The sequence below is a fragment of the Marmota flaviventris genome, chromosome 3 (genome assembly GCF_047511675.1).
Source record: "Marmota flaviventris isolate mMarFla1 chromosome 3, mMarFla1.hap1, whole genome shotgun sequence".
Taxonomy (NCBI): Eukaryota; Metazoa; Chordata; class Mammalia; order Rodentia; family Sciuridae; genus Marmota; species Marmota flaviventris.
The window spans coordinates 156,129,921-156,201,294 of NC_092500.1; the positions used below are offsets into that span (position 1 = coordinate 156,129,921).

At 39.1% G+C, this 71,374-nt stretch overlaps 1 protein-coding gene across 2 annotated transcripts; it reads left to right on the forward strand.

Annotated features, from left to right (window-relative positions):
• The first annotated feature begins 32,709 nt into the window (after positions 1 to 32,709).
• On the forward strand, positions 32,710 to 59,566 carry Aadat (aminoadipate aminotransferase). 2 transcript variants are annotated; one of them, XM_027927224.2, is made up of 14 exons: positions 32,710 to 32,859; positions 33,247 to 33,362; positions 34,300 to 34,468; positions 35,444 to 35,576; positions 39,276 to 39,350; positions 41,065 to 41,274; positions 43,151 to 43,216; positions 44,517 to 44,599; positions 45,045 to 45,141; positions 46,463 to 46,524; positions 47,219 to 47,283; positions 48,798 to 48,904; positions 52,939 to 53,040; positions 53,994 to 59,566. In XM_027927224.2, exons 2-14 carry the CDS (start codon positions 33,296 to 33,298, stop codon positions 54,033 to 54,035), a joined length of 1,278 nt encoding a protein of 425 aa, XP_027783025.2. In that variant the 5' UTR covers positions 32,710 to 32,859; positions 33,247 to 33,295; the 3' UTR covers positions 54,036 to 59,566. The 2 variants fall into 2 exon arrangements, with proteins under 2 accessions (XP_027783025.2, XP_071466626.1); XM_071610525.1 differs by lacking the exon at positions 32,710 to 32,859 and adding an exon at positions 32,872 to 32,969.
• Positions 59,567 to 71,374: the final 11,808 nt, after the last annotated feature.

Below are 71,374 nucleotides of genomic sequence, written 5' to 3' on the forward strand. Positions count from 1 at the left end.
ATCTACCCAGCTAGTAAGTACCATGACTCTTGTAAGACTTTTCTGTCTAACCTCTTCTTTTCTCTGTGATGTGGTTCTATCCACCTATGTAACCCAATTGCCAAATGCAGTATAAAATACTTAAAGTATTCATGTATTCAAGAAATGATTATGAAATACTTCAGACATTCCAGGAACTAAGGCAAACAGATAGCTCTGAAAATGACTGGCTAGGCATTAAAAAAAAGAGGGCTGTCATGAAGTAGTTTACCAGCTATTATGGCTTGGCTCTGAAGTGTCCCCCAAAGCTCCGGTGTAAATGCAGGAGAGGAAATAACTAGAGTACAAGAGCTGTAACCTAATCAGTGGATTGATAGTTTGAGTGGACCAACTGGGTGGTAACCCTAGTTACATGAGCTGTGTCTGGAGGTGGGTCTTTAGGGGAATGCCTGGGAAGTATGCTTTTTTGCTGCAGCTGCTTCCTGCCCTCACCCAACCCCCTCTCTCTCTCCTTCCTGACTTCCCTATAGTGACCAGTGCTCCTCCCTCTCCAACTCCGCACCCTTCAGCCATGATGTTCTGCTTCATTTGGGCACAGAGCAATAAAGCAGGCTGACCATGGACTGAACCTCTGAAACCATGAGTCAAAATAAACTTTAGCACCTCTAAGTTGTTCTTGTCAGGTATTTTGGTCACAATGATGAAAAGCTGACTAACACCAACACTTGGGAACATGGCAACCCCATAGCAAAGTTGACCAAAAAAGACATTCATGATCAGTCTCAGTGAGTTAGACAAACTTCAAGGTCAGTTACTATGCATGTGTCCTTTGCTACCAGGAATTCATTTTTCTGGGTCACTTACCCACACATATTTCTTTTCTACCTCCTCATTCAATCCTTGTCCCCTTCCTCCTATTCTATTTATGTGCAGCAAACAGCTTCCACTAAGCTCCACAGTTGTTCAAGATATTCCCTACCAGCTCTCATCTCAATTTTCCATCCCACACTACTCCACATGGACAGCTGTGAGTTACTGCTGTAACGCCCCATAGGTTTCCAAACAACCAGAGCAGAGAATCCAACAAAGTCGAAACTGAAAGTCTCGTCCATCTCAAGACAAGTCCCAAAGAGAACCACCCGGCAAGGTGGACATTACTGACCATATCATTGTCACATGCTTCTGGTTCATCACAGGTCAGATCCAGCCTCCCTTGGGAAGGCTTCATATCCTTTTCTGAAAAAAAAACATGGACACGAGGCACTCTTTCTCACAGGACCACAGCATGAAGCGGTTGGAAAAGAAAAGAGCACCCAAATGCCAGGCCAGCAGGGTCCATCAAGTCAAGCCCAGAAATCAATGTAGTAATTGAAATTCCTGCCAGCACCCACACATCCAACAAGAGCCACAATAAAAACCCTAAAGCCTGTCAAGTAAGAAGATTTTCTTGTTCTTCAACAGATCCCATTGTCATTTGGTTGCAAGCCACTCAGATAGCTTAATGCCATGTTCCCACTGGCAGTTATCATTTATTTCCACACAAACTCACTGAGGAGACCTGAACAAAATACAAATAAATCAACATTTTTTTTATTTTACAATAATAAAATTCATAATATGTGCTTCTGTCCTGCTTCTCCAAGATGTTGTTAAAACATCCCTTTTTCAATATTTTATTCCAGGGTGTAGCTTTCCCCCCACCCCCATGTTAACTAAGCAAGCTGTTTTTCAGAGCCAAAATCAAGTTCACTTGAGGGGCTGGGGTTGTGACTCGGTGGTAGAGCACTCGCCTAGCACAGGCAAGGCCCTGGGCTCAATCCTCAGCACCACATAAAAATAAATCAATAAAATAGGAGTATTGTGTTCAACTACAACTAAAAAATAAATATTAAAATTAAAAAAACTTCACTTCAACATTGTGAACCAACATGACTAGGTCTGATATTTTTGTAAAACACCAGACTTTAAACTATTCATTTAGCCAAAATTTTCCTATGCAAACTATAAGGCTGTCTTCTGTTAAAAAACTAAATTGCATACCTTCTAAATATTTTTGCATTGATAATTTTAATTTTATCATGTGAATACAAGCTACCTTTTGGATTGTTTATGTTGTCTATATTCATTGGGTTTTATAATTTCCCTGTCACTTCTTGGCCACACCTACAAAGGAAGCCCACTTCTAAACTGAAAGACTTGCTATTCCAACATTACCCCAGATTTCTTTAAAGCAATCTTTGCTTCTCTGCACCATCCTTCAGCAAGGCCTCCCTGTGGGGTAAGCCCCCATTCTTTTGGTAAAAATAAATAGTGCCAAAGGCTCATTGTCTTGCTTGAGGCTTCACAGACCTAACTATTAGTTGGAAGAAATTGACCTCAAAGAGTCTGCTTGGGAAATTTCAAAAACACAGGCTTTCAAAACCATGATTTCAATCTTAATCCTTGCTTTAGGACTTTAAATGATTTCAATCAAATTTTTTTCTCTGCTCCAACAGAAAAAAAAAGCGGGAGGGGGGTGCCTACAGAATAGGAAAAAAATCTTTGCCAACTACTTTTCTGACAAAGGATAAATATCTAGACTATATAAATAATTCCAAAAACTTACCACCAAAACCAACAAGTAACTCAGTCAATAAATGAGCAAATGAATTAAACAGACAGTTCTCAAAAGAGGAATACAAATGATCAACAAGCATATTTTTAAAAAAAATGTCAGCATCTTTAGCAATTAGGGAAATGCAAGTTAAAACTACACTGAAATTTCATCTCGCACCACTTAGAATGGCAGCCCTCAAGAATATAAATAAATGCTGGCAAGGATGTGAATGGAAAGGAACACTTACACACTACTGGTGTGACCTTACATTAGTACAACCACTGTCGAAATCAGGATGGGGTTTCCTCAAAAGAGTAGGCATGGAACCACCATGTGACCCAGACATTCCTCTCCCCGGTATTTATCCAAAAGAACTGAAGTCATCATCCTCTAGCAATCCATGCACCCTCACTCTCTCTGTAGGTTTTCTCCTCATGCTCCTAGTTGTTTCCTTTGCTGTATAGTTTCCTTATTTGTGACAGTTTCCAAATACCTGCAGGATAAAGGCCCATGATAGCTTTTTAATTTGATGTCATCCCATTTATTAATTCTTGGTATTACTCCTTGAGTTTTAGGAGTCCTTATTGAGGAAGTCATTTCCTGAGTCTTTTTGTCAGAATGTTGACCTTCTGCTTTCTTGTAGCAGTTGGAAAGTTTCTGGTCTGATTCCTACATCTTCTACCCATTTTGTGTTGAATTTTGTGCAGTGCGACAGACAGGGATCTAGTTTTATCCTACATATGGATATCCATTTCTCCCAGCACCAATAGAGGTCTTTGGCACTTCTGTCAAGAATCAGATGACTGTATCTGTGTGAATTTGCCGCTGTGTTTTCTATTTGATTCCATTGGTTTATGTGCTTTTTTGTTACTATAGTTCTGCAGTATAATTTAAAATTGGGTATTGTGATGCCTCCAGCATTGCTCCTTTTGCTTTAGAGTTGCTTTGGCTGTTCTAGGTCTTTTTCATATAAATTTTAGGACTGTGTTTTCTAGTTCTGTCAATGGTATCTGTTCATACCCCTCAACATCAATAAAAATTCAAAAATGTCTCCCAATGATAGGAGCTTGCTCTTCCCCTCAGGGATGTACCAAAATGAAAGTAAAAATCCCAATTACATTCCACTTAAACAAGAAATTTACAGCTTTTATTTAAAAGAAAAAAAAAAAAATATATATATATATATATATATATATATATATATATATATATATACACATGTTAGGATTAGAACAGAAATTCAAACACCTGCTGCTTGTTTTCCATTTGCTCTTCAAATCCAGGCTCCTCTAGCTTTTCTGCTTTTCCTAAGGCCATGGGGACACATCCCTTTGGACTTATCAGCAGGCTCCCTTGCTCTGTAGCTTCCATTTGGGTTCAGTCAATGGTGAGTACCCAGGAAAAGATAAAAAGATGGTGGTGAGGTTAGTATGGCCCTTGGGCTCCCTCCCTGGAGGTGGGCCCCAGACTAACTGCCTCTACCCCAGGTTACAGTCCCTGGAAAATAGTTTCTTTTATACCCAAACCCCTCTCCTCACCTCTGTAGTTCTCGGGTGGTGTAGTCCCTGAGTCTGAACTATCTTAGCAGATCCTCCACAGTCAAGCCCTGCCTTTATAAATGCTGCTGCAATGCATATGTCATATACTTCCCCATAGAATCCTGCCTCATACATCAAAGATGGGTTCCAATTTACCAAACTGGCATTGTCGTTTACCTGTAAAAACATTACTTTGTTGCCATTGCTACACAGCTGTCAATGTCTTATGATTGAATCTTAGGGAACACAGACACTGATTATTTAATGGGAGCACACAAGATCAGAATGCCAACAGGACTGCAGACAGTGAAGACTGAACTCAGAGGTCCCAGGGGGAAGGAGGACTCTACAGGGACTTTGACTAGAGGCCATTCAGATGCATTCTGGCAAAGAAGTTGTCTACATTTTGTTTATGTCCTGAGACTTTCTGAGACTGAATTTCAAGGTGATGACAAATCTGGCAGAGGAAAGTTTAAGGCAGCACAGTTCAATAGGTTGGGGGCCTGGATGGAACAAAAAGGTAGAATAACAAGGAAGTCAAAGCAGATATCAGCTCAATTCTTCTTGAGTGGGTGCTTCAACTGCTGCTGTGATCACCTCAAGACATCACAGCCCTGCTCCTCCACTCTTCCAAAACACCCTCTGACCAGGCCTTTGGTTCCAGACTGGGGTGCTGGGAGCCATTAGCCAAGTAGGTATGACAATTTCCTTGCCAGCGTACCCCATGTTGCTTAGTGGAAGGACTCGTGGAAATAGGACATTTTGCAGTGACATTGCATGTAGGTGACCTTGCTCAAGGACCAGGGCGGATTAGGGTGTTCCTGGTTTAGGATAATCGGGTTTAGGGCGTTCCAGGTTTAAGATTATTCCTGCTGGGAATAGGGCGTATCCTGCTGCCTGAGTTCCCCTTGAGTTCTCACGGGATTCAGACAGTATTTTTTGGGAGACAGAAGCCCAGTGGGGGTGGATTTTGGGCAGAGAACGTGGATTTCCCCAGAACGTGTTTGTAGACGGCTGGTGTGAGTTCGGGAATAAAGAGTTGCTGTTTGAATCTACAAGCTGTGTGGTGGCTCCTGATTGTGTGCCCAGCCAGACTGCGGCATTTGTGCCCAGCCAGACTGCGGCACTGGGGATGCATCAGTGAACCTTATCCCCAAGCTCCAGCTTCTTGGACTGAGTAACTACTGGTTCTTTCAGCTCTCAGTCTGCAGACAGCCATTCTGGGACCATCCAGCTGCTGATCATGTAAGCTAATGTAATAAATCACTGATTGATTGATTGATTGATTTCTGTTGGTTCTAGAGAACTCTGATACAAGGTCAACCCTTGTATAGCAAAACTGTACCTCTATGACCCTCTGCATGCCCACTGGCCACTGGGTTCTTGGGGCTTTCATTTATGTTCTCTGATGTATAGTCTTTATAGTGTTTGCCATTTTATACTAAATCAAAATGAGAGTAGCCTTGCATTGAAGAAGTCATTGTCCAGTTTTCAAAGCCAAATCAGATTTTTTGCCTGATATAACTCTAAAATGGGCTAAGTAGGAATATATTCATTCTCTTATCCAGTAGATTTGGATGCTCAGACTCTATTATTTACTAGCCGTGTGCCTTTGGCCAAAGTATTTCACTTCACTAAGATTCAGTGACCTCATCTACAAGAGTATCTGAATCATAAAGTGAAATGTATTTAAAATATCGAACACAGCACCTATTATATAGTGAGCACTCTGCAAGTATTAACTATTTTTGTCATTACATTATAATGCCCTGCAAGAGCTATAAATACGAAGGTCAAATCTAAAAGAGTGATTTTACATTATGAATGCAGTGGATGACAAGAAGTACCTGGACGTAATTCTTTTATTCTTTAAATCTGTCCCAGGATGAATGAAGATCATAAGATTAATTTTATAGAGATTCTATCTACTACAAAATTCTCTAGCAAGCCAGCAAAGTTCATCTTATGCACTGAAATTGAATATTTGTACTGATTACTCTAGACAAGGCAAAGAAAATGGATATAATAAAACTAGAAAAGCCAGAACCTAGAGAAACAGTTCTTGGTAGGGAATTTTATTTTAACCCTTAGATAGAAACAATAAAAAGTTAAAACTTCACTATCTATAAAAGTGTGAAAAACTTGGGTAAAAAAAACTTAAATATTCATGTTAGACATTCCTTAGCTTCAGATGCATAATTCATGGTGTTATACTTTGACAGCATACCTTTAAAAAAATGTCATGTGGCAGATTGTACTTTTTAAAGAGAAATTCAGTATAATTTCCTATCCTCTATGCTCTTCTGCTATTTGACTTGGCACTCCCCCATCAAGAGATATTTATATTTTTTTACCCTTTGAAATCAAACTGTGCCCTACAATTGCTTCGATTAACTCAATGTGGGAAATGCAATTCTGTGCCATTTGCAGATGTGATCATTAACTGCCCTAGCAACTATTATAGATTAAAAAAAAAAAAAAAGTCTAAGCCAAATGGAGAAGCCAGGTGTTGGCCCTCAGTTGACCATGGAGCTCCCAGCCCACAGCCATCATCAGCTGCCTGTGACTAGACGGCTAACCTGGATGTCAAGTCCAATCAAACTTTGAGATGATTCTATCTCCCACCTCCACTAGACTATAACCCAGGAGACTGCAGGGGAGAGCTGCCCACTGAGATCAGTCAACTCATATGACTGTAAGAGACAATAATAAACTGTTTGTTGCCAGGTCTCAGACTGCACTTGAATCACTGCAGGAGTGAAAGACCTGACAGGCCTTTGGCCAACCTCTCTCTTGGGCTGCCCGTGAGACTCCCTCCTGCTCCTCTCTTCACCAGTCTGCCTCTGCCATGCCTGCCGTTCTGCTCTGTTTCCTTGCAGTTGGGATTTCCACCCGCTCCCTTTTCTTTTCCACAAATGTTCTTTCTGTCCTTGGATTGATCCCAGACCCCAGGGTCTCCATCCCCTCTTACTTCTTAAGTGTCTCAAATTGGGGAGTGGAGGGACATGGCAGAGGCAGGGATTGTGGAGGCTGCAGAATAGCAAATGCCAGCATTTTCGGCTCTGCAGAGCCTGGAGAACCCCATCAGTGGTGCCCCCCCCAAGGCTGACAGAGGGGCCCAGTGTTGGGTCTGGTGTGTGGCACCGAGAAACCAGTGTGAACCAGTGAACAAGGCAAACAAGCCAGGCTGTCACCTCCCTCTGCCTGCAGGGTAAGTGGTCTGTGAGTGCCGAGGTCTGAGGAGGGGCCTGGCCACACACCTCACGACGTGATTGCTCCCCATTCCTGTCTCTTCCCTGACCCCAAGTCGGGGCTCATAGATCATGGGTGTAGGGACTGTTCCTGATGCACCCAGGGCTGCTGGTCACGCTGTCCAGCCTGGGGTTCAAGGCCTGATAATGATATATCAAAGGAGGTAGCAATTTGCTGTTCTTGCTATAAGGGGTGGGGGTTGAGGGGAGCCCTGGCAATGTTTCTATTGGTTCTCGCCCTTGATAACAACCAGCGCTAAGGTTACTACTAGTCCCTCCAGGATGTGGCAGCTGTTGAGCTCTCCCCAGCTCCCACATGTATTGGGATGAAGTGTGAGTAAGGAGTGAAGGCAAAGACAAAAGCACATGGAGACAAGAACACAGCTGCAAATCATCTAGATGGCTCCGTAGAGTGTTTTCGGAGGAGTGTAAAAGACAGGAATCAAAAGTAGAAATGAGCCTGGTGTGGTGGTGCAGGCCTGTAATCCCAGCAGCTCAGGAGGCTGAGGCAGGAGGATCACGAGTTCCAAGCCAGCCTCAGCAAAAGTGAGGCACTAAGCAACTCAGTGAGACCCTGTCTCTAAATAAAATACAAAATAGGGCTGGGGATGTGACTCAGTGGTCAAGTGCCCCTGATTTCAATCCCTGGTACCAAGAAAAAAAAAGTATAAACTGGAGATGTGAAGGAAGTTAAATATGGTTATAAGTATGAGGACATCTCTGGTAAGGAAGGTTGAAAAGAAAAGAGAATATTTTTGGATAAGAAAAGATTTTGTACATTGAAAGAAGATTTTGTCCAGAAGTGAAATGACTTCATTGTCTCAAAGTAGGAAAAGAAAGATAAGAGTAAAGTCAGAAGACTAAAGCCAGTTGCAGAGAGTCTGAGTAAGAAGACATAGAAGGTTCATGGAGGACGAAGCTCATGAAAGTAAGTTTGGCATGTGTGACGTATTGGGCAAAAGAAATGAAAAAGAGAAGAAAATACAGCATCAAAGAGGAAAGGGCTAGGAAGAGCATCAGGGAATGCACCACTCCTCAGGAAACAAGGCGGAGATCGAGGAACAAGCAGAGAGTGGTGCTGTGGGCCCAGGACGTGACACCCTGCCCACCTCTTGTACCTTCCTTTCCTCTGGGGCAAGCACCCACTACAGCTTTGTCACCTTGGCTGGGCATTTTGCAGTGACCTATTTACCTCCATAATTACAGGTTTCTGCCTCCAGCAGAGGGTGAGAAATTTCACAGGAGCAACAATCCTGACCTACAATAGGGAAGAAGGTCCCCAGAATATAGATGCCAAGGCCTAGGCCCATATCCGGGTGATAGGTGGCAGACAGGCATGAGCAGTGGGAACAAGAGGTCCAGGGATAGTTCTGTGGACTGGGCCTCCTATGTTGGCTACCCACAAGCTTTCTTTTGAAAGGCAGCTTGCCTGAGGCCACTCTGGCCCAGGCTGACTTTAGTCAATAGGATTTACTGCATTTCTCAGCAAACATCTTGTTATCTGCAGAAGAAATGCAGGCCCAAAAGTCTCCTCCCTGCTAATAAGGACAAGGTTCACCCTGGGGGGGGACTTTTGTGACCTTTCTACAGACTAGATTCCAGCACTCAGGGAGACACGATAATTAGAAGCAAAGTCCCCAACCATAGAATCTATAAGAACTGATTGCCTCAGGCCAAAGGGACTCCAAGTTGACTTGGATCTTTAACATTTCGTTAAAATAGTAAAATCTCCCCTCCAAAGGATAAGAACATGTGTAGTATGGACTTGAAATTCTGATGCAATACTGCTGTCAATTGAAAGTCAAGAGGTGGACCTGGGAGGGACTATGGAAACTTCCCTGGGAACCCTAATAAAATTGGAGGGCAGGAGGGGTGCACCATTCCTTTCCTCTCTAAGAGGGCTCACATTATTTCCCTTCCTCCCTTGAAAGAGTTCCCCTTTCCCCTTTCTCTCTTCTATTAAACTTATGCCTGTTACTTTGTGCAACCGGAGTGAAATCTTCCCTGTGTGGTCACAAGAATCAGTGACAGAGGATATCTGCATTTACTTTGGCTCCACAGACAGCATTGCTCTGTATCACAGTCAGAAAATGAAATAGGATTTGCAGGCTTTCGATATCTCCAACTGGGAAGGACAGAGGTCCTGTGCTCAGGACAACCTGTAACAGCACATAGGGCCAGAACAATGACCCAGGGAAGGGTGGAGTACCCAGTAACTGTGCTTAAGGCCAGAGCCCTTTGGAGTGGTGGACAGATTCTAAATTGAGAAGGACAGAATACATACCTCACTCTCTCACATGCACTTTGTCTTTCTTTTCCAAATGGGTGCCCAGATGTTCATACCCTGAGATTCACCTTCCAGAGAAATTGGGATTATTTTAAAGCAAAGGATTTAAGAAAAGGAAATCAATTTGTTCTCTGCAATACAACTTGACCCCTACATTAAATATTGAGTCTTATTCTCTAAATGGGAAGGAAAATGGCATTTCTTCTGTTGTTTTTGTCATTGTTGTTTTTGTTGTACCAGGGATTGAACTCAGGGGCATTTAATCATGAGCTACATCCCCAGACCTTTTTTTTTTTTTTTTTTTTTTTTTTAATGCAGGGTCTCACTAAGTTGCTTAGGGCCTCTCTAAATTTCTGAGGCTGGCCTAAAACTTGTGATCCTTCTGCCTCAACCTCCCAAGTCCCTGGGATCACAAACATGTGCCACCACAAAAATTGGTTACTCAAGGGTTATTTTCTTAAGCAATTATTCAAGGACTAACCCTCAAACTCACTTAGGACTAAAGGGGAAAAAATGATCATCTCCTTAGAGGGTCCTAAAAAGGGGGATGAACAGTGGTGATGGTTGACCCAGATTTGTCCCATAGCAACAAGTGACCATCTGAACCAGTGACTCAGTGTCAGCCATGATTGGCATGCTGGCTTCTTTGTATGTTAAATGTATTTATAAAATGGGAAGCTTGGGAAAGCACCCTACCAAACAGATGTCTGCCAAGCTATAACTGGAGGAACAGCTTTTTTCAGGTTTATGTTTGTGAGCTTTGAATTCTATCATGACTATCATCTTTGAGTAAACAGAATTAAATGTGCCCAAATACTTGGCATTGCAAACTGTGCCACTCTTATCATTATGAACTGAACGTGTTTTTACACTTTTAATTTCATTTTGTATTTTCCATGTAAAAGTGTGTTATCTGTTAATATTTTCCAGAAGTATGACTTCTAATAGAATATTCTGTAGTAATTTGAGCTAATAAGCCATAACCTACCGGACAGATAGGACTCCCAGTTCTAAAACTGACCCCAAATAAATGGAAGGGATAGCTGTGAATTACAAAAGTTAAAATTAATTCCCACTTCAAGACTGGTGTAACTGACCTTCTGGTTGTTCATCAACCAAAATATGGAGACGAAATCCAAGGAAAATAAGAGGGCTAACAAAATAGCCAATATTTTGCCCTTTGCCTTCTGGGGTCAAGCAAGACTCGGGGATTCACAGGATCTGTCCAGGGACCCAAAAAGTCCAGTGAGTCACTCAACCTCCAAATCAGGGCACTCATAAGAACCCTAGAGAACAAGGCCAACTTGTGTACATTTTATAAAGAAGAGTGTCACTTGAAAGGGAAATGTCCCTAACACTTCTAAGGTAAGCCTCGTGTGGTCAGTAAGACCCTGACCCATCTTGGAAGATGGCATAATGGGTAAGAAAAAATACAAAAGGAACACAAGAGGCTTCTCACAAGTTCCTAAAATGACCCTGAGGAGTCTCAGCTGACCTCAACAGCAGCAAGGAAAGAGGTTAATTTTGGCCAGCATAGGGTCACCTACTTAGTCTTAAACACTCAATAGGAAAGTATAACCAAAGACAAATTTACTAATGTGCAGGTAAAAGAAAAGTCAAAAAACAGTCATGCATGGATTTACAAGAGAAAAACAATGGCCCTTTCAAATGTAGTTTAAGATGTGCATTTGTACCAGTCCTACCAAAAGTAAAATGGGGTCTAAACATAAGTACCTGATGATAACCATCAACAGAGACTCATAAAATCATGTTTTTCCTGAACTAATTCAAGTATGATCTAACAGACCTGTTTTTCAACAAAATTCTAGATCCTGGGGCTGGGGATGTAGCTTAGTGACAGGGTATTTATCTAGTATGTATGAGGCCCTGGGTTCAATTCTCAGTACCAAAACAAAACAAATCATTTAGAATAAAAGTTTAGATCCTGAGATGTATAAAGATGGAAAACTATTAAAGCTTACTTACCTAACTTCACCTGGCTATTTCACCCCAAGTGAATAATTCTTGGGATGAGAGGATCCCAAGCATTTTGTAAAAGCCCATAACCCATAAAACATGAGGCTACCTCCTCTCTTAGGGCGTTCTATATCACCTTCTTTGGAGCATACTTTCATTTCACTAAATGAACACTTCATTCTTATTTTATCTGTGTCTCTTAAATGAAATCTTTCTTTGGGGGAGATAAAAATTGAGGAGCCTTTTACCCAGTAACAATCATAGCAAGGATATCCAGGCCCTAATGGTATACCTGTTTTTTTGTTTTCGTTTTGTTTTTTTGTTTTGTTTTGTTTTAGGCCAATGAGACTATTTTAGCATTATAAGTAAGGCACATATTGTCCTCTTTTTTTAATAGTTTTTTAGTATCTTTTTTAGTTGTAGATGGACACAATACCTTTATTTTTATTTGTTTATTTTTATGTGGTGCCGAGGATACAAACCCACTGCCTCACATATGCTAGACAAGCACTCTACCACTGAGCCACAACATGGGCTAATAGTTATCAAGCCATGAGTTGGAGTAAGGGAGAAGGAAAAGGCACAGACCATCCTTTTAATGCCTAACAAGCTATAGTTAAGGCCCAAGAGTGCATTTGCCTTTTGTCCCCATTGAGTGACACCAAAGGCCACAGGAAAACAGATGAGGAATTACAAAGATTAACAACAAAAAACCACCAAAAATTATTAATGAAAACACCTAATTTATTTACATATTTATTTTGAGGTACTGGGGATGAACCTAGGGGAGCTTTACCACTAAATCACATTACCAGTCCTTTTTTATTTTTTATTTTGAAACAGGGTCTCACTATGTTGCTAAGGCTGGCCTTGAACTTGCAATCCTCCTTCTCAGCCTTCAAGTGCCAAATTTAAAATGTTATATGAGGTATTACAATTCAGTGTTTATATGGGAAAAAGAGAATTGTACCTTTTCTTACTACTTATAAAAAATAAAATTCAAAACATTAACATTCAAACCTATAGTGTAGTAAATGAGAATTTTTCTAGAAACATTTTGAGTGTAACCTGGTAATTTTAGTGGAGGCATCTAGTCAATTCCATAGTTATAATTCTTATGTGGGCCTAAATTTTGGTCGGTGCTTCTTATTTTCATCGACTAATATCATGCTTTCCTCTTTCAATGTCACAGAAAGCTAGTAACATGATACACCAGTATTAGAATGGTATTTGAAAGGAAAATGAAAATTAAAATAGGAGATATCATTTCTCACACATTAGACTGGTAAATTTTTAAAAGTTTTATAATATACTTCATTGTCAAGACTGAAGAAAATGGCACTTGAGTACTTTGTAGAACTGTAACAGATACTGGTACAACTTTTGTAGAGGGGAATTTCTCAAAGTTTAGCAAAATTACTTAGGCATTTATCTTTTGACCAATAATCCCCCTTCCAGGAATCTACCCCCAAAATAAATTGGCACAAAGCTAAGCAACACAGTATTGCTTGTATTGGAGAGGGCCCAGTCACTGACCTATTCCTGTTTTGACTTCATCTTGCCTTTGACTTTTCTTTCTTCCTTCTGAGTTGGACTAAGCCACTCTTTTCTCCAGTCACCTTTGATTCCAGGAACAACAGGTCTCATAGATAAACAACTCCTGACAAGAGCTGAAACTATGCCCAAAGCCAACAAGTACCTTCTTTTTGTGACAAGGCCCCGACCTGACCAATCCTGAGATGATGGTTGATGTTCTAGTTAACATTTTTTTCACTGTGACCAAAATAGCTGAAAAGAGCAACTTAGGGGAGAAGAGTTTGCTTTGGCTCATACTTTTCAGAGGTTCAGTCCTTGGTTGGCTGACTTCCTAGCTCTCAGATGGAAGTGAGGCAGACATCATGGTGGAAGGCCTTGGTAGAATAAAACAGCTCAGGACATGGCACACAAGAAGCAGAGAGAGAGTTCTGCTCACCAGGGACAAAATACAAACCCAAAAATACACTCCCAGTGACTTCCTTCCTCCAGTCACACCCTGCCTGCCTACTGTTGCCACCCAGTTAATCCATCCCAGTAATTAATCCCTTGATATTGTTAAAGTTCTCATAACCCAATCATTTCACTTATGAACTTTCTTGCATTGCCCTACACATGAGCTTTTGGGGGACAACTCATATCTAAACCATAGTAATGAACCAGACCACGTCTGACTGAGATCACTTGCTTTGGCAGCTATGCAAACCCCCAACCCTTGCCCTCCTTCCCCTGTCTCAAAACCACAAAGCCATGGTCAGTTCCTCAAAGACAAGACTAAGGACATGGATTTTCCTTGTCTTCTCAGTGTAACTGCAGTAATTAAAACTCCTTTCCTATTTTTCATCATTATTTTTCCATTTGTTTGGGGTTTTTTTTTTTGCTTGTTTGTTTGTTTGGTTTTTGGTCAGAGGGATTCAGTAGCTGGACCTGAATTGTTCAATCCCCATACTCAAGCCTCTAATCTAGGACTCCAGTAACAGTATTAGCAAAAGATTGGAAATAACCCAATTATCAACAGGAAGACTGGTTGAATAAACTTTGGGACATCCACACAATTGAAGCCGTGTATCTATAAAAATGAATAAGAAAGCTGGGCATGATGGCACATACCTGTAATCCCAGAAACTCCAGAGGTTGAGGTAGGAAGATTGCAAGTTCAAGGCCAGCCTCAGCAACTTAGTGAGGCCCTACGCAATTAGCAAGACCCTGTCTCAAAATAAAAAAATAAAAGGGGCTGGAGATGTGGCTCAGTGATCAAGCACCCCTGGGTTCAATCCTCAGTACAAAAAAAAAAAAAAAGAAAGAAAGAAAAAACTGCATATATGTATACTACATAGAATAGTCTTTATTTTATCTTTTAGTAAAAAAAAAAACAAGGTGCTGAAAATGCATATAAGATAATGCCTTTGTAATAAATGTAAAAATGAGACTATAAATGTAAAACTATAAAATTTCTTTATCTGCAAAATTAAATACTGATTTTTAAACCAATATAAATAGTTATGTACAAAGAGAAGGAGAAAATTGAAAGCAGGAAACAAATGTTTGTGACTTTTCTGCATATTCTACACTGAAGTTTGACTTTGAAGGCATAGAGATGTTTTACACAGTAATAATAATATTAACTTTAAAATATATCCCTAAAATTTGAAAACGGAAATGAATTTATGTAATTCATAGTTTTGGGTATTTTGATTGTATAACCTTAGTAATATACTTTAAATGCCAATAAAACTGAAAAACTACAAGATAATATAGATTTCATTCATTAGCCTTCTTGGAACATTTTTTAATAAAATGGAATAAAGTCGCTATTCAAACTAACACTAATCCAAGTTTTTTTATGAAAGTATTTTGAAGATATAATGAAGGTCCCAGATTCATTGCTCTTAAAATCAAAATATGATCATGGTGGGCTTCACTTAATCACTGAGCCCTATAAAAGTACAATTTTCTCCAGTAGGTACAGAAGAGAAAGTCAGAGTACCCTTCAGTTGTCTAGTCTGGGAAAAAGGAAACCTCCTTGTAGTAAACTTCTGGTGGCACAAGGAGCTGAGAGCAATTCCCAACCAACAGCTAGAAGAAAAATGAAGATCTGAGTTCCACAATCCCAAGAGAGTTGATTCTACCAATAACCAGAGAACTTGGAAAAAGATCTGGATCCCAGAAGGGAATGGCAGCCCCAGGAAACACCTTGAGTTCAGCCTAGTAACACCTTAAGCAGAAAATCCAGTCACTCCATGCCATGGCTTACAAACTTCTAAAAGTTGGCAAGATAATGAACCTGTGTTGTTCTAAGCCACTAAAATTGGTAGCAATTTGCTACACAGCATTAGAAAACTAATACACTGAATGAAGAAATTGCTCATCTGTGGAGTTCATTTAAACCTTTGTAGTCAGTAGCATCATGAATAGCCTTAAAACTGTCCATGCAAAGATGATCTGGAATTTGTTTGTGTAATGGAACATTTCATTTATAACACAAAAATTATATTTATTAATACAATTATATGCATATTCTTGTGGCTAATAAACATACATATATATTCACATACATATATGTAAAGTGGACGCTTGAAAAATGTTTCAGAGTTGCTATGGTCTGAATGTTTTTGTGTTCCCTCCAAACTCACGTGTTGATGTTGGCTTAGGAACTGACTTCCTTCACAAGACTCCAAAAGCACAAGAAGTAAAATCAAGAATCAGCAAATGAGATGGCATCAAACTAAAAAGCTTCTACACAGCAAAGGAAACAATCAAGACTGTGAAGAGAGAGCCCACAAATGGGAGAAAGTCTTTGCCACGTGAACCTCAGATAGAGCCTTAATCTCCAGGATATATAAAGAACTCAAAAAAAATCAACACCAAAAATCACTTAACCTAATCAATAAATGGGCAAAGGAACTAAATAGGCACTTCACAGAAGAAGAAATACAATTGGCCAATATATGAAAAAAAATGTTCAACATCTGCAGCGATTAGAGAAAAGCAAATTTAAACTACATGGTGATTTCATCTCACTCTAGTCAGAATGTCAATTATCAAGAATACAAGCAACAATAAATATTGGCAAGGATGTGGGGGGCGGGAAGTCCCACATTACTGGTGGGACTGCAAACTGGTGCAACCTCTCCGGAAAGCATCATGGAAATTCCTTAGCAAACTTGGAATGGAACCACCATTTGACCCAGTTATCCCACTCCTCGGCATGTACCCAAAGGATTTAAAATCAACGTACTACAGCGATGATGCCACAACAACGTTTATAGCAGCTCAATTCACAATAGCTAAACTTTGGAACCAACCTAGGTGCCCTTCAACAAATAAATGGATAAAGAAAACATGGTAATTATACACAATGGAATATTACTCAACCATAAAGAGTAATGAAATTATGGCATATGCTGGTAAATGGATGGAACTGGAGACATCATGCTAACTGAAATAAACCAAACCCCAAAAAACAAAAGGCCAAATGTTTTCCCTGATATTCAGATGCTAACTCACAATAAGGGGGGAATAGGGAAGAATAGAAGTACTTTGCATTAGGCAAAAGGGAATGAAGGGAAGGGAGGGGAAATGGGAGTAGGTAAGTCAGTAGAATGAATTGGACAATACATTCCTATGTTCATACATGAATACACAACCAATAGAACTCCACATTATGTACAACCTGAAGAATGGGAAGTTATAGTTCATTTATAAATAAAATTTTTTTTGAAAATTCACATGTTGAAATCCTCACCTCCAAGGTGATGGTATTGAGAGGTAGAACCTTTGGAAGAATGCCCTTATAAAAGAGGACCTAGAGAGATTCTTTGCCATCACCGTGGAAAAGCACAACTGTAAAACATCATTTATGAACCAGAAAGCTGGTCCTGGCCAGATACCAAATCTGCTGGCACCTTAATCTTGAACTTCTCAGCCTCTAGAATTGTAAAAACTAAATTTCTGTTGTTTATAAACTATTCAGTCTATGCATTCTTTAATAGCAGCCCAAACAAATTAAGATATTAATCAATAGAAGAAACTTTTTAAAATATTTTAAATTCCAATTCATGAGTATATGAGTTTATGAAGCCAAAATTTCATGAAATAAGCTCTTTCTGCTAACTGCCTAAGATAATACCTAATTCTGTAATTAACTAGTTTAATTCTAATATCTTAACATTTAATGGGGGAATCAAATGCTAAATAAGCCAGGAGACATGGAAAATTTTAAATAACTATGTCTGAAGTTATATGGATTGAATATTCTCAAAGAGTTCATACTTTAAAATTCATAAATCTTACATGTCATTTACTGCTTCTTTCACCCTTCCATTTTATTTTATTTAAAATGGGAGAAAAAGGGAGAAATTGAGAGAAAAGACACAGGGAAAAGAGAAAATTCAGAACAGAAAGAAACAAGATGTTTGGTGAACTTTTCCTATTATCTCTAAATTTTTGAATAATGCCCCCAAAACTGAAACATCAGTAAATAGTGAAGTTCTTTCTGCTGGGCCTGTTCTGCCGGTGGGTCGCAGGTAAATTGCATGGAAATGGAAGGAGACCCTCAGGGTTATACAAAATTACATACAAGAGGAAGTGAGGGGAAAGGGGAAAAAAAACAAGGGGAGAAATGAATTACAGTAGAGGGGGTAGAGAGAGAAGATGGGAGGGGAGGGGATAGGGGATAGTAGAGGATAGGAAAGGCAGCAGAATACAACAGACACTAGTAGAACAATATGTAAATCAGTGGATGTGTAACCGATGTGATGCTGCAATCTGTATCCGGGGTAAAAATGGGAGTTCATAACCCACTTGAATCAAAGTGTGAAATATGATATATCAAGAACTATGTAATGTTTTGAACAGCCAATAATAAAAAATTTTAAAAAAAAAAGAACTATGTAATGTTTTGAACAACCAACAATAAAAATTAAAAAAAAAATCTCTCTCTCTCTCTTTAAAAAAAAAGAATGGGGTCCTAAATAGAAAAATTATATTAAAAATATCAGATATAATACAATATAATATCAGAATAATATTGTATAATCATATCAAAATGGAGTCTGTTGTCATGTATGACTAAAAAGAACCAATAAATTTTTTATAATGTTGTGCATCACTGAAAAAAAAAATAGTGAAGTTCTTTCCACCATATGAAAAATGATTAGGTAGAAAAGACCTTGGTATAGTGAAGATCTGTTGGGAAAACCAATGCAGATGGAGGAGGAGTAGGAGAGAGAATGGTAATAGATGAACCTAGAGTCGTAGCCAGAGACTAGATCATGCAGAACTCCAACGGCCACTAAGCATTTTACTCTTGACTCTTAAGATTTTACTCTGATGGATTTGGAGAATATCATGCTAAGCAAAATATTCCCAAGAAAATAAAGGTCAAATGTTTTCTCTGATATGTGGATGCTGATCCATAATAGGGTGGGAAGGGGGCATGGGAAGAATGGAGGAACTTTGAATTGGGCAGAGGGGAATGAGGGGAGAGGAGAGAGTATGGGGGTAGGAAAGATGGTGGAATGAGACAAACACCATTACCCTAGGTACATGTCTGATTGCACAAATGGTGTGACGCTACATCATGTACAACCAGAGAAATGAAAAGTTGTGCTCCGTTTGTGTAAAATGAATTGAAATGCATTCTGCTGTCGTGTATAACGAATTAGAACAAATTTAAAAACATATATATATATATATTTTACTCTGGATTCCTAAGGGAAATCATTAAAAGATTTTAAGTGGAGAGAAAAATAATCCAATCTACAGTTTAAAAAGTTTACTCTGGCTGCAATGTTATTAGAATAGATTCAGGATTAGAAGATAAGACAGAAATTTAAAATAGAGGAATAAGAGAGGGATATGATAGTGACTTACAGACTGTGGACAGTAACTAGAAAGAAGTGACCATTTTCAAGATACAGGTTGAGTATACCTTATCCAAATGCTTGATACCCAAGGTGTTTCAGATTTTGTTTTTTTTTTTTCATGTTGGAATATTTACCTATACATAATGGCATATCTTGGGAATTGGACCAAAATCCAAACACAAAATTCATTTGTTCCATATACACCTTGTAAGCATAGCCTGAAAATTATTCTAATTTTTATTATAATCATTAACATATTAATTGTACAAATGAATAAGATTCACTGTTATATTGCCATACATGCATGTATCATGTTTTGGTTATGTCCATCAACCTTGTTCCCTTAGTTTATGCTTGTCTTGAAAGGTCTTTATTTCTTCTTCAATTTTGAAAGATGGTCTTGTTGAGTACAGTAATGTTGGTTGCATTTAGGGACTTGAACTACATTCCATGCCTCCAGATCTTTGGAATTTCTGTTGAGAAATCTTCCATTAGTCTAGTAAGTTTCCCTCCGAGTATGACTTGGCACTTTTTCTTGTTTAATATTTCTTTGTCCTGAGTTTTGACAGTTTAACTATATTGTACGTGGAGAGCTTCTTTTCTGATCACATCTACTTGAGACTCTAAATGCCTCCTGAACTTGAATGTCCATGTCTTTCCCAAGATTAGGGAAATTTTATGCCATTATTTCATTGAAGAGGTTATCTACGTCCTCAATTTTTAGTTCTTCTTTTTCAGGGACACCTATGTGTCAGATGTTTGATTTTTTTAATAATGTCCCAGAGATCTTAAATACTCTCTTTCTTTCTTTCTTTCTTTCTTTATTCATTCATTCATTCATTCATTCATTTATTCATTTATTTATTTATTTTTCTCTGAATGTAATATATTGAAAGACCCTTCAAGCTCTGTTTGATCTAGTCTGTTATTGAGGCTTTCAACTGATTTTTTTTTTTTAATCTAACTTATTGAGCTTTTCGTTTACAAGATCTCTGGTTCTTTTTTAATATCTCTATATCTTTACTCAACTTGTCATTCATACCCTGTGTTGTCTTCCTTATTCTATTCAACTACTTACTTGCATTTTCTTGGATTTAATTGAGCTTTTTAAAAGTCATTCTTTTGAATTGTTTATCCAAAATGTCACCTACTTTGATATCTTTGAAATCTATTATGGAGCTTCAGGAGGTGCCATATACCTTGTTTTTCATATTTATCCATATTTCTTGAGTTCCTATGTTGAGATTTGAATATCTGCTGAGATGGGTACCTCTTCCACTTTTATGTGATAACCTTCCTGGAAAGCAGCTTTCTCCTGGTGATGTGTCTTAGCAGATACTCTTGAGTTTACTTCCCACTGAACATGATAGTGTACTCTTTCGATAGCTTCTTTGCTTGTTAGTTGTGGATTTGGACACAAGCATAACAGTTTAAAATGGAGAGACCCACTGTCTCTGCAGGTTTTGCAAGAGTGGGAGCACTCTGAAAATTGAGTCAGGTGTGCTGTATGTAGAAAAATATAGTTACTCCTACACAGGAAGTGGTATCCCTAATCAGGCGACGGGCATTTCCACAGGCACTGCAGATAGTGGCAGTTTTAGTTGAAAATAACTATGATGCTGCTTGCTCCAGTTGTGTGGTAGGGCCAGAAACTCTTGTCCTCTGATTGACACTGGTACAGATCCATGTGCTTCATGGGAAGAGGCACAAATTGGAATCACAACTCCCTCTCTATGCCACTCACCTCTAGTTTTGTTAACAATGTACAACCAGACAAGGTGCAGGTGCAACTGTAACAGAGGACACCTAAATGTGCACTGTTAGTAAACATGTTTCTTCTCTCTGCTGCTACAGTAGGGAAGTCTTCCCAAGAGTGGGACCTCAAACACCCTAAGCTGTGCCCCATCTGAGGATGAGTGGACACCTGTGAGCTTATGTCCTCCTATTCTTTCCTTTTCTTTTATTTTTTCCTGGGGATAGAACCCAGGGGCTTGTCATTCCTGAGCCATTGTCTCAGCCTTTTTTTCCCCCTAAGAGAGGATTTCACTAAGTTACAGAGGCTGTACTCAAACTTGAGATCCTCTGCCTCAACCTCCCAAGTCACTGGGACAACAGGTTTGCACCACCACACCAGCCCCTCCTAGTCTTTAAGTATTCACCAGGATTCAGGCCAGATTGGGTCATGTTGATACTTGGGCATAATTCCTCTCAGCTGAGTTGGGAGTGTAGGTCAGAGCACTCACCCAATATGAGTGAGGCCCTAGCATCACAAAAAAAGAGGAAATAAAAATAAAATGTAATAAAAAGAAAATATAGAAGAAAACATAAAAGTATACAAAAGTAAATTGACTTTTAAAAAGTAAAAATAAAAAATTTATAAAATATGAAAAATACTAGAAAAAGAGAATGTATAATTTAAAATTTATATATGTATATATATACAAATATGAATACACATATGTATATACAAATATACATGTATAAACAAATAAGTATGTATGTGTGTGTATATATGTGTGTGTGTGTGTGTGTGTATTTCCTCCCTCCTAGCCAAGATGCAAGGAGGGTGAACGGGGTAGGGTGGATGATCATGGGCTTTGCTGCTCAAACCTTTCCTCCAGGTCTTCTTAGGCTACTCACCCTGACAGCAGAAAGGTATCCAGGGTTTCTTTGTCCCCTGGAACTTTCAGGTGTGGTAGCCAGCAGGTATCAAGTGAGAGTGAGTGCGGCTGCAGCTAGTGGAAATTGCTCTCAGCTGGATTTCACACAGGAACAAGTGAAGGCAGAATGCGGGCTGCACCAGGCATACATTCTCTCTGGAGCTTTTTTTGGCTGTGTGCCCCAGAAGTGGGCAAATGCCACAGCCACAGTGGGTTTCCAGTGACTCTGAGAGCAGCAGGCAACTGAACCACCCAGTTCTATGCTGGGAGGGATACAGCAGGACACATGTGATCTGCCATTAATCCTGATGTCTTCAGTCCTGACCCCCCTGCAAAACCACAAGCAATCTGACACTCCTTGGTCTCAGAGGACAGGTTCCCTGATCCTCCAATTCCCGAGGGCTGTGCCCTGTGCTCCACTCTGCATTGCAGACCATGCTGCCCTCAGCACAGAACTCAGTGGCCTGTTCCAGAGCCATTCCCCAGAGCCAAGACTGACTTGTGGGACCGCCACCCTCCCAGGCAGTGCAGTGGTGTGCCCACGGGATTCCAGAGTTGGGAATTGGCTGGTGTTTGTCCTCTTAGCAGCCTTCAGTCCTTCTCAAAACACTGCCTTTCTTTGCTGAATTCTTTCCTGTAAACTCCCCAGTTGTCCTTTTATCTAACAGATTATTGCATTTGAGGCCTCTTTAGACATTTACTGTAGTGGATTGAACAGTGTTATTCCAAAATGTGTGTCCACGCAGAGTCTGTGAACGTGACCTTGTTTGTAAATAGGGCATGTGCCAATGTAACCAAGTTAAAAAGTCATACGGGAGGAGAGGGGACTCTCAATCCAATGACTAGTGTTCTTATAAGGAAAGAGAGAGAGAGACAGAGATATAAGCAGGACATGTAAAATCAGAGGCGGAAGTCAGAACGCTACAGCTACTAGTCAAAACACGCCAAGCATGGTAAGCAACCTCCAGAAGCTAGGAAGAGCAAGAAGAGATACCCCCCCCCAAAAAAAAAAAATCTATAAAGGCTCTGATGACTTTTTGACCTGCTCCATTTCTGATCTGGGTTGGTTCACCACTTCTTAGGCAATCTGGTGTCCCCCACATCCTGGGAGGTCACCATATTGATGCTGAACCTAAGTGCAAACACCCTATCGACATAAGCACACAACATCCCAGAACTCCTGGGCTCAAGCCATCCTCCTGCCCTCAGTTTCCCAAGTCGCTGGGACTACAGGTGTGCTCCACTGTGCCGGCTCTGATGACATTTTGATTTCACACATCCAGCCTCCAGAACTATGAGAATACATTTCTGTTGTTTCAAGTCACCCTGTTTGTGCTAATTTGTTATGTCAAACCTGGGAAACTTACACACCGACTCATCCTTAACTTCTCCCTCTCCACATCAACATATCACAAGTCCTTATTCTGTCCATTGAGTATTTCTCAATTCTATTTGTTTCCTACATTCCCATTCTTACCATCTAATACAAGTCTTCATCATCTCCCACCTGGCTATTGTAAAAGAAAAATGTGACTCCATACATTTATTTTTACTCCACACATTTATTTCTCCAACTTGGTAGCCAGAGTAATCTTTAAAAACACAGATAAAACCTACCTATTGCAGTTAAGATGTTCAAACTCTTTCATTTGGATAACAAACCCTTTTATGATCCAACCAACCCACAATCCCAAAGTCAACTACCAGCACCTTCTTCATTACTCATTATATCAACTCCAGGTAGATTGTACTTCCTCAACTTTGCCATGCTTCTCATGGATGCTTACATATTAAAGCTGAACAAGCTTTTAGTTGTGCATTTAGTAATGTATTGATATGGAAGTTCTAAAAAAAAAAAAAAAAAAAAAACCAGAAACTGCATTTGTTATGTCTTAGTTCATTTTGTGTTGCTATAACAACAAACCTGAGGCTGGGTAACTTCAAAATAAAAAACAAGTTTGTTTGGTCCACAGGTCTAGAGACCAAAGGGTTCATACAGCATGGTTCAGTGTGCTGGTGAGAGCTCCCTTGGCTGCATCACAACATGGTAGAGAAGCAGAAAGTGGACCAGTATCATGAAGACTGAGCCAAGGCATGGATGACCTCACTTTATAATATCCCACAGGAGACCTGACCCATTGCTGAAAGACAATTAACCCACTCATGTTGGTGGAGCCCCCATGACCTAACTTTCAAGTAGTTCCCACATCCTTTTATTTTTTTTTTCAGTGAAAACTAATTATACAGAATCAGGGGTTTTATTATGGCATTTTCATACATGCACATAAGATGATTTTAATTTTATTCCCTAATACCTCCCCTTGACCCCACAAAGCCAATACCAAATGGAAAAATCTGAAAGCATTTCCTCTAATATCAAAAACAAGACAAGGATGTCCACTCTCACCATTCCTTATTCAATATAGTACCTAAAATTTTATCCAATGTAGCTAGGCAAAATAAGGAAATAATAGGCCTCATCTCTTTAAGTTTCAACCACCTCAATACTGCCACTGACGAGCGTTCAATACATGAACTTGTGAGGAACAAACCATAACCAACTACAGCAGTCCTGTTCACTAGAGTATCCCCAGTGCCTAATGTACCTAGAAATATATAAAATGCTCAGTAAACATTTTTTGAAACAGTGACAGAATACAATCAACTCTTCTTAAATTGTGCTTAATCAAAACCGAACAGATACACTTTTCTAGAAATGCAAGTTTCAACTGAGAATGTATTTCAACAGAAACAAGGTACAGAAACTTCAATCACCCTTCATACATCATTACTTGAAAGAAAAAAAAAATAAACATTAAGTTTTAACCAACCTACCAGCAAATGAACTTTTGCTCACAAATCCGAAAATTAGAAACTCTTTCTGCTTAAAATATGTTCATTAATCATTAACAACTTATCATCTTACCATATAAGTCTAGTTTTCAAACTAAACATTTACCCACACAAGGTCTAACCATACCAAGTGTAGCCTTAAGACTTAACTCTTTCTGGAGAAGGTATCGCCACCAAGACCATTAAAGACAGGGAAGAGGGAAGGAAATGAAGTCACTGTTTCTCAGCCTGACTGGAGACCACAATTCTCCATCCCCCTTTATTTCCATTCAATCAAGTGTTCTACACAATCACAAAGGTTTGCTAGTAGCTTGGAAGAGAAGTTCATCTCTGTAAATATATATGTAATATATAATTACAATAATATAAATCTATATTTTCTCCCTCTTTCTGAAGACATTATTCTGTTACTAGCTAAAACCAAAAAGTAAAACCAAGGCAAATCCTGTTCTACCTTCTTACCCAATTTGTTTACTACATTTGTGCTAACAGTGCTCACCATTCTTTACCCTAGTATCCTGGTTCACACACAAGTAATAGGAGCACTCTTATTTCTATTACATTCAAAATAGCATCACCCAAATCTAAGCCCCTTCCCTTCACCCATACCCAGTAAATACCACTGTCCACTCAGCTTTTCCTATCAGAAACTTAGAAATCATTTTTATCACTTCCTCTCCCTTCTCCCTTTCCAACCCATCAAATGATGCTCATTTTACTTCCTAATATGTCCATTTCTTTCCATTTTTGCCTTCATAACAAATTCTCAGTCAAAATAAAGTCAACTTTCATTAATATTACTATAATAATCTACTAACTGATCTCCCTTTACCCACTAGTTTTTTCTCTAATTCATCTTGTATGTTGCAGGCAAAATGCAAATCTCATCATGGTACCCTTTCCAACTCTTCTTTACCTCCCACACCACCTCTATCCCTACCTCCTCCCCCCAACTTGACCTCTTCAGTTGTTTCTCTTATTCTTGGGACAAGGGACACAACCTTGACCATTGCTTACCTGGGCCATATGATTGGTCTTCTGGCTCTCTCCCTAGTTTCATCTCTTCCCAGTCACCTCTTATGTCTAGTTTTCCTTCACTTCCTTGAAGATACCCTCTCCATTCACTCAGTAAAGCTTTGCTCATTCTGCTTATGCCGTTGGAAGTGGCCTGCTTCTTACCCACTCTTCTACTCAATCACTAAATCACAGTAGGAACATCATGTCCTCTAAAGACTGTCTCTTTTCAACCCCCAAGACTACAACATTATATCATTTTATATCATAGCACTGTGGGGTTAAGTAATTTGCCCCCTACACATAGCTTGTAAGTGGGAAGTTCAAGATTTAAAACCAGTCTGGACTCCAAAGCCATACCATTAACCACACTACACTGCCTTCCTATATCAGTGTCTATTACAACCCCGGCTCATAGGAAACATCAAATTAACATTTTCCAAATCAATTCTTGCCCCGGGAGACTTGACGTATCCAAAGGAACAATACCCTGCTCCATTTCTTAATCTCATTTCAGCTGCCAGCTGAATACTTACTTTTGACAAAACAAAACAGAAAAAAAAAAATCAAACCAAAAAACAAATGGTCAAGAAGGCATAAAATAGCTCTTTCTTTTCTGAGTTTCTATTATGTCTAATAGTTGGCTAAATAATATAAAATCACACACTTCTCTTTATTAGATTTTAAGCCTAGCATACTCTTCAGTCACATTGGTTCTCTGAAACTTAAATTTCTCTCAGACCATGAAAAATTCATGTGTTCAGTGAGAAACAAGTATTTCCTTTAAAATTAATCATTCCAATCTCTGTGCTTTACGTATGTACTAGGGCCATGTACTTTATATTTTTCTCATTGTCCCTATCATAATCTCTTGATTTTTCATATTCATTGAATACACATACATATACTTGCTCATAAAGAATAGGTGGTATTTATTGGTCTTAGTAAATTCAACCCACAGTTTACACTTGATGCTAAGTACTCAGTAATTATTTTCAATTCAGTGGATATAGTCCCCTTGGTCTTGAGAGAAATCCTTCTTAAGTAGGATTTTCTTTCCTTTCTAAGTAGGATTTCTCTGAATATTTTGAGCTGTCCCTCTTTACATTATTAATATTGCTAATAATAACAAGAATAAAAGCAGCTAACATTTATGGGGCACTTGTTATACGCTATAAAGCAAATTTATGTACATTTAGTATCTATAATAATCCTATGAAATAGGTAACATTTTTATCCTATTTACATAATAGGTGACTTAGATATAAAGAGGTTAAGTAACTTGCCCCATACACATAGCTTGTAAGTGGGAAGGCTATTTAAAACAAGGCAGTCTGGACTCCAAAGCCATAACCATTATCTATACCACGCTGCCTCGGATGCATTTAAGAAGACGTATCCACAAGTTGCCATCTGGGCTATGATCAAATGTGCTTCTAGTGGACTCATATCTCCCCCAGACAACGAATTTAAGTCATGCACAAAATGCAAGAAGGAAAATAGAAAGTAGGAGGGAAGAGAGAGAGAAAGAAGGGTGGGTGAGAACGGAGAGGAAAGGAAAGCTGAAGGTTCTGGAAAGTGAACACTAGAACACAGAATCTGCAGGCAATCTATACTTGGAAGAGGAATTTTTTTTACACCTTCCCACCTGAGAATAGCCAAAATCAACACCTAGCAGAAGCTAACCATAATAGAAAATCCGCAGTGTCTCTGGCCTAAAGAAGGAAAGACAGAGTTCAAGGCAACCACAGGCACTGAAAAATGGATGATGAAATCCCCAAAAAGAGAGGGTCTAAGAAAAGACATCCCAAATTCTGTACATTAATACTGTCCCACTTCCTGCTTGATCCATCATCAATGCATGCACAGGAAAGACTAAAGAGAATCCAGCTAAAGATGAAAGACCTGATCTGACTTGAGAGAGAAATTACTCTTTGATCAAAATCCTCAACACTCTTTGGAGGGATATAACAGAATTCAGAGTCTCTACAGCATAACAGTCACAATGTCATGATAAATTCATGACATTACTTAGAATATAAAGGGTCAGGGAAAATATGAGTTAATCTCAAGGAAAAAAGCAAAGAAAAAGAACTCTTTTTCTTCCTGGTTCACCCTTCAAACATGTGACCCAGATGTTTGAATTAGCAGGCAAGGATTTCAAAGCAATTATTGTAACCATGTTAAACAAACCATTACAATTAACCTAGAAGATAGACTCACAAAGAATGAAAAGGTTGTAAATGTCAATTGTAAATGTAGAAACTTTGTGAAGGACCAAAGAGAAAATATAGAAATGAAAAGTAGAATATCTGAAATTAGAAAGGCAGCCTTGCTGGTATAACTATCTTCCCCAGAGAATTCTTTCTCTGATTCTATATGTAGCAACTTTTCTTCTGTTTAGTGTGACTGATAACCAACTGCAGATATCCACCCTCTCACTCAATATGTCCTTTCTTGAGTGTCCCAATGTCTGACGCTGGCATTTATGACAATATCTCCATGATGTGATTCCTACTTCACTCTCACGCCACTACTCTGACTAATATTTCTGACTGATCTAACCCTGGATTGCTTCAGTTATGGCTTCAAAATATGTCCCCAATTATGTGGCCTTCCTTCTTTCAAAGGACGAAACTGATTCCCTTCAGTGTGGACCAGACTTAGCAACTGATTTATAATGAAGAGAATATGACAGAATAGTGAAGAATAGATTCTGAGAGTAGGTCATCAAAGATATTCTCAAATAAGCTGTCCATGTCATACGGACCTTCAAGCATCCCTACACAGAGATATATTGTGGACAGCATCCCATTCCTCCTACCAATAGCCAGCAAGAGGTCCTCTGCCAGTAGTCATGGGTTATGGATAAAATCATGTCTCCCCTTCCCCCCCCAAAAAATGACTCCCCCCATAGTGTCTTGGAATCCTAAGTCTTATTACCTCAGAATGTGATTTTATCTGAAGATAGAGTTTTACAGAGATAATCAAGTAAAATTAAGTCATTGAGGTGAGCCCTAGTTCAATATGACTAGCGTCCATACAAGGGGGTCAAATTTAAACACAGACATACGTGGGGAAAACAGCAAGTGAAGACAAAAGTGAAAATCAGAGCAACTATAAACCTACAAATGCCAAAGATTGAAAGCAAGCATGAAAGAGATACTTCCTCACAGTTCTCAGGACAAACCAACCCTGAGGACACCTTATCTTATACCTCTGGCTTCCAGAATGTGAAACAATTACTGTCTATTGTTCTAAGCCTCCCAGTTTGGGTTCTTTGTTATGGCAGCTGTATGAAGCTAATATATGAGGTATGTGAGCACTTTGGAAGGAGTCCCCTCAATCCCATCAAATTTTCAGATGATTACAACTCCAACCAATATTTTGCCTTCCACTTCTTTAGATGTCCTATACCAGAGCTGTCAACTAAGCGATTCTTGAATTCCTGCCCCATGAAAATGATAATATAAATATTTGATGTTTTCAGTATTTTTATGAACTAAATTGTGTCCTAAAAGGTTGAAGAAGCTAAAATGTAAAGGATAAAACTTGATTCTATAAAGTCTTTCTTCTAGTTCTGTTAAGTTACACATTTCTGAAGTAAGATTAAGTTTTGTTCTCCTGGGACCTGAAAATTGTGAAAGCATAAAACAATTCCCGGAACTGCCCATTAGATGTGTGTCGAAATCTCCCCTGACCACCTAGTTGCTCAACGAGAACAACCCCCTTTCCTCAGAAACCATGCAGTCCCGCACGTACACACCTCAGGGCTTAAACCAATCAGTTTAAATGTATACCCATCTTCGTACTGACCAATCACCCCCACCTGACCTGTTCCCTCCAGTGAATGTGCTAATTATGTTTTAGAGTTGTTATTTGATTTTCCCGTGGTATGTGATATTTGCTAAAGGATGCTATGATGTATGTAAAGTCCCTGCCCCCTCCAAAGAATGTATATAAGCTCTGCTCAAGTTGTTCCCGGGGCTCTTTGTTCTTTGCTCCTCTGAAGTGAGCTCTGAGCCCCAGCATGCTGGACCCCCATTAAACCCTTTGCTGTTGCATGAGACAGTCTCTTGGTGGTCTTTTCCTCTGACGTTCGCACGACCTTTACAGTCCCATCATCTCTGAAATAAAACTCACCTATGGAAGCCTATCCAAGCTTAAAAACAGACAATGGAGAAAATCTCTCTAAACGTAAAAAACATATTTGGAAATAAGCAAAAAAGAATTATAATTCAGGATGCACAATAAGGCAAGCCACAGATGCACCTGAACAAGGAAGGGTGAGGGAGGGCTGGGGGTATAGCTCAGTAGTAGAGCACTTGCCTAGCATCCTCCTTTTCCTCCCTTTCTGTCTTCTTCTTGCCTAGCATGTGGGAAGCACTGGGATTCAATCCCCAGCAAAGAAAAAGAGGGAGGAAGAGGAGGAGGAAGAGGAGGAGATCATCAAGAAGAAGAAGAAGAAGAAAGAAAGAAATGGAGGAAAAGAAGGAGGAAGGGTAAGCAAAGTTTTTATTCACAAATAGGGAGAGAGTCACATAAACTGCTTGGAAACACAGTTCATTGGTCATGGAGACTGAGGCAAGAACTGGTGTCAGTTCATGGCTGGAGGTACATTAATAGCTAGATAGCTGTGTTCTTTCGAAAGCATCTTATCTGAATTGTTGCAGTCTCAAAAAATTTTAAGATAAAACTTTGTTGCATTAATCTGTGTATACACTTGTGGGGTGTGCAGAACAAGAAGGATTTTTCTGCTCTTCAAGGGCAATAATTTGTCTCAGTTATCATTTTAAATTCATTACAGTTTCAGCATAGAGTAAGAATTCAATAAATGTTTGGGGAAAGAATCTGCCCCTTTAGTTCTATCCTCAGGCAGTCCTACAACCAAGTCTTATCTCCGACAAGCAGGTATGAGTTCTCCTTCATAACATCCTGGCTCTAGCTGTTCGGGGTCAGGAAAGCACAATTTCATCTTGGAATAACTAACTTCCAAGCTCTAATCCCTAATGTGACTGTGTTTGCAAACAGGAACTTAAAGAGGCAATTAAAATTAAATGAGTTCATAAGGATGTGGCCTAATCCCATATGACTAGAGTCCTTAAAAGAGGAAGAAGAGGCTGCAGGAATGCCCGGAGAAAGCGCCATGTGAGCACACAAAGAGAAGAAAGCCATCTTCAAGTCAAGGAGGCCAGCCTTCAGAGAAACCAAGCCTGCCAACAACTCCATCTTGGACCAACAGATTTCAGAGTTGAGAAAATAAATTTCCATTGTTTAAACAACTTAGTCTGCATCCCTACTGCAACCACTGCGTTGTGGCATCCCTACAAGATTAATTATGCTACAGGGTTTGGAGATAACTTGTCACATAATAATAGGTAATATACTTTCCCATTCCATCCCCCAATAAACACATACTTTCCATCTCTCTTCACCTCCCAAACTATCTTAACAGCTTAGCTCCAAAGTATGTAAATGGGAACTTGAACAAAATTTCTCAGAACCAACTTAGTGTTCTGAAGTTTGATTCCCTCACAGATTATAGAAAGGACTGTGAAAAGTCTGTGGCAAACAGATCTTTCCATCAGTGACCTCTGAGTTTTAAGAGAAAGCAGAACAGGATGACAATTAAGCAGAGTGTGACCCTGATTGACTTTAGACTGTGACCATGTGACCATGACCAAGACCATGAGAGGAAGATGAAATGAAAAGAAACTTTTGTTTCTAATCCAACTGAGAACTCGGGTTCACAAAACATAATCACTGCCTTCTGTGCTTTCCTTAGCTGCCTGCATCCATCTCTGATACAGACATTGTATCGTAGGACATTGTGACCCCTCTTGCTCTTCAAGAGCAGTGACTTGTCTCGGTTATCCTTTTAAATTCATGACAGTTTCAGCACAGAGTAAGGATTCGATCAATGTTTGGAGAAAAGATCTGCCCCTTTAGTTCTATCCTCTGGCAGTCCTAAAACCAAGTCTTTAAAGAGGCAGCACCGAGCTGAGAGCCTTGCTCATTAATCTAGTTCTCTTAAGAGAACTCCTCCGCTGCTCCTGACAAAGCCAAAGTCTGACCTTCCAGACAATCAATTTTACCTTCAACTTGCAGCGTTGATTGACTGGTAAGCTCTTCACCACTTAACCCTTGCCACTTCCTTTCCCACCACCATGGCTGTGCTCTGCCTTGTATTTTCTAACCATAGTATAGTACCCAGGCATCCCATTATCTGCTCTCCCTAGCTGGCCTGAATTATCACCCAGATTATAATCAAATCAGTGGCCCCCACCATCTCATCTATCTGACTCCAGGACAGATTGAATAGACAATAATTCAGCAAGCTGTTTAAAGGTTGAAAACCTGCATTTATGATTTGATGACTTTAAATCTTTTACTTTTGGTTCTCTGAAGACCTGGAGTGTATGGTGAGTCAACTATGCTCTTTCAGCTGCCTCTCCAATGCTGAAAGGTCAGGCTGCAACAAAGTGACCCTCTGTTAGAGTGGAGAAAACCTCCAAAGCCTCCCCCACCAACACCTCAGCTATGGTAATCAAGTACATGAAGGTATTCCTGAAATTTAATTAAACTTTATTTTCCACAAAGGCCTGCTTCCATCCTACTTCAATAATTTTGGAAATGTCAACATACCTCCTCTATCAAGTGTATTCCCCTTGAAGTTTGTTTACATTCTCCCCGCTCCCCCCAACATTATGAACCAAAGAAAAAATTCTGTTTATGTTAATAAATCAAGTGTTTCATGGAATCATCTCCTTGTTTCCGCCATTTGCAACACCACTTTCAACCTAATTCTGACATAATGAAAAGTCAGGAGATTCAACAGGAGAGAGGACTGTTTGTGACACTGAAGAGACATTCTGGGTGCTTCTTCAAAAATTCCTGTCAACAAGCGGCCTTCAATTTTATGGTTGTGGAGAAAGTGTTACTGGAATTCATCTAGGTCGCCTTGGTCATTTGCCAGGATAGTGCCGATAGTTTTATTGGTATAAAAAAAAAAAAATGAGAATTGCTCACAGCAAGGGTCTGAACCAGTAAAATGCTCAGTCTGTGGCAGAGAAGACGCAGGGTACTCGCACACCAACCAGAACGCAGCAGCAAATGACCTCCAGGGCTTGGTTTAGGGACGAGGCGCTGCAATGAACCACAGCGACCACCAGATGGCACTCAAAGATCAGGATCGTGGCGGACCTCTGGGTCCCTCCAGCCGCTTGTTAACTTCCGAGGGACAACTCTGCACCAATCTGGACGCTGTGTTGGGGCAACTTCCAACCGCAAGAGAGTCCTGCAAGGTTTGAATGGGTTCAGACTAGGGTACGGGATCGCAAGGGCCTGGCGGCCAGGCCTCATCCCGGTCACGTCCTGCGCGCCAGCCGAGAGGGTCTTGGCCCGGGACCCCGAGGTGCGGAGTCCGGTGACCATAGGCCGTGACTCGGGGCGGGAGAGGGGGCGGCCAGCCGAGCCTCCTAGGACCTGGCACGCGGACTCTCCCTCTGCGGTGGACTTTGCCCATCTTGTCACCTCTCCAGGCCTATTTAGACCTAGAGACCGAACGCGGCCCTCACCAGGGAGGAGTTTGGGTCGTGTCCTCTGGTCACCGTGTGCGGGGACAAACAACGTCACGTTGCAAGAGTGAGGAATTAGGAGGCAGCACCCGACGCGCTGTTTTGTTTTTCTAGTCCTGAACCACTGACGAAGGAAGGAGCTGGGTGCTTGGCCATCAGAGGCATGAATTACGCACGGTTCATAACCGCCAGGAGCGCAGTCAGAAAGACTTCTCCCATCAGAGCCACGGGTGAGAAACGGGGTAATGCCCCTTCTGCCGGGGTGGAGCTGAGAACGGTGCTCTTCCAGCTGAGGGTTTGGTTGCAACCTTTTATTCCACTGCTAAGGCTCACTGTGAGCCAGGCTCTGCACGCAGAAATAAAGTAGGCATTAGTCCTTGTATTCAAAGAAGTCCTGCTAAAGAGGAGGAACAGCCCCAGGGGAGCTCAGGCTGCCTCCTGTGGGAGGGATCCTTGGTAGAGGGGCTGGCCACAAAGAATCTTCTTGGAAAGATGTGTGCACAGTGCAGATTTGTGTGGAATTGGGAGGGCCTGGTCAATAGGAGAGACAGGCTGAGCCACAAAACACACGGGAAGGCAAGGGTTAAGCGAAAGAGGGTCTTCTGTGACGCGTTGCTTATTCCTGATCCCTCTGCCTTCGGTTTCATCATCTCCATTCTTCAGGACCTCCACCAACAAGGAAGCCCAGAAAAAGTTATTCTGTATTTACTTTAGACTGACATTCTATCTTAATACATTTGGGCTACTACATCAAAATATCACCAATTTTATCTTTCACAGATCTGGAGGCTGGGAAGTCCAACATCAAGGTGCCAGCTGACACCATGTCAAATGAGGACCATTCTTTATAGATAGTACCTTGTTGCTGGGTCCTCATGTGGTGAAAGGGGTTAGTTTGTATCCTCCATGGCAGAAAGAGGCCTTCCTCCCCTCTCTTTTTTAAGGACACTGATCCCAATCATGAAGGCTCTGCCTAAAGACCCCCACCTCCTAATACTACTACATTGGGTATTAGGTTTCAACATACCAATGGAGAGGGGGTGGACACCAACATTCACCCACAGCACATTTTATCACCAGAAATTGTTACACTTTCGAGTTGACTATAATGCATACTAAGTTGTCTCTGTTGATAACGATCTTTCTTCTCTTCCATGTTTATCCTAGCTGATATTGTGAGCAAGGCACCAAAATCACTCATCTCCCTGGCTGTTGGAACTCCAAATGCAAATATGTTCCCCTTTAAGAGTGCTGTTATCACTGTAGAAAATGGAAATTCCATCAAGTTTGGAGAAGAGATGATGAAGGAAGCACTTCAGTATTCTCCATCTTCTGGGTAGGTCATCATAGATAACATCATTTTATGGTTGCTCATCTTCATATCCTGCTCATAAAGTGACATTGCTTTTTAATGAGGTGTTCCATGATTAGGGAGGTTCAGGGAAGAATTTTCAAGTGCTAATTAAAAGCAAAAGGGATATTAAATATTTACTTAACATTACTCAGTCACTACATTTCAAACTTAAATGGCTGGGAAAACCAGAGAAGCTTCTAGAAGGAAGTATGAGTTGAGCTGAGTATGACAACTGAAAAGATGGCTAGGTGAAAAAGCATATTGGGAGAAAGGAAGAAATGGATAATGCAAGAAGCAGCAATCTTGAATAAGGGCCCCCATTTAAACAGGTAACTATGCAAATACATTGCTTTTAAAGGTTCAAATATCTCTAACTTCTTAAAGGCAAGCTGAAATACGTACCTTAAGACTTTTACTACCTGGTCTTCTTCCAAGGATAAAAGACAGTTAATGAAATCTATAAATTGGACTTTATTAGAACCTTCTTTATTTTGCAACTGAAGAATATATTGAAACATAATGTGCATGAATTACATGTAACTTATACCTAAGCTTTTCTTTCCATGATACAAATAATTTACTGAGCCTGAACTTCCAAGAAGTCTTCAGAAAGCTTCCTAAAGAGAACAAGGAATCTATTATGCAGTGTATGCTCTAGCTAAAATAAAGACCTTATGCTTTCAAATAGGAAAGGTGTACATTCAAATCTCAGCTCATCAATTAAATGATTGACTTTATGTGAATTTCTGATTATTGACAGTATGTGAATTTTCTAATCTCTGAATCTATTACCTCATCTTCTACATGGGAATATTGACACTAGCATTTTAGGATTTTTAAGTTGAATGTATAATGGGTTTGGTATAAAGATACCTTTTATTTTCTGTCTGCTATTATTATGATTATTACTACTACAACTTCACTACTACCAATTTACAAATACATTTTATACTTTAGACTTCCGAAACTTGTATCCTGGCTAAAACAGTTACAAATAAAATTGCATAATCCTCCCACCATTCATTATCCACCCAGTCAAGGACAAATGGATTTATGTGTCACATCTGGCTCCCAAGATGGTCTTTGTAAGGTAAGGCTGCAAGGAAAAGATAGCCATCATGCAAGAATCAAATATGCCTAAATATAGCGATCTCTCCCTCAACCACAAGAGGCTCATGTTTTGTAGATTACTGGTAGTCTTTCTTACCTTCACCTAGAATATAAACGGAAAACTCAAAGACAAAGCCCAGGGACAAAAGTGTATATATGTGATGGTTCCAATAAACAAAAGCCAGATAGTAATTCTTTAGGTTAATCTATCAATATTTCCCTCTTCTTTCCCTTATTGTAAATTTCCCTTATTGTGACTTTCAAAAATTATCTGCTCTTAATATCACTAGTCAGTCTGATTTTTCTTAAATACACAGCATGTGCCCAATGGCCTGGAGCTATGAATCATTAAACAGAGATTCCCCACCAAAAGAATACTCAACTCCTACCAAAAGCCAAAAAAAAGCTCATGAGCATTGCCTCATTTTATCTGGCTCAAAGATTCGGGTTACATTTTATTTTTTACCTGTATATATGAAATTCTGATAGAATTTCAAACTTCCCTAGAGGGCACATCCTCATACCTCTGAGATGAAAATGGTACTCCTTTGGTGCCTATTTATGGAATCCCCAGGCTCACCACTGCTTGCATTTTTATCTGCCTTGTGGCTGTACTTCTCTAGATCTTATACAGACACTCCTTGACTTACAACTGGGCTCCATCTTGATAAACCCATTGTAAATTGAAAATCTGGGAAAGTCAGACGTACATTTACAACACCTGCTGAATCTCATAACTTGGTAACACAGCTGTTGGCCCTCACAATTGCCTGACCGACTGGGAGCTGCCACTGCCAACATCCTGTGAGAATAGCAATATGCCACATCACCAGCTCAGGAAAAGATCCCTATCAAAATTCAAAGTGCGGTTTCTACTCAATGCACGTCACTTTCACACCACTATAAAGTGGAAAAATCATAAGTCAAATCATTCTAAGTCAGGGACCAGCTATACATGTCTGTCTCTAACTTCTCTCATCCCTTCCATCCCCCTCCTTCTCTCTTTCTCCCTACCTCTGTCACCTATTCCATCTGCCTCCTTACTGGGTTCTTAGAACTCCACAGTTGGAATCACCACTGGGTAGAAAGATCTCACAATAAAAAGACCCATGTCTGATCAGTTTCATCTATTTGAGTTTTTTTTTTTCCTTTTCTTTTTCATGAATAATCAGTCCTGAATACAGATTCTGTATATTCAGTCTTCACATCTAAATTAAAATATGACTCTTATTTATCGTTATTTATATTACATCAGAATAGCTATTTTTCTTCTTTATTTTGTGAAAACTGTAATCTGGTTAGCTTTAGTGAATTTTAATTGAATTATTATTAGAGAATAATGGATTGTAGTAATAATACCTTTTAAAGATTTTTAGAAGTTAAAACAATTTTTCCTTCCTCTTTTTTGTATTTAGTTATAAAAAAAAAAGTAAAAGGATTGGCTACTGGTAGAGCTTTTGCATGAGGACAAGCATTTGTAATTCTCTGGTTTCATATTTAAGAAATCTCTTTCAATAAAATTATTTTAGCAAGTAGATAGACGATGAGCTTTTTTCTACAGAAAGATGTTCAAGACAGTTTCTTCTCCACCTGTCACAACACCAGTAACATAAAAGAAGGAAGATAGCACAAATGGCCTAATAAATAAATAGTTGATTATTTGTGTACATGCTTATTACAGGGGCCTTAGTAGGGATCTGATTTAATGTTTCTTCCACTTTGTTATCCAGGAAGGATGTTGTTTTGGGCTACTATGTTTCTGTCTGCATCTATTAAACAGTGCTGTCAGATGAGAAACAGCCTTCCCTTTTAATTGAGGATATTTGAGTTTTGTATGTCCCCTAATTGAAATGGAAAATGGACATAATTAGGTTTTTGTTTGGTCTTTTAGTAATGCACAAGTCACTTAAGTGATTTTTTTGGCCCTAGGATGTTCTGTAAAGCCTAAGTCAGTTGGAACTTTTCAGAACATGTTTGTCTTAAGATATTAAAAGTTCCATAAGAAAAAAAAATAAGTTGAACATCACAGGCCAAAATGGAGAACAAAAGTCAAATCTCCTGTCTCCATTGGAAATGATCCTATTTTTGGTTCTGAGATGTAGGTTGCTAAAAATGATAGGAATAAGGGCTTGAGGACAGGATTGTGAAATATCACAAGGTAAGAAGGGATTACTGTGTACCATTCAGTCATTATTATGACCCCTTTGATATAGGGCTGGAGCAACCCATTGCCTGAGACCAATGATGTCAGTGGTCAAAAACTCTAAGACTTGTCAAACCTAGTCATAATTGACCTCTAAATAGCCTTTAACACTATCAACCAGCCCAACCTTCTTAAATCCCTCTCCACTGGGTCTCCCAACCTTGTAGCATGGTTCTCCAGCTCACCTGTGCCACATCTTTGCAGGGTCCTCCTGTGCTTACCTATCATTACTTTATGGAGTTCAGCCTCAGTCCTTGAGCAGATCATCTCCTCAGCTGTGCACTTTGCTGGATTCCTGCGTTCACAACCGTATGATCAACCCTAGGCCAGTAACATCCAAACTCTTTCCAAGTCCATTTGTCCATCGTCCACCAGACTAAAAGACCAAACCAAAAGAGCTCCTCATCCTCTCCCCCAGATATGGATGAGGTTTTGGTTTTGGATTTCAGTGAGGAGCACCATCTCCGCCATCTATCAGTTTGATAATCAGAATTCTAGGAATCATTTTTTGACAACTCCTTTTCCTCACTGCCCTGTGGTCCATAATCATGCCCTGTTGGCTTTCATTTCCCAAAGAGCCAGCAGTAACTTCCCTAATCACCCTAAAAACTTCCCAAACTTTTTCCCGTATGTTCTCGCTCTTCTCTTCTTCTTTCATACTACAGCCAGAATGCCCGTTCCTTAATGATTATCTGTGAGCTTTCCTCCCCACTCCTTCCTTAAAATTCTTACCCACCTCCCTTTACCTGATTGCCTGCTTGGTGTGGTGTCTGTCCAGTTCTCCTAGCCTCTCTCTCTACCTCCTTCTGGATACTCAATCTCACTTCCCAGAATTCTTTCAGTTTCTCAACATGTATGTATTGTCACCCTGACACCAACTTATCAATTCCTCAGGGAAGCCTTATCTGAGTTCCCTAAATGCCCAAGCCCTGCAATTGTGCATCTGTACCTAATAGCAAGCACCACTGTTTGTGATCACATATAGATTTGCATAGTGTCTAGCTTTCCAGAGGACTGGTAACTCTGTGAGAGTTAGAACCTTGTCCTTTTGCTCATCATTTTATCTGCAGAACCTTACACTGGCCTGACTACTAGTAGGCATTTAACACATTTCAAAGAAGCAATAAAGGGAAACAATGGATTTTAGGAGCCAAGCCAGTTATGTTCTTTTTCACCCTAGAATGTAAGTTGGCAAACTATGGCTTGAAGGCCAAACCCAGATTGGCATATAAGTTTGTAAATACAGGTTTATCAGAAGTTGGTCACCCATTTACTGGGTTTTTGTTTTGTTTTGTTTTTTTACTATTCAGGAAGATATGAGTGGTTGCAACACAGACACTATGGTCAACAAAATAGTGACTATATGGATCTTTACAGAAAATTTGCCAACTCTAGAGTCCTCTGAACTTAAGCAACAAAGGGGGTTTTGAGCATGAAAATAATATTATCCAAGCTTACCTCTGCCTCTCTTGTTAGATATTTGAAATGCTTGTTGATCCTGGAGACAACATCCTCCTAAATGAACCTGCTTATTCAGCAACCATTCAAGCTGTGAGTACACATTTCTATACGACAGCATTTCTCTTACAGTAATTAGAAGAAAGCTTTGCTCCTTGAGAATTATCTGCCCACTGAAAACTAAAATAGCATCTTTCATCTGTAAACAAGAGGATCTTAAATGATGTATGTGAAATAGGTTAAATGTATCCTCTGCTGCATACATTTCTTTATTAAAATCCAAATGTATAGGCACTAATGAGTGCGCAAATCACATCTTAATATTTTATTTGAAATGTGACTTAATTTATAAAAACTTGCTTTGTATTTACCATCTTTTGTTGCAGTATGCCTAAGTGTAACCATTTTGCATGTCAACTTAATATAACTTCAAACTAATATGGAATACTTAGGATTTCCCACTCTACTGTGAAATGAATGAGACTATAATAGCCAGAATAAAAGTCTGATCCTCTGCCTCACCACTGAGAATTAGGTTTGTTTGGTTCACTCTGCTTTCATATAGATATGTCCACAGACTTGAACAAGTACAGGAAAGTATAGTCATAATGAATAGGGATTTGGAAACCATAGTGAATGGTTATAGGAACCACAGAAGTGAAGAGAAGGCTACAGAGAAGACAGGAAATTGTTCTCAAATATGTAAGTTAGCCATGTGACAGAAGAATTAGATTTATTTGTCCATGTTCTCAGGTGGGCAGAACTGAAAGGTGGAAACTACAGGGAAATGATTTCAACTCAGAATAAGAAATTTTTAGTTATTGGCCTTACCTGACTGCCTAAGTAAGTTACACATTTCCCATCGTTGCAGGTGTTCAAAGTTACCTGCTTAATCCCAAAAAACCAAATGCCAAATGTTTTCTCTGACATAAGGAGGCTGATTCATAGTGGAGTAGGGAGGGGGAGCATGGGAGGAATAGATGAACCCTAGATAGGGGTTGGAGGGGAAGGGAGGGGGCAGGGGGTTAGAAATGATGGTGGAATGTGATGGTCATCATTATCCAAAGTACATGTATGAAGGCACGAATTGGTGTGAATATACTTTATATACAACCAGAGATATGAACAATTGTGCTCTATATGTGTAATATGAATTGTAATGCATTCTGCTGTCATACATAAATCTTTAAAAAAATTTTTTTAAAAAGAACCACTTCAAATTCTGACTTCTAAAACAATTCCTTCAGAAAAGGCTTTGTGAGACTGTATGCTGAGAGACCCCTGTATCTCATTGGCTTGCAGCTATAAAAGTTTGTTTCCCTCGCCCTACAGATTCACAAGACTGCTGCCATTCTCTCCTATGGCATCTTCATGCTAAGCCTCAAGTTGACAGAAGCAGCTTGTATCTCAAACACCACCAATCTTAAAGAAGAAGGAAAGCAGACGTAGAAAATCACATGCTAGGGTTTATAAAACTTCTGCTTGGAGGGAACACCCCTCACCCCTGCTCAAAAGATTTTTTCCAGAGCAAGGCACATGGCCAAGTCAAACATAAATGGGGCAAGGAAGTATAATGCTTCCCCTGCAAACAGACAGGAGGTAGAGTGGGACAATAACAGAATCTACCCCAGAGGGACAATAGAATTACAGTATGTAACCTCAGCCCTCCAGAGCTTGGAGCTGAGTACAGGTTCATATCTTCAAGGGTGTAAGTAAAATGCTCTTGGTCCATATTAAAAAAAAAAAAATAGTGGCACTTCCATCTCATGTTCTTGTCTGACTCTTGGACTTTCTTTGTGCTATACAGCTGCTACCACTGGGCTGCAACATTATTAATGTTCCCAGCGATAAATATGGGATTATTCCAGACTCCCTCACAGAAATACTTTGCAAATGGAAACCAGAAGATTCAAAGGACCCCAAGAAAAACACCCCCAAATTTCTATACACTGTCCCAAATGGCAACAACCCAACTGGAAATTCACTGAGAGGTGACCGCAAAAAGAAAATCTATGAGGTATTTTTGAAAAATGGGTTAGGTGGTTATGCTTTTGTTTATGTTTGACATTTTGGAAGAGTGATGTGCAAGTTCCCTTCCTTGTTAACCTCTTGCTTTTGAGGAAGATAATTTTTAATAAAAGTAGCTCACCAATGCTGAGAATTCTAGTAAATTTAGACACAAGAAATCACTATGTTCTTTGTTGATGAAATTTTTCTTTTCCCTTAATTGATGTTTCATATGACAGAAATAACATTCTTGGCCTGATGTTAAACTTCATTTTTTTTCCTTTAATATTTGGCCCCACATTTGATTTTCATTATTTTAAATTTGGGTTTTTTAACTTGTCTCTTCTGCTTCCTATTCTTTATCATTTGGGTAACAAAGATTTCTTCAAAAATAAGAGACATGCTCCTTTTTTTTTTCTTTTTTAGTAAAATCTCTTTTAGTATCTATGATGCCTAGATTTTCACCCTAAACATTTTTTAAAATATCCAACATTTATTGAACTATACAGAAATCTTTGAAAAATAAGAGAAGTTTTTAAAATCTCTTTTCTATATCTGTGTTCCCTAAGCTTTCCCTTTAAATAACTTTTTAAAATAAGTACCAAAATTGTATTAAACTATATAGAATTTAATCATTTTCAGTGGAATCATAAGACAGATACCAACCAGTTCCTTTTACTCAGAAAATATAGTTTCAAAACACTTTCTTGTTATTATTTGTACTCTCCTATGCTCTCTCCTGGGTTCTGTGCTCGTTTCTCTAACCCCCCAAGAAAGCTTTATCTGATTTCACGATTATAAATTCCATTCCACATATGACTCCCACATTGTTCAGCTCTACCTTTCTCCTGAACTCCAGACTTCTGTCCTTAATTTTCTACCTGTATCTCCACATAGATGTCTAATAGAATTTCAAACTTAACATGGCCAAACTGGGACTCCTGGTTTTCCCCAGTTCTACCCCAAACCTCTAATCCACAAGCACTCCAGGTGCTCCATCCCCATAAATAGTGTGTCCACAAAGAGTTAGTTAGCCTACATTCCTCTCTTTTCCCTCTCTCCACCCAACACCCACATCCAGTCCATCCTGTGAACTCAACCCCCGTGTTCATTCAAAATCCATCCATTTTTCTACACTACCATTCCTAGACCCATCTCCTAAGCCATACCTGCTGTCACCAGACTAGGATAAGGACACTGCTGCATTTCACTCTCGGTCTTTGACCAATGGACCATTCATTGCAGGGCAGGAGCCTGGTAAATGTGAAGCCAGTCTCAGGTTCCAGTCCCAGGTGGCTTTCCCTTGCAGTTAAAGTCCAAATTCCTGTGTTCACTTTGCAAAGCCAAATGACATGGTCAGTTCTGTTCTTGGGCCTTTTCTCTTACCATCTTTGCCAAGCCTACTTGCTACAGTCACTCTGGCCTTCTTTCTAAACATGCCAGGCTTTCTGCTTACCCCAAGATCTTTGCTGTCATGCATCCCTCAGTCTAGAATCTTTCCCCTGATGTTTGCACAACTTGTTCCCATCATTCTGAGCTCCAGTGTTACCTTGCAGGGAGGGCTTCCCAAGGATTCAACCTGAATAACTACCTCTCTCTCAAACCTGATCATATTGAATGTTCCTAGAATTTAACCTCTGCTCTCATCTAATGATTATTCTGCTCATTGCCCACTGGCTTATGCATTCTCTTTCCCACTAGACATTGGTTTCTGAAGAAAAGGAGTCTTTAGTTCTTCATTCATCTCTATCCTCACTGTCTGGTATGGCAGACCCTCAGACACTTCTCAAATGAATGGACAAATGAGTACCAAAAAAATTACAATTCCAAATGATTTTAATTTTAGATAGTTCCTAAGAAGTAAATATATTACTTTAACCTTTTAGCTTGCAAGAAAATATGATTTCCTCATAATAGAAGATGATCCTTACTATTTTCTCCAGTTTAACAAGGTAAGTGATGATGTCAACTCATTTCGCCTGTAGAAGACACATAGTTGTAAGTTGTTGTGCAGCATTTGAGGTCAGTCTGGCTGCTCGGTTAGAACTGTCCACTTTTGCACTGAAATTAGTGAATTATTACTAACTCGTTACCGACTTTAATTTTTTGGTCTTCCAGTTTTATCTCAGGATTAGCACTTTTCATTTTTTTCTATTACTGCTCTCTCTAGAAATTGTTTACCTTTAAAATAGTGGCTGGCTCTCTATACCATGCATTTAAGTGAACAGAGTAAGTCAGGCTGCTTCTCTTGAACTTGAAATTCTGTTCTATCTAGCTCCTTAAGCATTCCACCTTGGGTGTCGACCACCATGTAATGGTAGGGCTAAGAAGGATGGGGAAGCCATGTTCAAGCTGAAGAATTAGACGTGTGCTCAGTTAGTGCTCTCCATTCTGCACACAGAGGGAGGCCTCAGGCAACAGGCCACTTAGTTGCCATTCCTGTCATTTATGCCCTGAACAATATCTGCAGAATAATGGGCTTTTAGATTCCTTTTCACTGTAAACAGATGTGCTTTTCACAATTACTATTTTCTAACGAACAGTGGTAGTGGGAGACTACCCAACGCCTGATTCCTCAAATCTGATATTTTACTTGCTCTCAGGGTTGCAGAGAACATGTTCTTGGATTCAGTGCTCCCTTTAAATTTACTGAGAAAAAAAAAAAAACAAAAACAGAAATTCTCTGTGATTTGCCAGAACATTATTTTGCCTACCTGCCCTCCTACCTCAGCATGACCATAAACCCCTTTCTTTGTACCTACGTTTGAAGCAAATTTTGAAGTCATTATTTCATATTGACTATGTTTCTCAACTTTATTCTCCCATCTTCCCCCCCCCCCCCGCCTCATCTTTCTAGTTGGTTCTAAGGATCAACATTCTCTCAACAATCCTGAATGCTTCTGGCCCTCTTCATGTTGATCTTGTCCAAACAAATTTTTCTTGAGTCCTTCCTCTAAATCTGTTAATCCAGATTTTATCTCCTGGAACAAAGAAGGCCTGTTTGAGAAACCTCTAAATTCGTAGCCATGACATCTGGGCAAAGACAGAGGCCTTTCTGCGTGTGTTTGGAAAAAAAGCCTTGAAGACAGGCAGATGCTAGTAAAAGAACGTGCACATGTTTCTTTCTCCATGATAAAGGGCTGAGACAAAGAGTAGTGCTATCGGGTTTCAAATCCATCCCTTCTCTGCTCTGTACAAATAACCCTGCAGTTTGAGTTTATAAATTAACAGTAATTTTCTTCCCCTTTTAAGCCCTGGGAACCAACATTTCTTTCCATGGATGTTGATGGGCGTGTCGTCAGAGCTGACACCTTCTCAAAAGTCCTGTCCTCTGGGTAAGTCCTGTGTCTCTAACCTGAGATTGGCCTCAGTATCGTTTAGTCCAAACAATTCTTCTCATTTAAGGTGCTTGTATTCCACTTGCCTTATCAACACCAGTCTCTTTGTGAATATGAATATAGGCCTTTTTTTTTCTCTTTATTCATCTCCAGTAGTCAAAGATGCTTGGCCATGAATCTAAAGTCATAGAGAGACTAGTCCAGTATAGTGTATGAAAGAGGATATTCAGAAATACTTGGCTAGACTTGCATGATTTTATACATGTACACTTTAATTTAAATTTGTATTTGAAAAAATAAGAACTTAGTTTTATTAGAATGTTTTAATTGTCTAGATCCATCTGAGCCCAGGTCACTGCTCTCTTCCTCGTGAAATCAGCAAGGTGATGTGTACTAATTGTTAATACGGGATTGACATGGAGCCTTTTCTGTTTTTGTGTAGGTTGAGGGTAGGGTTCCTAACTGGCCCAAAACCGTTGATAGAGAGAATTCTTTTACACATTCAAGTTTCATCCCTACACCCCTGCACTTTCTCACAGGTAAGTACCATTTAGGAAACAGGAGTTTTAAAAATTCAGATAAGAATAAAGTAGATGTTGGCAAATGAGATTAAGCTAAAGTGACAGGGAAGAAAAATCACCACTGCTAAATCTGGTTCTAAATACAGACTGAATTTGAAGATGAGATACCAGGTATTTACCTAAAAGGCGAATGAGAGCCGAATGACCCTGGTGTTTCCGTGCAGCAAAAACCCAAACGTCTTGAGAATCAGGGCATCATATTCATCTTGTACCCTCAGGGGACTCTAAAAAAGCCTGTGAAACAGAACAAAATGGAACTGAATTTTTCAAGTAATGTTGACTTTAGCTTTATTGTCTTGGAACCTGCAATGGGAGCACGAAATTCAAACCTCTTTAGTAACTCAGAGATGGCCTTCATTGCACAGATGCCGCCTCCTGCAGACACTAGCTGGAATGCATTTTAATGAAAATAAGGTCAACTTAACTTGGGAGAAATTATGAATTTTCCCACAAGCACTGAGAAATTATTATATTTGAAAATTATTGCAATCTTTAAAATCAGATTTTAAGGATAGAATTACTATGTAACAACTCAAAATGTATCTGAAAGTTTGTATTTTATGGGACACTTGTTTGGTCTTGTAAATTCCATAAAGTGTGGGTGTCCCCATATTTTAATGGGTCAGGGACTTTTCCCATGTTATACCTGCTATCATCAATGAGTCAATATTAATTTATAACATTTAGACCTTCCACTTTAAATAGAAAAATCTCTAAATATTATAGAACTTACATATCTTAAACAGTGTGTGTGTGTGTGTGTGTGTGTGTGTGTGTGTATTTTGGTTGGAAATGCAGGTCGTTGACAAAATATTTGCTTAGCAGGTGCAAGGCCCTGGGTTTGCCACTGAAAAGGAGGGTGGGGGGAGAAAAGGCAATAGACTGGTAAGCAATGCCTTGGATCTGGCGTTGGACAGTCTATCTTTGAATATGAGTTCTCTGACTACTTCATCAGAAAAATTAGCCCTAATGCCTCAATTTTTCTTATCGGTAAAATAAAAAGAATCTGCCTAATGATGACATTGTTATAAAGATTAAGTTAGTCAAAATCTATTGATATGTTACAATAGCGCCCAGCATATGACAAGACTATATGAATATTTTTCATTTTGACCTATGTGGTAGTCATGTGATTAACTATTGTTTATTATAAATCACTGATTGGTGTAAGTCAGCCAGCATACACATGTAATCAGGAATGATCCACTTGTACATCTGACAAAACCAAACACTTTCAGGGAGTGAGCCGTGACATTTGTTACCGTTCTGTCTCTTTTAGTTCATGGTGTTAGAGCTTCTGCAGCAGTGGGGAGAAGAGGGCTTCCTGGCTCATGTACAGAGGTATCAAATCATTTGTTAAGATGTTTATAAGATGTTAAGATCCCAGTGGACAAGGTATGGAGCAGCCAGTACTGATTCCCTCTTCTTCTTCCTTAAGTATCCTGAGATAGACAATAAGACAGTCTCCCAGAAGTCACAGCCTCTGCCTGTTAGTATTTCTTCTCTAGAGAGACTCAGGAGCATCCCAGGTACGGTCTGAAAGCCAGAGCCACCCATGTCCACGACAATCTGAAATTCACACTAAGTTATATCCTCAATTTAGAGGATAAACTACTCATACACATAAATATTTTATTTAATAATCAATTCACTATGAGAGATACATGACTGATGCAAATACAGAGGAGTGCACTGGTATACTACTGGTATACTTTTGATCTTGAGCATTCTCCTAGCCTCCCAATGACCATCGTTATTTGAGACACCTAAACACAAGGACCAGTCCTGCTATTTCTACGTTCCCTGTTTTACATAGAAACAACCTTTTTGGCTTTATTAATTTTCATTTTTCTAATCAACCCATAATAAAGGAAAAAAATATCACCAGTTAGGTCATGCAAATACATTCTGGTCCCTTATCAAGAATGTAGTCAAGATAGAAAAAAAAAATTCTTACAGCCTGAACTCCAGAGCTTTTTTGTGTTTCTGCAGCCAATGGACTGAACACACCCTTGCTATTGATTCCTTCTTCCAGGGTCACTGATTTCTACAGGAGCCAGAGGGATGCAGTATTGGCCGCTGCAGACAAGTGGCTAAGTGGTGAGTGGAACATGTGTCTGCCCTTAGGATAAACAGCAGCACCCATGTGAATGGATGATAAACGCGGCAAATGAACAATCTGTTGGGAAAGAGTCAACATTGTTTGGCAGTGTTCTTACCAAGGAAGTGTTGCCTACAAATAATCTCACAAGTAGAATCCTATACCCACCACCCTGGCACAGTTCTCCCCATCCCTAATTGTCTGCTCTAAGAATCTTGGTTCAAAAAAATCAGTCTAAAAATCAACCAGCAATAATTTGCTTAAAGCTAAATAACATCCATCTTCAAAATATTATAGTTCTTTCAAAATTTTGTCCCAAACAAACAATGTACTCTATTTCTAACTAAACTGTATCGACAAATAATACAGTCTAAGGCAGATCTCTCATGACATAGATTTTGCCTTTTAATCATTAGCCTCATTTATCTAATATTACCTATTGCTAGTTTGTAAGAAGCTTAAGATTTACTTTACATTGTGGAAGAAAGTTAGATGGATTACACAGCTTTAATTGTATCATTAAAAAATGTCTTATCAAAAGCAGCCTTTGATAAGAACAATAATAAACCAAAAATATCAATTCCTTATTTCTGTCATATCTCATTCCCTATAAAGTCTTGGTAAAAACAGAATTATTACCTGTTTGATAAGAGTACCATTTTCCAATTTTCATAGTAATATTGAAGAAAAAGTTTTAACCAACAGCAAATTGTTGTTGTTGTTTTCTTAAGATAGTGATTAAAAATCAAAATAATCATCCTTTCTTCTTGGTTTCCCTATCCTAACACTCAGGGAAACAGAAAGCTGGAATTTTAAGCCCTCCTTTTCATAATTAATTGCATTCTGATGAAAAAGAATTCACTGGACTTCTAAACTAAATAATGGGATTTATCAAAATACCAAAAGACTCCAGAAAGAGATGAAGAATCCTCTTTTAAAATGAAACAAACACATTTGCCCCAGGTGTGGTCCTAATTACATAAGGAGAGAGAGGCACCAGTTCCCTGATCTCCACAAAGCCTGGCTGCAGCTGTACATGTGTACTCAGGAGCTATTCAGTCTCTCTCCCTACCTCTTATCCCTACACTGACTCTGAAATAGACCTAGAACATTAATTTTTTCAAGGATCATAAAATTATATTTTCAAAAAATGTTATTACTGGGTGTGGTGGCATCTGTCTGTAATTCCAGTGGCCTGGGAGGCCAAGGCAGGAGGATTGCAAGTTCGAGGCCAGACTAAGCAATTTATTGAAGTCCTAAGCAACTTAGTGAGTCTCTGTCTCAAAATTAAAATAAAAAGGGCTGGCAATGAAGCTCAGTGATAAAGCATCCATGGATCCAATTCAAAGTACAAAAGCAACAAATAAAAAAACCAATATTATCACTGAAGGAACTTTTTTTTGGAAGTACTAGTTTATAATCACTGCACTTGTGTCATGGAACAATACATTTAATACCATCCGAAATGCCTTTGGAAGATGTTTATTCTCCTTTTTTTTTTTTTTTTTTGTAGGTTTGGCAGAATGGAATGTTCCCGTTGCCGGAATGTTCTTATGGATTAAAATGAAAGGCATTCCCGACACAGAACAACTGATTAAAGAAAAAGCCCTTAAGAAAGAGGTAAACCTGGGAGGTGGGTGGAAGGGGGGACCCTAAAGGAAAGTTGCTCTTTTTCTTTAAGGTAATCTTTTATTTGAATAAAAATGAAACAGAGATATATTTTGGTTGCCCACCATTCATAAGTAATGGTCTGATATTAGGTGTTTTTCTCATTATTCAAATTGTAATAAATGTGGGCTTCTATAATTCCTCGGCTGGTCTAAGTCAACAGAAACACTATCATTCATCTCAGTGGACGATTACTTTAGTGGCTCAGAACAATCTCTGGAGACACACTCCTTGGGTTTCAGTCCAGCTCCACCCCTTACTGGACGTGTGGTGTGGGGGAAGTCACCCTCCCTGTGCTTTCTCTCAGGGAGAGTAAGAATCCATCCCTCAAAAGGTGGTTGCTATGATTAAATGAATTCTCTGTGTAAAGCACTTGGACTAATAAATACCTGGCACCTAGTAAGTTGTAGCCACTAGTATTTCCAATGAAGGGACTTTCTTTGTTGTTGTTGTTGTTTTCCCCGGATTATGAAAGTAAAGTGTGCTCACAGTAGGAAATGTGAAAAAATGCATAAATTATAATGAAAATTTTTAAAAACAGCCCATCATTTCACCACCCACATTTTGTGACCACTTATGGTGATTTTCTTGGCAACCTTCGGCCGTGTGGTTATTTTGCATGGCTAAAATTACATGGAAAAGTTTGTATCCTGATTTTTTTCAATTAAAATTAGCTCATACGTCATTTTTTTTTTCTCCCCTTGTATAATTAAATCTGCTGAGATTTCATTTGGGGGCATTGATTAGGCTATCAATTCTAAAGGAAACTTTTTTTCTGTATAGCTTTATAATTTACCAAATAAATTATATTTGGTAAATTATCCCTCTGCATTTATTAATTCCATTATCATGTTTGTCATTGAATCTTTGTAAACACAGAGGTCTGTTTCTAGATGCCTTTTCTCTTGGATTTGTAAACATAAAAAGAGAGAGTGAATTGACTGGTGGATGACAGGGTGCCTAAGCTGGTGTATAAGAGACTCTAGAGGTTAGATCTAGAGACAGACCACCTGAGCAAAGTCATTATCCTTTCTATCCATCTTATTTGAGGGCAGGACTCACACTTTACTCATTATTCTAATCCAAGTAGTGTCACATACTAGGTACTTAATATATATTTAATTAATTTATATCAAACAAATACATTTTTCCATCTATTTTTTAAATTGGTGCTTTGTAAGTAACATAAAGGTGGAATTCACTGTGCATAGCATAATTTGGTCAATTTCATTCCACTCCTTCTTCCCTTTAATCCTCTTTCTCTAATCCATTGATATCCCTTTTATTTTCATGATGTCCCTACTTTTTTCCCCCCTTATTTTGTTCTAGTGTCCACATATGAGAGAAAACATTCAACCTTTGGCCTTCTGTATCTGGCTTAATTCATTTACCATGACATTTTCCAGTTTCAATCATTTATTTGCAAGTGTCATGATTTTTTTTCTTCTTTAAGGCTGAATAATACTCCATCATGTGTATACACCACATTTTCTTTATCCATTTGTCTGTGGACAGCCCCTGGGCTTATTCCATAGCTTGGCTATTGTGAATCATGCTGCTGTAAACATTGATGTGTCTACACTATAGCATGCTGATTTTAATTCTCAAATACATTTTAATATAATAAATCAACTTTATATTTTCTTTGCTTCTCTATCAATGCCATTATCATCAAGCACTTCGGTTAATGTCTCTGTGTTTGTATCTCTGAGCTAAGTGCTAAGGATGTGGACTTGATGTTTAACTTTGCTTGTTTTTTTTTCTTCTTCTTCTTCATTCATTCTGTATATTCTGCTGCCTACTCCTCAACATTTTCTAAACAATCTCCAATTTATCACTGCTGCCTTAGCCCAAAGTTTGGTCATTTTTTTTACACGATTTTTTTGTTTGTTTGTTCTAATTAGTTACACATGACAGGGAAATGCATTTTGATTTATTGTACACAAATGGAGCACAAATTTTCATTTCTCTGGTTGGACACAATGTAGAGTCACACAATATGTGCAGGCATACATGTACCTAGGGTAATGATGGTCATCTCATTCTATCATTTTTCCTGCAAGTTTGGTCATCTTAAAAGAGATTATTACCACTCCTTCCTTCTCTTACATGTCCTTGCTTCTAGTCCATTCCAAAACTTTTCCACTATATTGGGAGAAATGGTAGTTTTCATATTTTATTAATCAGTACCAAGAAACTAATCTTCTGCCTTGAAATCCTTTTCCAAGAGTACCCCAAATTATTTCACTCCCAGCTCATCTTGTTTTACTGGATAGTACCCAATTTTATACCATTTAAGAACAAACAGAACTTTGTTTTTGAAGGCCATAATTTCACTAGTTAACATTAATTGCTGTAAATTATAAACCCCAAAATCTCAAAGACTTAATACAATAGAAGTCTATTTTTTTCTTTTTCTTTTTCTTTTTTATTTCAGATGGAACCTGGGGTGCTTTTCCACTGAGCTACATCCCCAGCCCTTTCTATTTTTTATTTTGATACAGGGTCTCACTAAATTACTTAGGACCCTCAATAAATTGCTGAGGCTGGCCTCAAACTTGCAATCCTCCTGCCTCAGCTTCCCAAGTTCCTGGGATTACAGGCATGTACCACCACACCCCGCAGAAGCCTATTTCTGACTGACATAAAATTCAGAGCTGCAATCTGCAGGCAAATACAATCCAATGGTGACTCAGAGACCCTGGCTCCTTCCATCTTGTTGCTTCCCAATCTTCATAGGGATTCTAAGATTGCTACAAAGTGGAAAGAGTATGGGAGATCACACAGGGGAACATTTCAGGGCCCAGGACTAGAAGTAGCACTCATGACTCTGGTTATGATTCACTCATGTGACCACACACAACTAGAAAGAGGCTGGAGAATGGGAACATAACTTAGTGGCAAAGCGGGTACTTAGAATGCATGAGTGAGGTCCTGGGTTCGATTCCCACCAGAAGGAAGGAAGGAAAGAAGGAAAGGAGGAGGAAATGAAGGGCTAGAGAATTAAGTATGTTTGTCCAGGATGAAAAGGCAGTGGAGTCTCCAGTCAGTGAGCTGTTCCTGACATAATGCAATTGTGCCAGGTGCAGTTCACACCTGTAGTTCCAGCTACTGGGGAGGCTCAGGCAGGAGGATTCCAAGTTTGAGGCCAGCTTGGGAACTTAGAGAGACGCTGTCTCAAAATAAAAAGTAAAGATGGCTGAGCTACAGCTCAAGGGTCGAGTGTCTCTGCAGTTGCTCTCCCACTCTATCTTCACACACTTGGTTAACATTTTTAATCCTTCATTTTATTTATTTATTTACTTGTATCTCCTTTCAGTTCTTTGCACCATTTTCTTGCCTTCTCAGAGCATTCACACTCCATATTGTCTCCCTAAGACACTGTTCCCTGATTCTTTCCAGGATAACATCTGCTTATCTTTCAGGTTTCCCAGCTCAAAAATCTCTTTCAGTATTGGTCAAATCATATCCAAATTGGCCAGATTATCCCGTGTGCACATATGAATATGTGACGACAAATCCTGTCACTATGGTCAACTACAATACGCCAATAAAAATGTGGAAAGAGAACAAATTAACACTTTCAGATTTGATAACATGAAATGGTATTTCATTGTTTGAATCTATATTAGTTTTCTAGTCAGGCGAGGCATTTATTCGTTAATTGCCATTTCTGTCCTTTGCACATTAAAACTAGAATTTTATCAATGTTCTTCTCCATCATTCTTCTCCATTTCTATGTGTTCTTCATATGTGGAGAAGAAATGGCACTGGCCATATTTATGGTAAACATTTTTCCAGTTTCTGTGCACCTAATTTTGTTTCTTGTATGGCGGGTGCAGTTTTTGTGTGAACATTTTATTTTGTGATTCCTTCGACCGCTTTTAAACCTAAAATGTCCGTCCCCGTTTGAGAACAGTTTTACCTATGTTTTCTCTTAGCCTTTCCTTACTGGCACATCACTGATGTCCCACCATGTCTCCTAGGTCTTAATGCTTCCTGGAAATGCTTTCTATGTCGACAGCTCGGCCCCTAGCCCTTACTTCAGAGTATCCTTCTCTTCAGTCTCTCCAGAGCAGATGGATGTGGTGAGGACCATATTCTGTTAGTGTTACTCTAGCTCTCAGTTCTGGGGTTTGGTGCATGTGTTCACTTTGTAATTTAGAACAGTATTGAATGTCTTCTTGGGTTTCTATAAAGCAGATATTCATGGGCCAGTCATGAACTCCCATTAAACATCCCCTTTAGGCTTCTGTAGATAAAAGAGATGAAATTGGAGTTCAAGTTTGCTGTCTTCATGATGAACCTTTCAGAACCTAATGAGCAGTCCCAGAAAGTTCTCAACATGTCATAGGGAAAACCCATTTCCTTTCGTCACAAAGTTACCATGAATGAGAAGTACAAATTAATCATATCCTTCACTCTCCTTCTCTGAAGAAAATAGCATCAGTAAGGGTCAAATAAAATAATATTCTTAAGTTAATCTCAGTAATGCTTTAACCAAAATGAAAAGAAGCAAAGAAAGAAGATCCTAAGGGCTACACATCTGGAATTAAAAAAGAAGAGCTATAAATTGACAGTGCCATTCACCTTCGAAAGGTGCTTGTGCTTAAACCTGGGAGATGGGCTTTTTGGGTGTGTTCTTTCTTTACTTGCTTTCTCCTATCATTAAATGTGCTTTTCATAAATTATTTCTGCTTTTATATATGAAGAGAGTTGGACAGTTGAAACTGTATAAAATACATTTTCAGGGCAGAAATTATATGAAAATATAAAATAATTTGCATTGTAGATAAAATGGAAAATATTGATTTTGAGATCTATAAGAACCCCCATTATCCTGGAAATCCAATATGCTTCCATCTACATATTATAGTAGATGTTGGAGGCATCCTCCCCAGAGAAAAGTGATGTCCAGGGTGATTTTTCAACTCCTTATCTCAACCTTGCATAAGTAATCTGTTTGCATTTTTTAAATTAGGATAGACTTTTCCAAAATAGTCTCCTGATTTCATCCATTCTTGTCTCTTTTCTATTTTAGGCCTTCCAGAGACTAGCTCAACTTATAAAAGAAAATTTATGAAGAAATCAAACTGATTATAGTACTCATAGATTTTCCAGATAAATTATTTTTGTGTTTATTTGTAAGAAATGAACATTGACGTTGGACTTCTAGATTGGACTCCATCAAATGTGTCATGTCTGTGTATGTCCTATTTTAACTAGACAAGTTTTGAAGTGCCTTTAAGTCCATCAGATAGCCAAAATATATTTAGAATTTACTTATAGCTTCTGATTAATTTTCAACCTGCAAAAAAATATTTTTATCTTGAATTTTATTGTGAAGTGCTCAGTAGTTGCTTTATAATATCCTGTAAATCTTTGAAACCAAACACATTATTTTGTAATTTTAAAGAAATAAGTTCAAAATGGTATATAAGGTATATTTTTTTCTATTTTTAGGGAAATTTAGTGATAGTTTATTATAAAAATTGTTCTAATTTGACCATTATAATTATAATTAATCCTTTGGTAAAAATACCATAGACATTATCATATGCTCCAGACATCCCTTTAAAATAAAATTCTGGAATTAACATACCTGAAGGCATTAGGCCTATTAATTCTAAGTAAGGAGGGGAAATCATGGGCATAGGAAAATTTACTACATTGTATTTTCATGATACTACATAATTTACAAAAGCACATTCTTATCAGTTATGTCACTGAAATCTACTACAACCCTTTGAGGTATTAGGATATATTTTTTAAATCATTATTTTCCCATCCAATTATTAAAGGAACATATTCTTTTTTAAAAAATATCTTTATTTTATTTATTTATTTTTATGTGGTGCTGAGGATTGAGCCCAGTGCCTCATGCATAAGAGGCAAGCACTCTACCACTGAGCTACAACCCCAGCCCTAAAGTAACATATTCTTATCCTAAACTTTCAAACAATATAGAAAGTGTGAGGAATAAAGTAAAAGCCACTCACTCTCTCACCCCCATTGATAATTGCTGTCAGCATCGATCACTTTTCTTTCAAGATGCTTTCCTATGCATGCACATTGTGATATCTAAAACACTGGCACTCATTGTGACAGTGCATCATAAATACCCTGTATTAGTTTTCTATCACTGTTTAACAAATCAACACTGTGTTTCAAGATCCAGCAATTGTAAACTTATGGGTTCCTTTGAGGAACTGGAAGTTTATGTCCTTATTATTTATTCTACCCCTTTTGTATATGAATATCTCCATGATACTTATTGTTGACTTGGCATCTGGGTGAAATGTCACATCATCTTCTACCTCAAAGGTCAAAGCACCTGGCCCCAAGTCCAAATCCTTATTTCTGAGGCAACTGGTCACAGCTCTTTAGAAGAGATTAAAGAGACTCAGGCCTAAAGGATGGCCAAAATGAAGACCTAACAATCCCCTTAACTGGGAGAAGAGGAAAGTATAAATTAGACTTATGGAGATAAAATAAGCCTTCTACTTACTTCATTTAGTAATTTTCAGCAATAACAAAGATGTCCCAGCCCAGCACTACATACGCGAGTCCTGCAGCTTCTAAGAAATTCTACTCTCATTCAGTACAAAGATGATCCAGTCTTTCATCCTCTCACTGAAGAGTGCCCTGAAATGGACTCATCTTACATTTTTTTTACAGCAATTTGCGCATAAAGATCAGAAGGTTGTGACAACAGCCATTAGGGGGTAATACTAAGAAACTAGAGTACACTCTTTGACAGGCATCTCCACAAACTTAACTAATCAAAATTAAACAATACTACGTTTATGTAACAAAGGTAGCTCAGCCACACTCAAGTCCAGCTGATCAGAGTCTTTTTTCAGGGCATGATAATGATTAAGAGGTATCATTTTGGTAATTAGCATATTAACACAGGTCACAGTAATCTGGACATCCACAAAGAGAAACGTAAACATTAGAAAAGTCTGGAATGCCACACTTCGGGATGCCTGCAAACCAACTGTCAGCTGCTCCCATAAATACATCAGGAGTTCCTTCTCCCTGAAAAATGTCCTAATTTAGTTAGTGGTAGCGTCTAGAGAAACAGTCATCTCAGCCACCTTTTAGATTAAGTTTTCTGTAGTAGTAAAATCAGAAGAAAAATAGGTACAATATTCAATTTTGTTCATCACAAATATTATACAAGCCCCCAACATGGGCAAAGAGATCTAAAGATGCGTGATGTTCCACTAAATGTGTGTCAAACATGTATAATCTCATTTACTTTTTGGAGAATGGCTTCTAAGTAGAACTTCTAAGTAGAACTGAACGCCAGAGAGACCTGATTGACTACAAAATCCAAGATTTACCCTAACTTGCAGAGTAGCTTCAAATTCCATATGACTAGATTCTGCTGGCTGACCAGAGTAATTCCATAGGAACCCTATGGGAACCTTTCCTCAGTGGAAACTAACTTATCTTCATCTATTTCAAGGTTGGCACTAATTTTAGTTACTGACTGCTTTGCCCTCTGATGATGGAATATTATCCAGAAGCCAAGACAAGGCAGATGGCAAGATCCAAACCAACAAAGGAGGCAAAACAGGAAGCAAATTCTCTATAGACCCAATACAGGCCCTCAGGGAATGGAAAAGAGGGCCACCTAGTGGCGTTTGCGTAGAAATCAGTCAAATTTGTTCACCCATAAGTCTATGCAGCTCTTAAACAACGTCCAATGGAAATTTACTTTTATGCCGTCTCCATATAGCATGCTATAATAGTACATAACAACATTTAGTAGAAAGGGACTTTACTAGACCTAATTCAGTGACATTATACAAGCAATTATTTGTACCTACATAAGTAGTCCCTTGGTCTTGACTGTGCAATACCTAGCAATACATACCTTTTGCAGGCATCACTTGGATAGGTTTTCCATATTTGATAGTGAACAGGTTACTAATAGAAAGGTCAGGGTAGTATTTCCAGTCAGCTTAAGAAACCAAGCAGTAGTGATATGTAAAATATCACAGTCTTCCCTTTCCCTTTTGGGTTTTCAGAATCAGTCTCACTGGGAACACAGAGGCTTAATGTTAGGGAAATTGTTCCTTGAAACAGTGGAAACCTCGAGGACTCAGGGAGGACCAGGTGGTTGACTGAGCCCTCTATGAGTCCCTGCTGACCATTGAATTTATATCCTTTCATATACCAATTTTGTCAGGTACTATTGCACTCTTTACTAAATAGGTCATCTGGGGAAGTTGATACCACATTTCCTTGATATTCAGGATTAGTTCATAGGTAGGGGCTTCAACATTAACAAAGGCAATCCATAAGGGCAATGGGATATCAGAAAGGAGTTCATCTACTTGGACTCTATTTTTTATGTGGGTCCAACAACAAGAAGCAAGAAGCCATTTTTGTTCCCACAACATGCCAAAATTGTGGACTACTCCAAAAAGCATATCTACTATCTGCTAAACATTTACAGATTAGCTATTCACAAACTTGGGTAAGAGCAAAAATCCCTAAAGGCCAATCCAACTTCCACTGAGGAAGAGTTCCCTTTTCTATTGACTCATCTTGGTTTAACAGGAGACCCTTAACTGATATTTTCCCATTCAGCAAAAAAACATGAACTCAGGATTATCCAATGGGGCATCTCACAAATCAACCTGAGCAGCCACTATTTCTCGGCCTACACTCATACAATTGTACTTTTCACCATCATCAGGTAGAAGTGATAGGGTTAAGTTGCAACATTTTAGATGGACAGCAGGAGAAAGGAGAAGAATCTCACCAATTTCTAGTAGTCTACTGTTAAGAAATGCTAAGTTTGGAAATTAATAGACTTTTCACAGCAAGTTGGACTTGCATATAAAGTTCATTTCCTAAAACCCATCTGGCTGCTGTTGCTTCTGTTTTAAATATTTAGGACATGCCTTAGCTACTAGGTCTAATTGCAGACTGATGCAAGATGGGTCTATGTTGTCCCCCACATTCATGGGTAAGAATGCCTGATTGTTACACTCATGAATTAACAAGGTAAAGATTTAGAATAGTTTGAAATTCCTAAGGCTGAGGCCTGTTGTAAGGTCAGCTTCATTTAGTTAGAGCCTGCTTATAAGTGTCTTCCCTTATTAAAGGCTCTGGAACTGTATTGCTAGTAAACTCACAGAATGGTAAGGCTGTTAGGGGAAATTTGGGGACCCAAGAACTGCAGTATTCTGCAAGTCCAAGAAAACCTCTTAATTGTCTTTGGTTGTAGGCCAGGGGAAAGTGAATAGGTTTTGTTCTCTCAAGCAACACAGAAATCCCTTTGGGAGTCGGGTCATGTCCTGAATAGTGGACTTTTCCAATTAAAAATTGGAACTTTTCCATCAAAACCTTCTGATCTTTATGTACAAATTGCTGTAAAAGGTAAGATGAGTCCATTTCAGGGCACTGTTCAGTGGGGGAGAGTAACACTGAAATCATCTTTGTACCGAATGAGAGTAGAATTTCTAAGAAACTGCAGGACTGTGAGGTCCTGATGCAATTACTGGAGAAAAGAAAGCAGCTTCAGTAAGCCCCAGGGTGATACAGTCCAGGTATTCTATTGACTTTTCCAAGAACACATAAATACTGGACCTCTTTCTCAATAAGGATACTAAGGAAAGCAAAGGTCTGTTACTGTTCAAAGGTCTGTTACTGTGTACCATTTAGGTTTTATGTTTTGGGGGTTGGTTTGGATTTTTTGTTTTGTTTTGTTTGGGTTTTTTTCATTTGTTTGTTTGTTGCATGGGTTGGTTGGGTGGTGGTTTGGTCTTTGCTATTTCTTCTCATGACAGAATGTTTATTATTGTTTATTATTTTATGCCAGTATATCTGGTGCAGGTTCAATTCTTCAGAAAAATAGTATGAACAATACAAACATTATTATCATACTTGTAATTTTTAAGTTTTCATAACTGAGCCCCCAGATCATAATATAGATGCTGTTATTCAAGTGAAGCACATTTATTAAATAGACATGTGAAAACATTTTAGTATAAACTGACAAGATTTAAGTCAAAAAGACTGTAGGCTGATTCGTGTGTGCCATTTTGAATCAGTGATATTTGACAAGAAGGTATTAGTGTTTGGAACTACAAGAAACCTCAGTATCACAATTTGATAAGTTACTTGAGAATCTTGAAGGCATTTCCAAACGTGTCCAGTTGGTTCTTTAACTAATAGGACTGGAGTGTCACAAGGACTGGTGCATGGAATTGCGAGTCCCTGTTGGTTTAAGTTCTCTACAATTGAGGAAAGTCCTTGAATTGCTTCAGGCTTTAGTGTATTTTGGATTAACTCAGGCAAAGGGTTAGAATGATCTATTTAGTCTTTAATGGGCTCCACACATTTAACCTTCCTCTATCAGTAGAAAAAGAAGTTCATAAATAATCCTATATATTAGAAAGATCCAGAGCATTGCAGCCCTGAGTTTGAATTTACCAATTTCTGTCTATAGAGAGCACAGTAGTTCTGGTTGCATACAGTTGGGAAATCCTGAGATTATATAAACCTCTGAAGAGAATGTTTTATTCCCTTTTCATTTAGGAAGTCAGTCTCACCCAGAAAGCTTACTGGAACAGTATCACATAGTAAAAAAAAGGCATGTTTTTCTAAAAATGTCCCTGAAGTCAATTAGATGGTTTCAGATAGTGGGAACTTCTTACCTTGATTGAAAAACCCAAAAAACAGAAATGATCATTTTTTTTTACTCTGAGGGATTCTTTAAAGTGGAGCTTATGGAAGGTAAAGTGGTCCCAGTATACACCAGAATTGTGCAGGACCCCCCAATCTGTACTTGGAGAGACATAAGCTTGCTAGACTCGGGGGGTGGGGGGTGGGGGGTGGTCTCTTACTCTTAAATCCTCTCAAAATGCTCAGCCAATGCCACCAATTCAACAAAACTCTCTAAGTTCTCATCCTAGTTTTTCTTTTTTTAATTTGGCTGCTAAGTTCAGGGGAAGTCTACTTACAGACACACCGGTTACCACTGCAGTCCCTAGAGGAGATGCCTCTTGCTCTATTCCAGATTGGATTGTTTTACAAGTACTATTTCCTAATAAACTCTATAATCTGAAACTGGTTCATCAGAGTTTGTGTGTTTTCTTTGAAACTGTATAATTAACCAAAAAGCCTTGGGGATTCAACTTTAAAGGTTTTCAGCAGTTCTTTTGACCTATCCTGTGAGGAGAATTTGGAGAATCATTCACAGACTCCTCCTCAGGCTCCCTCCGGTCTGCAGGCTCCTACTGTCCTGTGAATCAATTGGCAAAGGTCAGGGAGTCCTGTCTTGTAAGCTCCTATGAGGATTCTCAACCCCTTGGTAAATTTTCAAGGATTTTCCCTCAGTTTAGAGAAGGCCTTTTAAACAAGGGCTTTCAGCTTTAAGCTCATTAGACCAAGAAGTAAATGCAGCAATAGCAGGAAATTCTGGCTGGTCAGAGCTCTCCCTCCTTAAGGCATTTTTGTCTAACTTCCCCCTTTTTCTTGATCTTCAGAGTGCAAAGGTAATGGAGCAGGACGGTTAGTGGACACAGAGCATTTAGTAAAGATTGACAGAGAGAATGAGAAGTCGGGGTTAATTCAGTCAAGGTGCAGTCTTGGTCCTTAAACTTTTCATTTGCCTCTGTAAGAAAATTTTAGGAAGGCAATCTTTAACCCATTTAATCTTTTAGATGCTTCTGCATAGCAATTACAAATGTATTCTACTGCTTTTTGTGAGGATTCCATCCCTCTTTTCTAATATGCCCTGCAAGTAAATAATTTTATTTAATTAAAACTTCTCTTTGGTGGCCCTTTTAAGTCTAAGTTTTCTCCAGAAAGGCTGACACAATTTTTCCAAAAATACACAGATTCTGAGTACTTTGCTCTTACGTGCAAAATTAGCTGGAGTCCCACAAGGTGGAATCCCAGACTTCGTGTATTGAAACAAGCCTGTTACCAAAAAGACACCTACCCAATGCCCTTGACTGGATTCAATTCAGTAAATTTTTGGATCCAGTTTGATCCCGAACCTAGTCCAGTCTAAGAATTGCTCAGATACACTCAGAGCTAAAAACACAAATTATTGGAGCTCAAATCTGAGACAACTTTGTCCCCAAATTCTAATAGCTGCAAGAACCAGTGGACATAGTGGGCCCTGGCAAGGACCTTTGGTTAATGACCCAGAGCATCTGAGGATACTGGAGATCTACTTTGGACCCTGTTTCTGAGGCCAATCTGTTAAAGACATTAGACAAGTTAAATTTAATAAAGTTTCATTAAGCCAAAAGAGAAAAAAAAGATTTCTTCAACAACGTACTATACACTGAGTGGCTGAAACCACAGAAATTTATTATTTCCAAGTTCTGGAATCTAGAAGTCCAAACAAGAACAGACTGCTTTTTCCCAGGTCACCAGTAACCTCCACTGAAGGTGCAGAAATGGATCTGTTTCAGGGCCCATGCTGGCTTCTGCTTGTCCTCGGGCATCCGGCAGCAGAATTCCACTTCTCCCAGGTCCTCCTCCCTGAGTGCATGTCTGCCTCCATATCTCCCTTTTCCAAGGACAGCAGTCCTCTTGGATTAGGGACTCCATATTAAATAAGGACATCTGCAACATCCATTTCCAGTCTCAGCTCTAGGCCAACAGGGACAGGCTGAGAGAAAGAAGAGCCCAAGTAGGTTGAAGAGGAGCTATCAGATAGAAAGTGCCAGGAGAGTATGGAACTCTGGGAGCCAGGGAAGGGAGGGCAGCAAACAGGGAGAAGGACCAACAGAGCCAGGCAGGCACTGCCACCCAGTTTAACTGTGGACCAAGAATTGATCCACTGGATCACGCAATGCAGAAGTTACTGGTGACCTAGAAATAAAGAAGTTTGGGCCAGGAGAGGGCATTTGGAAATCTGACCAGAGTGGGTCAACAGAGAAGGGAAGGAAAAGAATTGCACAGAGGCATAAACGTCATTCCTGGTGACCTATATGAGAAATATCAACCAGCATGCCTCTGGGTTACTGATATGATGAAAACTTGTCCTCATATATTTTTACTAATTAACTCAAAGGAAAACAGTGATTCTGTCATAAGCAAAACTAAAAGTTATAAACATCCCTCCCTAAATGCTTCAACCCCCACCTCCCCGCCCTGTGCTTATTGCGGGTTCCCAGGGGCTCAGGTCTGAGAAGAGGAGGTGCAGATGCAAGTTCAGGTGTCAGCCTCTTTTCCAAGATATTGCTCTACCTTCTCCTTATTCCCAGGAATACCACATTATGCACATCCTGTCAGCTGTCCCCACACTTAAATTACTAAGTATGTTGAAATTAAATGGTACCCTGACAACTTGAAAATCTTTTTCAATAATTAAAACATGTGTTTATGGAACACTTTCCATGAAGCAAGCACTTGCTAAACACTGCATTTAAAAAGATGAACATTTTCCCGAATGCTTAATTTATACAGTGAACACCGTTCATTTGGGATAGCCAGAGACTCATCCTGCAGATCTATAGGCTCAACTCTTCTGAGGAAAGAAGGAAATTATGAAAAATTTCAGGCCCTTGAAGCTTAGAAGACCAAAAACATAAAACAAACAAACATGGGTAATCCGAATGTGACATTATATAGTACCTAGGAATGGTGCCTCATAACTGGGATTAAAAGAATGAGGAGATTTTTGTAGCTCTGGACTGGGACTCTTTTCCTGATCTTGTATTCTCAGGGTAACTGCATGTAGTTGGCACTTAATTAACATTTATTGAACTAATTGCCTCACTTGCTCTTGTTTACTGAAATAGTCATCATCATTATCCTCTTTTTCTAGCAAATACAAAGTTAGGCTTAATGAGCAAAGCCAGAGAAGATTTAAATGTTGGGAGGGCCCTGGGGAACATCTCTCCAGCCTCCAGATGCTGTCTGTCATGTTAATGGTGATTCAGTTATTTCCCTAGTCCAAGGAATTACAAATTCTGTCAACAAAGGGGGCCTTCAAAGTACAAGAGGGGAAGAAACAGGGATAAAAAATGGATTTGTCAATATAGATAGGAGAAAACGTCATATTGTCATATCTGAGTGAATCTTCTAACTACTAAAGACAGACATGTAGAGTATAATATTAAAAGACTCACAAATAATAATAGAGTGAATGCTTTTCATGCATTACCTAACTTAATGCTCAAAACAACTGGCAACAGATTAGCCTCACTTTACAAAGGAGGAAACAGATTGTAGGGAATTGCCACACAGATCTTCAGGAGTAAAGCAGCCCTCAATGGGGACTCTTCAGATTTGAAGCATCCCCATGGTCAGAATGCATGACTGTGTCACTGTAGCAATGAGCTAATGATAGCCTCAGTGATGGATGACTCCAGGGTGGGGCTCAGGGTCAGCCAAAGGGATAGGAGACAGCCTGAGGCTGGGGTCCCTGAAGGGTACAGAGCAGCATTACCAGCATTTGTGAAATTGTGCTCAGAAAATGAAAAGACAGGAGGACAATAATGCAGCAGGTTCACCACTCTCAGGAAACTCTCAGCTACAGCTTGGCTCATAACAGCCCCAAAGTAAGGCAGTTTAGTTTAAAGCTCTTCTATCACTCAAAAATATGCAGCTATAGACTTGTTATTAATGGCTTTGTGGAAATGACTGTTAGAACTTCCAAGCTCCAATTTTTTTAGGTTGTAACAACCTATAAAAAAGAAATCTCATTTAAAAAATATTTTTATTGGCAGTGCCAGTCAGTGCCTGGACTGAACACCAGGGCCTCGTGCATGCTAGGAAAGCACTCTACCACTGAGCCACATCTCAAGCCTACAACCTAGGAAATCTCAAAAGTCTATGTAGGATTGTTTCAAATTGTATTGCATCCTATGCCGTAGTGAATGAAAAAAAGAGTTTGAATTCTAAAGTGAAGTAATAAATCTTAGCCAGAAGGTGGCAGCTTTGCCTTGTGATCAATTCTTTAAAAGTTGCAGAAAATATTACAGTAAATTTTTGATAACTTTGTCATTAAAGAGATTCAACTAAAACTCGTGTTTAGAAGGAATTATAAGTACAATATTATTTAATCATGAAATGACCTGGATTTTTATGACTAATGTTGACTAATGTTATTAATTCAATTAACTACAAAAATACAAAATAACACATGTAGGGAGTAAGTGAATTCATCATGAAGAAAAATTTCTGCTCACTAGGCAAAAAATATACAATTCTAGACCTTGCTAAGTCATGCTGCAGGAAATAAATTTAAATATTCATTTTCCAATTAAATTATTTAATATAATTTGCCTTCCTACATGAGAACTGTATATTACATGCTCTTGAAGTCTCCTTTGTTCTTAAAAGATTTAAATTTTTTAAATCTGTTCTTAACGATTTAAAAAATGTTCGTTTTAATTAATTCTAGAGAAATATTTTTAAAAAACTATTTTCAACTATTTAGAAAGGTTAATGTATGGTGGCAGTGTTTATACTATTTAAAAGCATATTTCATATACAATTCAAAGCTAAGATAGCAAACTCCACTTAACAGTCATAGTAAATTGTTGACTCTCAAATATTTACTATAGGAAGATAACACATTTTTCTTGATTGACCTTGTTTACAGTGAGAAAATCTCTTGCATCACTAATGTACATAATAAATTAACCAGTGTGCCTGTGCCCCAGCATTATTTGGGGCACTAAGAAAGAAAAAAAAAAAGGTTCTGGCTTTCAATGAGTACATTACCTTCTTACAGAGACAGACCCTGGAAACTCTCTAAAATTCCTAAGTGCTTGATTGCATATATATTCCCAACAAAATGCTTACATCATCAAAGTCAAAAATGGCTGCTGGTCAGATGTTTGTACAATATCTAATTTCATGTGATGACGTTGAGAGCAAATCATAGATTAGAGTTGCAGATGGAGTGGGGAATTGTTTTACAAAGAAGCTTATAAATTCAAAGGTTTGGTAAATTCTCTTTTAAAATTGGTGGCTGGTGGCAGATCCAATGAACAAATAGCAAAAGGTGTTGGATGAGGCTTTTATTGAGTTTTGCATCAAATGGAAGGCTGGTGGCACGAATGCTCCATAAATCTTCAGCTTGTTCAGGAGATCATCCAGACATGAGGCCCTCACACTGTATTTCCTTGAGTCATATTTCTTGTTCTTGGTCAAACAGGGCACCAATTGGCATATGAGCCACTTTGGGGGACAAAACTGAGCTTTTAGCTCTAACTGCCAGCCTGAAAGATGATCCAGAATAATTCTGATTCTCAAATTTATGACTCTCTTTCTTCAGTGTTAGTATTTCTCTGATTCTGGAGGTGGTGGTGGAGGGGGTGTCCCCATTATTTTTATTTAATTCACTTAATTAACTCTATTTTTCAAAAGAACTTGAGGTGATATGCGTAAAACATCTGGACAATGTGATATTATGAACTCTATGGTTTGAAATAAACAGGGTCTGTTCATTGTTGTTGCTCAGTTCTGTTTTTATGGGCTAGCAAGGTCTACTCTGAAACTCAGTGGAAATGCAGACCTGGTCTGTGCTATCAGAACAACATGTGCTTTCACAGCCTAAAACAATGTGGATCTGTCATGACATTGCCCTTTACACGGAGCAGATAATCAAAGAGAAATAATCACTGTAATTAAATTAATAGAACACAAAAATTCATGGATTCCACGGACTCTACACTACCCATCATTCCATTTGTGCTCAACAATATGGCAAGTATTGATGCTCTCCTAACCCCCCGAAAACCATTCTGAAGCTGAAGCCCTCCATGGAATTTTCAGGAATAAATCTTGTCGCTAAGCTAAGCCATCATAGGTAGTAATATTTGAAGCTTAGATTCAAGTCAGTATTACTGACATCTAAACCATCAAGTTATCTCAGGATAATGTTGCACAAGTTCTGACCATCCAGGTTCCACATGCAGGTTATAAACAAAGTTCTGGCTAGAACTTCAATTAGAAAGGACATCATTAAAAGAATGGCTGAGACATGTACAGTGTACTCACACCAGTGGAATGGAAATACTATACCTTTGTCCAAACACATAGCTAATGATGAACTTCATACATACAATCAACTTCAGACTGCCTATCTGATTTTGCAATTTTTTGCTTATAATGGTGACATACTGTACTGACTTACTACACCTTATACAATTTTCTTTTGACAGTGGTTACATAGTCCTCCTAAGACCCAGAACAAATTGAAATTACTTTTCAGACATAAATGATGTTTTACTGTCACTCTATGGTAAATTGTGATCCGAAGAGTGGTAACTAACCAAACAGGACAGTGTCACGCAGTTCTTTGCTGGATCAAAATTTCTGAGTGAACTACGCTCCAGGATTCCTCAATCCTGAAGCCAAAGCAACTCTGAGACAGTGTAATTCAGTCAGAAAATCACTTCCAGTTTCCCTTCACCTCAAATAAAACCATCTTTATAAAAGGCAGTGGGCTCCTTAACTGCAGCATCTGACCATTCCCTACATAAGATACAGCGAATGTGACTTCTTATCTATATCATATTTACTTCTCAGAGTGAGGCACATATGAAGGTTGAATATTAAGACAGAATGGAGTGCATCCTCTGGGCAAGCAGAAACATCTTGAGCATCTCTCCCTCATGTCCATTCACCTGGGAATTTGATCAATACTTCAAGACAGATGGGTGTGGGTGCCACCCACACATGTGCAAAGAGACTTCATTTTCGTCCCTGCTTTTGTGTACATAAGAATCTTGGTATGAGTTTTATACTCAAAGAGATGTGCTAAATTCTGTGGTCCATTTAAGAGATTTTCTAGATGAATTTTTATTATCTACTAACTTTGGAACCTAACTCTACAAAAAACAATTCCCCAAATATCTGTTTGGCCAAATAATCACTGTTTATTTTTCAGAAGAACAACAACTATTCAAACTGAAGTCATTGTCTTTATTTCATCTATTTCCTACTTTAATAAAGCTCAATGTATTTGAAAACTGTATTGATGACTGTCAAATTCATATTTCATCAACAGACATTTAGCAAGTACCTCTAAATGCAGGATAATACCTGGATGCAGAGACTATGAGAATGAGAGACATGACCTCTGTCTTCACAGGGTTTTAACCCTCAATTGAGAAGAAAGGCAATATATATACTAGACATTAAATGTAGTTTGCATAATAAAACATTTTTAATGTTGTGCCACATAAAAATAAAATCACTTGATTTGTTGTTTAGCAAAATTCTTCAGATTGAATAAGAATGTAAAATTCATTTTATTTTATGGTCACTGGTAATTTTTTCTTGCTGTAATTCTGTCACTGGAAATGCATTCATCATGCTTTATATTTTTATTAATATTCCACCATAAATAAATCATGGGATAAGAGTCACTCTCTAATTTGTTTTATGGCTTTAAAAAAAAAAAAGACATCCTGGTTCTTTCGTAAATGAGCTGTCACAATAAATTATGCAATGTCCCTAAATTGTTAGGCAAATCTGGCATATTTATTTTACAATAAATTAAAATGTGTGCATTAGACTTGATTTTCCTACTTGCTCACAATATTTGTTTCTCTGGTTCGAAATACTGCATCTAATCCATTCTAAAACTCATGAATTACGTGGCTAATTTCATGTGATGACATCGAGAGCAAGTCATAGGATGCTCACACACCATGGCTCAGTTTACCACTTCATGGACGTGATACCTACAGTCATCTTAATGTTCAGACAGTTAATACAAGAAATGAAAACTGTTCTCTCCCCAAACTATCATTATGCATTTGTATATCTTAAAGATTCTGACTTCATTAAAAAGTTGCCCTCCATTGATAGCAGTATGAAGTAAAGACATACATATATCCTCTTCTTAAATTCCTGCTTTCTGTCATTCCATGGTCCCACCCTTGAGCTGTTCTCAAGGAACCTATTGCTCTAACAATAGAGTAATTCTAGATAGAGCTGTAGCTCCGCTGATGGGATTTTGAGGGACACTAAGGAAATCCTCAGGGGCCATCCACAGGACCTGAAGTATCTTTAATAGGGCCACAGCAGGTGCAGGAGTACCTCAGCACAAGAATCTGGCAGGTCATCAGCCCATGCTTGGGGAAGCAGGGACAGTTAAGTGGTCAGCAGTAGAGTCCTGTCATTCCCAACACCAGGCCTCAAGCTCTGGTGCCATCAAAAGGGGCTAGGAGGTTTTAGGAAGGGCAGTGGCAAATGACCACTACATTATTTCATCCATCAACCCTGATGCCAGAGGAGAGGCGCCAGGGAGCAGCTGGAGCATGAGGCAAGATGGGTCACTCCTGACGAAGGGTGACCTTGAGCACCCCAAGGCCCCCATGACTCTGTGCTTCAGCTTTCAGCCTCCTGGCCCCCTGGAGAACTGTCTTCAGAAAGATACACTCACAGCCTTCTCCTGAGACCCTGCTGGAGCAGGGGCAGAGGCACTCTAGGGAGGCTGAGGAGGTTGAGCAAGAGCCTCGAAAGGATGCTACAGTGGCCTCTTTGAAGATAGCAATACTGCTGTCCTGGTGAGGTTTCTTCACTGTTCAAAGCATTCTGTAAGCAGAGCTCACACATATGTAAAAGTGTATTCAATGAGAGCCAACAGGTCAGAGATCAGGCTGAGGGTATTGCCAGTGGTGGAGTGTTTGCCTAGCATGCACAAGGTCCTAGGTTCGATCCTAAGGACTATAAAAAATAAAAAGTAAAAGTCAAGAGATACTTGAATTATATAACTGGCATGTTCCTGACTTGCCCAGCATATCACACTTTTAATATTTTAAGTTAGACAACAATTGAATTTAAATGAAACCTATGCCTGAGGCAGGATCTTATAAGAAATAATCAGACACTGCAGGATGTGGTTTTTGAACACTATCCTGGAGTTTGGGCTAACAGGACAGAACAGGAAGGCAACAGGCTGGCTTATATCTGATGAGTGTCCCAGACTCTTCCAGGAGTGATTTTGGTTCCTCATTATCCCACTAATCTTCTCATTAGTCTCTCCTTAGCATTATGAAATGCACACTAAATTAAAATTAAATAGTGCACACCATTTATTTTTATAAATACTGTTAGAGTAAACACAGTGAAAACAAGAGACAGAGGGGGAAACCAAATTGAGACAGTTAGAACCCAAAGCACCCAAGTACCCAAGGAGAGAATATAGTCGAAATACAAACAACTCCAAGCTACAAAAGGAGTGTGTAGCAGAGTAAAGGAGGGTGGCTTTTCTATAGGTGACTATTTTAGTGCTCTTTTATAAAACGGAGAACTTCAGCCTGTTCTCCTGCTTTTGTGGTACCGTCTGAATGGGGTCCAGTGCCAGCCGGATTATGGGTAGGTGATTGGCCAGGAGATGACAGGCGGCTCTACTTACTTCCCTGTCTCCCGTGGGCAATAAGCTTTAGAGGACTTTTAATGTAATTAAATGTAATATCCATGTAACCGTCAAAGATTCCTGAAGATGGCTGGGTATTCTCCTTTCGAGCTTAGTCCATCTTGAGTAATTAGAACCACAAGCCAAAGTGCACATACAGCATTATAAATCAATGAAATCAATCACACTGAGAGAGATCTGCAGTCCTTTTATACTCTACTCTGTTTTCTCCCTGTCAGTGCTAGCCAATGTCATTATACTTCCTGGTAATTTTTAGCAGTGCCCCGCAGCAAGTTGCAATCTCTCTACACTTTAAGGAAATGGCCCCATTTACTTCATAGATCACAACATCCCTCAAGTTTTAGGGGTGGTCAATTTCAAGATGCCTTCAAAATTAAAACATAAGGCATGCTTATTGAAATTAATAGAAATGCCAATCTATTCAAATAGAGACCATGAATCATGGTATTGCAAAAATAGCCACTAACTAACTATTCCTTAGGTAGCTTAATCCTTCAATGTTATTCATGCACCTGTCCAAGCCTTCATCCTGGACTTTGTCCTTTTGCTGGCTGACCCAAGTTGGTGACCAAGATGAAACATGTCAACAAAAACAGAAGTAGAATCAATTCCATACAGACTTGACACGGAAGTCTGAATGACATTTCAACCAAGTGAACTGTCTCTTCTGTATTTTAAGACAACCACCTCCAAGATACTTCAATGTGTAGTTATAACATCGATTCCAGCATACAACTCAACAAAATTTATTCACATTTATCACATGCCAGAAATAATACTAGACTAGATCCAAAAGATTCCTGAAGAAAAGCGGTAGAGTTTATACCTGCCTGAAAATCAAATGTGGTCCAAATAAAGAAAGCTATTTCTTCAGCCAAATAATTGTACTTATAGCCCCCACATGATCCTTAGGTAAAGAAAAACTATTCATCAGCAAATTTATCCTTGACGGAGAACAAAATAAACCAATCATCCCTGTGATTATGGATAGAAATGCTATTTGTTATTTCAGGGAGAGAAAGTAGGCATTTTACAAAAGGTTGCCACATTGGGACTGTGCACTTTCTAATAGGGAAGAACAAAAGATTCCATTTGTAAGGAAACTTTAATTTCCAGGGTCAAGTCAGAATTGTGACATCATCCAAAGGAAACTTTAGTGTCAAATCCCCTTTCCTGTTGTGGCAATGTGTGGACGCCCTGGGCCTTTGAGCTCCCCACTATGGAGTGAGTCTCTTAGGGTAGAACCTGTAGAGGTGGCTTCCTGCTCTTCCAACACCCCACCTAGGAGAAGGAAGCTCCTGAGAAAGGAAGCCAGGTGTCCATCTGAAGTAAGCCCACCAGCATCTTTTACATCCTACCAAATAAAAGCCAGCTCTCTTCACCAGCTGCACCCTCCGATCCCATCAGTACCTCCACGAGCCCCTCTGTCAGGTCTTTGTGCTGACCTGCCACTCACCTCCTCGACTTGCCCACACCTCAGAGCTTCCCTTCAGCCTCTGCCCTCACAGTTTCCCTCTGTCCACTTTTGGACTCATTTTTCCAAAAGATAAAAAATTTTCTTTCTTTACCTTTTACTTTTAATAAACAACTACTCAAAAAGAGAGGGTGTGGGGCATGAAAATCACCAGCACAGAAAATCACAATGCAATTTGCTACATTTATTTTTGGATGTCTCACTGTGCACACTTATGTCACACTCATTCCTGCTGAGGTCACAATGAAGCTGCCAGGGGCTTTAGAGGCCCTCCATTCTGAGCAGCCCTCTGAAGTAGGTGGCATGGCCTTCCGGTCAAGTCTGAAGACAAAGGATTTGTCCACTGAGCCACAATCCTGGAGAACATGTTGTCTTGTTTGGATGTTGTGTTTGTTTGCTTGTTTGTTTGATGACTGGGGTCACCCAGCTTGAACCTCCTCCATCTTACCAGGGGATGCTTGGCCTTCCCAAGGACATTACAAACTAGAGGCATAAAACCCCAAGCCATGTATAGGACATGACTTCTCCAGAATCCATAGGCAAAGCCCCTGAAAAATCAAAT

Excerpts from the sequence above, each read along its gene's own strand:
- Aadat (XM_027927224.2), top strand. The coding sequence starts at position 33,296 with ATGAATTACGCACGGTTCATAACCGCCAGGAGCGCAGTCAGAAAGACT. Across the intron at positions 33,363-34,299 it reads TTCTCCCATCAGAGCCACGG|CTGATATTGTGAGCAAGGCA; the intron begins GTGAGAAACGGG and ends TGTTTATCCTAG. Across the intron at positions 46,525-47,218 it reads TTCCTGGCTCATGTACAGAG|GGTCACTGATTTCTACAGGA; the intron begins GTATCAAATCAT and ends TCCTTCTTCCAG.